The following is a 68757-nucleotide window of genomic DNA, read 5'->3' as shown; positions in this document are numbered from 1 at the left end:
GCCAATGAAAGCAGCCAGTCGATTCCTCTTTTGGCACTGGTAGTTGGGTATAGCTCTGTTCTGGCCTGTTATCATCCATAAGGTGCTTTCAAGTTCCTTCTGGAGAACTCGACAAGAATCATAGATCTGGAAGCCCAAAGTGATGTTTGGGAGAATGTTGGGATTATTGTTGATCTCCTTCATTGCATACCTAATGATCTGTAAGTGAAGATATCGCTCCAGGGGAAATCTGCAAAAATGAACATTCAGAGAACTTGAATTGTTGTAAGTAATACCGGAAATTGGCCAAAAATGTGTTGACTCCCTGATTCTCTAGAAACTGTGGGAGATAGCCAAGCCCTTTACTCAACTATCTTCTGCAGTCCAGTAGACTTTGAATGGAGTGGCAGCATGTTCAAACAAGGGACTGGGACCTGCTATCTTTAGATTTATGTGGGTCCCAAGACACATCACCTGATCTGTAGATAGGTGATAAATTTGAATCATGGGCCTACACCCGACCCATCAATCTTTGCACTGAAGTGAGTGTGTGTGGCTGTCCATTACAGACACACTCCACACCAGTGGGCACATGAGCACAGTATGATGTCCATACAGCTACTGTATCTCTCCTTCTTGATATTAAAGGAGTTAATCCCATGATTAATGCACAACAATCTCTTTCTAACAAAGCTAGAACCCGCTCTGTACCTCTTGTGAATCACAAATTCTCCCCCTTCCCCATTCAATTGCTCTGCTAGGGGCGAATCCTTTCTCAGGGACGTGTCTTTTCTGTAGCAGCTATCTCCCTGTACCTATGACAGCTTCTAACAGTAGATCCTGGTGACAGTTGAAAGATTGACCTGAGCATGTGTGACCACCTCAGCAAGGTTACAAAGGTGGACAAAAAAATAAGGAAAATAACAAACAGCAGGTGGCATTATACAGATACATTTTAGTTATTAACCACATTAGGTGATTCTATACTACATTTTTAACTACATGCACATTACAAAAGTAATCAGATCCAGGGGCTGGTCTGTAAAATCTAGAAAGTTTTTCTTGGGACAACCCCTTTAAAGGGGCAAAATTTAATTTTTTTAAACAAATAATATTATTTTTTTTAAAAAAGATCGCCAATTTCTTACTTCCTACAGATGACTTCTGGCGGCTTCTCTTGGTACGTTATCATATTATTTACTTTGTCCACATGTAGAGGTAATACTACTCCAACCATGATGTCTCCACTCCACAATATGCCCGTCTGGTCCGCAGCGTTCAGAGTACAGCTCTGTCCATTGGAAGGTAAGGACGCTGCAAAGTAATGCTGAGCAAGGTGCCATAATATCTTGTAGAAAAACATCTCCAGCCTGTTAGAAATAAAAATAAAATATAATAAGCAAATGTATCATCAATAGCAACTCACATACTTACTCATAATAGAAAAACAAAAAATTATATTAACCCCTTCCTGAAATCCGCCGTACATGTACTTCCTGACAACCATCGTACAGTTATGACGCTTCAATCGGGTGCAGATCAGCGGGAGGGGCCCGGCTGTAACTGACAGATGAGCCCCTGCTGCATCCCCTGGGATCGGTATGACAGTGCATCCGCCAGGATCAGGGTGACAGTGCATTAACCCCTTGTATGCCGTGGTCAACACTGACCATGGCATGCATGGGCTTTGTGGAGGGAGGGGGCTCCTTTCCAACCCCATCGGGTCCCCGCGCTGCTGTGATAGGGAGTCAATGGCTGGCAATGCAGCTCAATGCCTTCCAAAGGCATCGGAGCCTGCCAGCTATAGAAGCCTATGAGATCCACCTGGCTGGGTCTCATAGGTCTCTCATGGGCACTCTTTCACTGTATTAGACTGATGGACGATGCAATACAATACACAATGTGCCAGAAACACTTCAATATGAAATACTGCGCACTACCTTCACCGCTACCACTCCTGCAAAACCTGCCGGAAAGAGACCACAAACGCGTATCAATGTATACAACAAGGTACCTTGCTATTGAATCCTCCACTGAGATCTCTATTCAATTCCTCTTGCGGGCCTGGTTCCAGGATCTGTATCTGGTCCGGTATCTCGCTTTTGCTGGAGCATGCCCCGGCATGTGGCGTTGCTCCATGCTATTAAGTTTGAAAGCTCACGTGGAGCGACACTAGTGACATTTCAATAGGTCCGCAAAAAATTCGGAAGTTACTCTGCGTGCATTCTGTTTCCGTATGTCCGTATTTCCTTTCCGCAAAAAAAATAGAACATGTCCTATTATTGTCCGCATTACGGACAAGTATAGGACTGTTCTATTAGGGGCCAGCTGTTCCGTTCCACAAAATACAGAATGCACACAGACGTCATCCGTATTTTTTGCTAATCCGTTTTTTGGGGACCGCAAAATACATACGGTTGTGTGCATGAGCCCTTATAAAAAGTGTAGTAGAGAGCAATCAAAAAGTATGCACTATGTATCCCAAAATGGTACCACTGAAAACATCACCTCAACATGCAAAAAATGAGCCCCTACACAAGGTGATCAGCACAAAAATAAAAATAAATATGGCTCTCAGAAAATGGCAACCACAAACAGCATTTTTTTCAAAAATGTTTTTATTCTTTAGGATTGCAAAAAAGAAAAAAAAAGGCGACATATTAGGTATCACCATAATCACCAACTGCATAAAAATATCACATGATGTTCCCCGTCAGACGAACACCGTAAAAAAAAGCGTAATTAACTAACAAAGCAATGTTGGGGTCCTAGGTTCAAATCCAAACATCTACACAGAGTTTGCTTGCATGTTCTCCCTGTGTCTACGTGAGACTCTACCTTGTACCTGGTGCTTTGCACCCATACTTAAAATAACATCCAGAATAGATCAATTGTAAATATAGATTGCGGCCCCAATGGGGACAGGGACTAATATAATGCTCAGCATAACCCGCACAAGCTCCTCTGCCTTCAAAAAAATCCGGGTCACATCAAATGTTTTTGTTTTTTGAACGCGGCATCTGAGGGGTACAGTGACGGGGAGCGCGCAATCGCCAAATTTTTGAATACTTTACTCATCAATAATGATATGCATTAAGTATCAGACATCTTAGTCTTAGAAACACTGGATAAGCAGTACACTAAAAGAGCTCGGCGTACAGTGTATATTGCACTCACCTCATACTTCTCTCCAACATTATCCTCTTATTACCCAAGCTCACCTTTTATATTGAAAGCTCTAGGCCGCCCTGAGAATTCTATTGATAATTACACAAGGGGTCATTTCTATGGCTCCTCACCAGCACAGATCGTATCCTCTTCAGATCTAAAGAATAAATACATAATTATAGTTAATGATATAATGAGATGATCTTTTGTGTGAGCCAAGGGACCTGCTGTTATAGGAGGAATCTCAGTCATGGTCCAGGATTGATATACACTTTTCTTAACTGATCTTCTCACTATAATGAACATTACCTGACTATCACTAAAAAACTACAATGCCCCACATTTTGAAATCCTCTCTTATAATCCTCAACACCAATTCACAGTCAAAGTATAATAAATCTCTTTTGGAAAGCAGTCTACACTATTTTCTTCTACATCTTATATCTATACTTTGATTTGGCCTTGAGGATCCTGTTACTGAGATTACAATCCCCCATGTCACCTACTAGTGATAATGTCTGAAATTCTGAGCTGGATTCTCAAAGAATTGCCCAGCCATTGAACTGCAAAATTTTCTGGATACAAAGAGGCGTTAGAAGGATTGTTCACCTTTTAGATATTAATGATTTAGATTTTGATTATCCTTTGTATAGGTCATCAATATCAGATATGTGTGGGTCCAGCACCTGGCACCTCTACGAACAGCTGCTTAAGACAAAGGCTGGACCCGGAAACATAAGATTGGATGGTTTCGGAAGCAGAAGGCTCCGTCTACTAGGTAGTGGCGTGGTTGCTCAAGCGTACTGTAGATCAACTTCCATTCAAGTAAATGGCGGTGGACAACTTGTTTAAGTGTAACATCTGAAAGATCTGTTTTCCCTATAAGTGTGAATAGTGTTGGCTGTGATAGTTGCCTTCTTCCTCCTCCTATTGTATGTGTGATTTCACGCTGGAGGTAACCTGGGAATTCACTGTGTGTCGGACCTCATGCCTCTGTAATTGCCCATACGGCACAGGTAGTTTAGCGTTAGGTCCCATGCCACTATGAGAGACCTTGACGAGGTGGGCGGGCTCCAGTATGTTCTTGATATAAGAATATATTGGTGAAAGTGTCATTTTTAATATCAGAGTGAGTGTTTAGCCATATATTGTCAATTGAATTTGCCAATGTAGTGCACCAATTTTAGTAATTTTCAGGTTTATGTGATAGTTGCGGTCAACATGTCCCTCATGTGGGGAGTAGGAACTATAGGATTTCTTTGTTAATACTTTTAATTAGTGTTGAGCGAAGCATTCAAGGTGGAATTCGGTCCGAAGTTTAGAAAACAAACTTAAATTCACAATGAATCTGAATTTTCTTGCACCTCATTGTAACAAATGAGTTTTTCCTAAAATGGAGGCTGCAAGTGTTACAAAGAGAAATTAAGAAGCCCAGGAACGCAAGATCACCCATAATATCAGGCAGCCCACCAATCTGCAGGTAGCCAACCCCTGTTATGTCACAGCCCTATAAAACCCTCATCCTGTGCGGTCTCTGCCATTGTCCTGTGAGCTGAGCATAGGGAGAGGTGTGGCAAGAGCTCATGTGCGCTACGGACAGTGTTGCTGTAAAGTGTTTTAAAAAGAATATTGGAGAGGGGGAGTGTAGGGAGAGTGTAGGGAGAGTGCAGTGAGAGTGCATAGAGAGTGTGTCGGTGTGTCCATCACATTATAGTGCACCGACACTCAAATTTAATCCGTTATATTAGTGAAACTTCCCGTGTCTCAGTATTAAAGGAAGAAGTAATATATCGCTGTGTGTGAAGTGGCCAGGTTTGCTGCTCTCTGGAAGGGATGGTAAGGCATGGTGCAGCCCAATGGGAAATAAATCAAGAGAGTCAGGGTCTGCATTAAACCAGTGTGCTTCTTTACTGGAGGAATTTAAGTGCAAAACAATACAGGCGAGGTATAAAGCGCAAAATAGTACAGGACAGGTATACGGCAGGCTTCTCCAGTCTCACCCCTGGCAGAAGAAGGGTTTGAGGAAAGGCCTGAGATAGCTGACCGTCTCTCTCTCAGAAGGCAGATATCCTGGACAAAGGCTGTAGGCCCATGGTCTGTAGCTCAGTAGTTGGGGTGACTCCTTGTTCACAGAGCTGGTGATCCATGGTCTGTGTCTCAGCGTCCCCATCTCAGCATCTTCTTCTAGTCACTTATGCAGACTGGCAGAGTCTTCCCCACCAAGCACTGGTCCCTAACAGCAGAACACTAGGGGCTCTGACTGCTCTACTTATATATAGTTTCTGGCTAAACTAGAACATTCTAGTGGGAAGGGTTGAGTGGAGAAACTCAGCACAAACAGATACATTGTAACACTTTCCGTCTCTCATAGACTTACATAACACCTTCAAAGATACTCAATGGCAATGATGCATCAGTTTTTCCAGACAAAAACAAGTTTCCAGACATAACAACATAGCTAAACCAGACATTAAAAAGGTCAGTCTGTCTGGTTTTGGTGGTAAACATGTCTGGCTTTTTCCCCCCAAAATATGCTCTTCTTTAAACCCTATGGCAGCAATGGAAAATTACCAGATTCTCTTAGGTAAAAAGTATCTCAGTGTTCATTAACTCTTTTCACAGTGCCGTGCAAATATAGTGCAAAGTAACAGGAAATATATCACAACTAGGGATGAGAGAACCCGGACCGGAATGTTTGGGTTCGTAGCAAACTGTGTCAGGGTACATTGGCACGAAAGTCCATGTTCGGTGTTTGGAGTTTGAATAAAGCTTGTTGAAAGGCTGCAATGCAGCCAATCAACAACAGTTAAGCTGTGGGCACTTGGAAGCCATCACAGTCATGCCTAGTATTGGCATGGCTGTAATTGGCCGGTGCAGCACGTGACCTTTATGCATAAATGCCGGATCATTAGTCGCGCTGCCGTTCTGCTCTAACTAGTGTAGGGACAGGACGCTGCTGCAGTGAGGGACAGTGTAAGGCTTTTAATGTGGATGTTAAGTCTATGGGTGACCTGTAGGAATTTTTTATCGGTTACCTCCTTTGCACCAGTAACACAGAAATACAATACGTAAATCGGACTGTTAATTCTATGGGTGACCTATAGCCATTTTTGGGGGTTCAAAACCCCACCTTTAAATACGTCACACAGAAATAGAATTGTTAATAAGCCTGTTAATTGTGACAGTGACATAAAGCCAACTTTTGGGGTTCATAACCTGGCATTTGCATCCGTCTTACTGTAATAATAATATTTATTTATATAGCGCCACCATATTCCGCCACCATATTCCGCAGCGCTTTACACATTCATAGGGTTCATGTGCAAAACAAAAGACATCACAATGTAACTGCCTAATATACAATTGAAACACTAGGAGTCAGGGCCCTGCTCGCAAGAGCTTACAATCTATGAGGACAGGAGAGTTAGTCAGTCAGTTAATTGTCGAAGTGACATGAAGCAATTTTTTGGGGTTCAAAACACGGCACACTGTCTCATGGAAACACTGGAGAGAAAGACGAAGTACCCCACTACTCACCCATGAGCTCTGGCCCTGAATGCCAGCATTTCAAAATTTCTGGCCTTTTAAATGCTGCCATTCCGTCGGCAGTTTTAAAAACTTAATTATGGTTGCTGTCCCACTACTTCTCCGGGCAGGCCATCCCTGCCCTGCACAAACAAGGGACGGAATAAATCAGGTGTGTGCTTCGCAACGCCATCAGTGACAAGCTCCACATAACCACTGATACGTGGCCCAGTAAGCATGGGCAGGGACGTTATATCTCCCTAACTGCACACTGGGCAAATGTAGTGGCGGCTGGGCCAGAGGCAGAAAGCAGTTTGGCGCATGTCCTTTCATCACCAACGATTGCTGGACATTTTTCAGTGCCTCCTCCTCCTACTCCACTTCCTCTTCTACCACCTCCTCATGCTTTACCACCCCCTCATCCGTTAAGCATAACACCTGCACCGCCAACTTCAGGACAGCCGGGGGTAAAGACAGCAGGCTGTTCTAAAACTCCTCTGTTTGGGGGGAAAACTACACACCACGAAGGAGCTATAGATGGGCATTGAAGAACATACTGATGAGTGGTTGGTGCTGCTGAGCCTCAAGCCTGGCCTGGTAGTGTGCAATAATGGGTGAAGTCTCATAACAGCTCTGGGTCTAGCCGGTTTGAGGCATATCCCTTGCCTGGCGCATGTGCTGAATTTGGTGGTGCAGATGTTCCTGAAGAATTTCCCATGAATGTCAGAGTTGCTGCAGAAAGTGAGGGCCGCCTGTGTGTGCTTTCTGCATTCTTACCCTGCTGCTGCTAGCTTGTCTACGCTGCAGCATAACTTCTGCTTTCCCGCTCACCGCCTCATATGCGATGTATCCACAAGGTGGAACTCCACCATGCACATGTTGGAGAGACTGTGCGAACAGCAGCAAGCGATAGTGGAGTTTGAGCTGCAACATGCACAGGAGGGTCGCTCTGTGGAACAGCTGTCCTTAGCGTTCCTATCCCACTTCTATGCCTCCTTGAAACAATTCCACTAGGAGGAGGAACAGGGATCATTCCCATAGTTATCAGGCCAGTTGTCCACACATGGCTTGGAGGGTGGGTTCCTGCACCAACAGCGGCCAGGTACCCAACTGTTCAGCCAGGGCACAATTTTGGAGGATAAGGAGGATGATGATGAGGAGGAGGAACCATGTTCACAGCAGGGTGGCACCCAAATCAGTTCACGGGCGTGGCTGGGGGAGGGGAAACAGAGAGGACAGAGGACACAAACAATACATATCCCACCGAGGACAGTTTGTTGTTGCCTCTGGGCATCCTGAAATACATGAATGACTACATGCTGCAGTGCCTGCGCAACGACTCCGGGGTTCCCCTCAATGTTACCAGTGCTAATTACTGGATGGCCACCCTGCTGGATTCCCGCTACAAGGACAACGTGTCGTCCTTACTTCCAGCACTGGAGTGTGATCAGATGCATGAATACAAGGGTTAGCATGGTCGAAATATTGAAAAGCTTTCTCAGCACGTCACAACATTTAGCACCACCATCTGATACGGACCATCTTAGCAGGAGACAGCGTTTCTGCAACATGTTGGAAGATTAATGTGTGCACACGTCTGCATGTACTGACTGATAATTCTGCCACATTTAACTTCTGAGTCTCCAAATTGGACACATGGCCTGAGATTGCCCTTTACGCCTTGGATGTGCTGGTCCTGTGACAAGTGTATTGTCCAAACTTGTGTTTAGCATGGCAGGGGGGGTGATTATGGACAGGCGCATCTGCCAGTCCATAGCCAACGTGGATAAGCTCACGTCCATTAAAATGAACCAGGCATGGATCCCACAGGACTTGTCCAAACCTTGGGCAGAGTATACAAGTATACCGGCTGGACCCAGCCATTGTTATAGTTAAGTGCAGTTTGTGCATTCTGTTTTCCATTTCCCAATGCTATGTCAGAGCATCTTAATGGAAATAAGAAAATAACCCATATCAGCATGGCTTCGTGAGGGATCGGTCATGTCAAACTCATTTAATCAGTTTCTATGAGGAGGTAAGTTCTAGACTTGACAGCGGCGAATCAGTGGATGTCGTGTATCTGGACTTCTTCAAAGCATTTGACACTGTACCACATAAAAGGTTAGTATCTAAAATGAGAATGCTCGGACTGGGAGAAAACGTCTGTATGTGGGTAAGTAACTGGCTCAGTGATAGAAAACAGAGGGTGGTTATTAGTGGTACACACTCAGATTGGGTCACTGTCATTAGTGGGGTACCTCAGGGGTCAGTATTGGGCCCTATTCTCTTCAATATATTTATTAATGATCTTGTAGAAGGCTTGCATAGTAAAATATAAATTTTTGCAGATGACACTAAACTGTGTAAAGTAATTAACACTGAAGAGGACAGTATACTGTATATACACTACAGAGGACAGTATACTGTATATATATATATATATATATATATATATATATATACTACAGAGGACAGTATACTGCTACAGAGGGATCTGGATAGATTGGAGGCTTGGGCAGATAAGTGGCAGATGAGGTTTAACACTGACAAATGTAAAGTTATGCACATGGGAAGGAATAATGCAAGTCACCCGTACGTACTAAATGGTAAAACACTCGGTAACACTGACATGGAAAAGGATCTAGGAATTATTATTTTAAATTTTTATGTATTTTATGTTATTTTAAGTTATTTCCCTATCCACATTTGTTTGCAGGGCAATTGTCCTGCTCTTACCCCCATTTTGCTTCATTTTGCAGCCTTCTCTCCCTTTCTATTACCATTTTACAGCCATTTTTTAGCTCCAACGTTCAGGTCCCCATTAAAGTCAAGTTTGGGTACCCAAACCAAACTTTGAAACAAAGTTCGGCTGAACCCACCGAACCCTAAGAATATTATTTTTATAAAAAGTTTAATTACAACCTACATGTGGATACTTGATAACACCCAAAATATGAGATAAGAAACTTGAGAACGTTAGTGTACTGTAGCCCAGTGTTTCCCAACTAGTGTGCCTCCAGCTGTTGCCAAACTACAACTCCCAGCATGCCCGCACAGCCAAAGGCTGTCCGGGCATGCTGGGAGTTGTAGTTTTGCAACAGCTGGAGGCACACTGGTTGGGAAACACTGCTGTAGCCAATGAAAGAGGCCAGTCGATTCCTCTTTTGGCACTGGTAGTTGGGTATAGCCAGTGTCGGACTGGGGTACCTAGGGACCACCAGTAAAATTTATTTTGGGGCCCCACCGTACGGATACATTCATATATAATAAATAATCTAACAAGTTTTTTATATGAACATAAGCTGGTTGAGGTGCTGTACATTGAATATATGTATGTAGTGTACTAAATCTAATGTGTTATGTGCCACTTGTGCAGGGGGTGGGAGACTAGGGGCCCACCTTGCTCAGGGGCCCACCGGGGGATTCCCCTGTACCCCTGTGGGCCAGTCCGAGCCTCGGTATAGCTCTGTTCTGGCCTGTTATCATCATAAGGTGCCTTTAAGTTCCTTCTGGAGAACTCGACAAGAATCATATATCTGGAAGCCCAAAGTGATGTTGGGGACAATGTCAGGATCATTAATGATCTCCTTCATTGCATTGATGATCTGTAACTGAAGATATTTATCCAGTTGGAGTCTATAATAATGAACATTTAGAGAACTAGAATTAGGTGATACTAGAAATTGGTAAAAAATGAATAGACAACGTCAAAGAATGTGTCATCGAGAAACATCTTATTTTTTAAACCACATTTTTTGTGTTTAAACATTTATTTATAAACATTTTTGATGATTTAAAAAAAAAAAAACATTTCCAATATTATTACTAGAGTTGAGCGAATCGAAGTTGACGAAGTGGAATTCGATCCGATTTTCTGGAAAAATTTGAGTTGTCACTAATCCAAATTTCCTCGAGCTTCATGGTAACAAATCTGATTTTTCCCAAAAATGGGTCCTGCACGTATTGCAAAGTTAAAGTAAGAAGCTCGGGAATGAAGGGTCTCACATAATGCTGTGCATCCAACCAATCAGCAGAAAGCTAGTCCCTTTGATTTTACAGCCCTATAAAAAGCCTCATCCTGCCAGGTCTTACTGTGAAGAGAGCGCCTTAATCGGCATGAGGAGACTTATAGGCCATACATGCTTCTTTGGAATTATGGGTAAAAATGGATGCTCTTAACAAGCTCTGCCCGTAATGCCACCAGAAGTAAAGCAGCTAACTTAGTGAACTTAGTGCAGGGCTAGATGTGACAGGTGTTAGGGACAGTGTTTAGGAAAGACTTTATTTGTAAAATATTAGTTTGGAATACTTGATTTGCTAATTGGGGTTAAAAAGTTGTCTAATACTACTACTGTGTTATAGATAAGGAATTTCATTAGGCTTTGATTCTTTAATTGGGGTGAAAAGCATTCTAATACTACTGATTTTGGGGTGTTCACATTGTGTTATACATAAGTAATTTCAGTAGGCCTTGCTTCTGTAATTAGGGTCAAATATCAACCTAATACAACTGATTTTGGGGTGTTCACATAGTTTTTTTACATAAGTAATTTCATTAGACCTTGATTCTGTTAAATAGTGGGGTTGGGGTTAAATAGTGTTCTAATACAACTGATTTTGGGGTGTTCACATTGTTTTGTAAATAGATAATTCCATTAGGCCTTGAATCTGTAATTGGGGTAAAATAGTGTGCTAATACGACTGATTTTGGGGTGTTTACATTGTGTTATACATAAGTAATTCCAGTAGGCCTTGCTTATGTAATTGGGGGTGAAATAGCGACCTGATACAACTGATTTTGGGGTGTTCACATTGTTTTTTTACATAAGCAATTCTATTAGGCCTTGATTCTGTAATTAGGGTTAAATAGTGTTCTAATACAGCTGATTTTGGGGTGTTCACATAGTTTTTTTACATAAGTAATTTCATTAAGCCTTGATTCTGCAATCGGACTGAAATAATTTTCAAACACTACTGATATTGTGGTGTTCACATTGTTTTATACATAAATAATTCCATTAGGCATTTATTCAGTAATTAGGGTAAAATTGTTTTCTAATATTACTGATTTTGGGGTGTTCCACATTGATTTTTTACACAAGTAATTCCTTTAGGCCTTGATTCTCTAATTGGAGTAAAAAACAGGTACGGTACAGTATGTTCGACAGACAGGTGCCAGGGCCTTCCAAGAAAACTGGCAGTGGCAAAAATGATTTTTGCAGCTGGTAGAAGTAGAAGCGGAAGAAGAGGGGTGATAGCAGCAGTCACAGCAACAGGCCAGAGCTGCCAGTGTCATCCAGCGGCAGCATTTTGACGAGCAACACAGCTGCCCTGAACCTGCCTCTTTTTTTCTGATCCCTCTGCTCGGGAAGTATTGTATGCTGCCGGCTCTGCTCCGTTTATCAGCAAGGAAGTGTTTTTTAAGGACAGTCAGCAGTTACTGCCCAGCCCAGATTTGAAGGAGAGATCCATTGCTCTGTCCTGTAGATGGACAAGTAGCGATGATGAGAGTCACGTGGGAACAGGTGTTGCGAGTGGTCAGGCAAGTGGCCATGAGACTGGTGAGGGTGACATCAGTGATGTGCAGACAGTAATGGATGATAATGTAGCCGATCACATGTGGGAGCCAGGTGAAGGGGGGGGGGGCCTTCATAATCATCATCAAGGGGTGAGGGTGGCAGCTTGCCCTTGAGACAGCAACAGGGTGGCAGCGTGAAGCTGAGCCAGCAGGGTGGAGGCGTGGCCGTGTGCCAGCAGGGTGGCAGCAGTGTGATATCTGGGACCAAACGTGCCTGTGGTAGACCGTCTGCTACTCAGAAGAGGCAGTTGCAGGCAGTCAGCATGTAGTGGTGGGGGTAAAATGCCATATTCATGTGGGAATTTTTCATCAAGTCGCGGAGGACGTTAGTGTGGCTGTATGTAGGATCCGTGGGCAGAAGGTGAAGCGCGGCCAGGATGCCAATGTAGGCAGCACAGCTCTGCATCAACACATGGAGCGCCACCATAAAGTGGCCTAGGAAAACAGTGGCGCTAATCTTGTGGTACAGCCTGAGGCATCTCCTTGCGCCCTGCAACCCTTTTCCAGCAGTCAAGGCTCCACCACCTCAGCAGAAGGGAGCTGTGTTTCTTTCCAATCATCTACTGCAGGGGTGGGGAATGTCTTTGCTGCCAAGAGCCATAAGTGTATTTGTAAAAATGTTTTCGGGCCATACAAAATTCTAAACTCAAAGGGAGTCTGTCACCACTATATGACCATATACAGCACTTACATGGCGCTGTAGCACACCTATACAGGATTCTAATGGTACCGTTATTTTCTTCAGACATCCAGAAGCAGGAAAAACAACGTTTATTTCATATGCAAATGAGCACTCGCAAGTGCCCAGGGGCGGCGTTCCGTGTGTAGGTGCCCAGGAAGCCCTGCCTTTTTAACCATTACTCCTCCCCCAGTCTCTTCCTTTGCCCACCCTCCTATTCCCTTATATCATCGCTAGGTCCGGCTAAGATCCCGCGCCTGCGCACTGCTTCACCGGGCTGGGGCATGCACACTGCAATGCCCATTTTGTGTACGGCATCAATTCAACTAGTGCGCATGGGCCAGCCGGCGAAGCAGTGCGCAGGCGCGGGATCTCAGCCGGACCTAGCGATGATACAAGTGACTAGGAGGGTGGGCAAAGAAAGAGGCTGGGCACCTACTACACGGAACACCGCCCCTGGGCACTTGCGAGTGCTCATTTGCATATGAAATAAACATCATTTTTCCTGCTTCTGGATGTCTGAAGAAAATAACGGTACCATTAGAATCCTGTATAGGTGTGCTACAGCGCCATGTAAGTGCTGTATATGGTCATATAGTGGTGACAGAATCCCTTTAAATTTTGACTGCTATATTTGGTCAAACATCTAACTGACTTAGGGGTAAGTTACATAAATTACGCTTCAATTTTTTTAAAAATCCAGAGCGTTGTATTTTTGAAGCACAATTTGGAGTCTAATTTTTAAGTTGATAATGTTATATATTTACTTTATTTCTTTATTTAGCATTAATGGCAGCCAAGCTCATCCCAGAGGGGTCCACAGTGTGTTTTCACTCTCCCTGCCACTATCTCTGCCTCTTCCTTCACATCTGTCCCTGCCTTTGTCCCTTTCTCAGCCTCAGATCTGCCCCCACCACCTCTATCAGCCTCAAATCAGCCTCCCTTCACACCCCCATCAGACCCCCCAGCCTCAGATCAGACCCCCATCAGATCCTCCCTAGCTTCTATTAGCCTCAGATAAGCCCTATCAGACCCCCAAAGTCTTCATTAGCCTCAGATCAGACCCCCATCAGACCCCACAGCCTCAGATCAGACCCCCAAAATCTCCATTAGCCTCAGATCAGACCCCCATCAGACCCCCCAGCCTCAGTTCAGACCACCTTCAGATCCTCCCCACCATCCATTAGCCTAAGATAAGTCCCCATTAGACCCCCTCAACCCCCATCAGCCCCCATCAGACCCCCCCTCAGCATCCAATCAGACCCACCAGCCTGCCCTTTTTCTGATCGGATCCCCAATCAGACCTCAGATCAGATGTTTAAAGAAAAATAAACCTTCCGCTCCAGCTCCAGACAGTGCTGCCACTTGGCAGATTCCCTCACCCTACCTGGTCTTCCTACCGCTGCGCTGTACTGTGACCTTACAGCGCACAGCGTCAGATCATAGTGCGCGCCTACGTGCACTACATCCTGACACTGTACAAGTCAGGACACAGAGCGGGGCCTGAAAGAAGACCAGGGTGAGTACAGCCAGAGCAGCACTGTTTTCACCTTCATGTACCTCCCAAATGCTAATGTCTGCTTCCATAATAGAATATATGCTATATGCTCTGACAGGGGAACAGGGAGCTGAGGACCACATGAAATGATCCCGCGGACCGTATGCGGCCCACGGGCCGGAGGTTTCCCGCCCTTTATCTACTGGTACTGATGCTTCTACTCCTACTCCTCTTCACTCATTTAGTCAGCAATCGATCACTGAGGCGATTGTAAAAAGACAGCAGTATGTGTTCACTCATCCAACGGCGCAGAAGCTGAACGTGCTTCTGACCAAGTTGCTGGTACTACAGTCCCCCCCTTTCCATCAGTGGTGGATCCAGAGCCTGGAGGGGCACTTCCTTTTCCAGATTATTTTCTGTCGACCGCCACAAAACAATGGTGCTTATAGAACAGACTACACAGTGTAACGGTATACTGTATATTGTGTGGCACAGTGTATTCTATATGTGTATAACAAACATATTTCACATGAAAACTTACAATTACTTGGCTTGGCCCTTAGGGATCTCGGACACCACTTCAACACTTGGCTGGGGGGCTCGGTGGAGCTGATGTTGAGTTTGAAAGATTTAATAATAAGGATTTGGAGAAGGGGCAGAGTGATAGCAGAGCAGGGAGAGGATGGTGCTGCTACTAGGGGGCCATACCATGTGGGAGTAATAAAGCCCACCATAATGCCCCCCAGTAGAAATAATTCTCCTTATAATGTGACAGTGCAAAAATTCCCCCCTTGTAATGTCCCCAGTTGAGCTAATGTCCCCATAGTGCCCCCATAATGTGGCAGCTTAAAATACCCCTATATAGTGCCCCCAGTAAATGCCTCCATAGTGCTCCTCTCCCCCCTTCCTTCTAGTGCCCCCCATAATGTACCAGTATGAAAAGCCCCAGTAGATGCCCTCAGTGTCCCCCATTATTTGCAAGTATAAAATACACCTTCTTATTGCCCCCCCCTGTAAATGACCCCATAGTACTCCTCTCCCCCCTTCCTCATAGTACCCACCATAATGTGTCCCAGTATAAAATTCTACTGTACAGAGCCCCCATATAAAACACCCCTTCTTTGTGGTCTCAGTAGATGCCCCTATAGTGCCCCCAATTATGTGCCAGTAATAACAGCCCCCCCATCATGTGCCAGTAATAACAGCTCTCCATCATGTGCCAGTATTAACAGCCCCCCATCATGTGCCAGTAATGACAGCTCCCATTATGTGCCAGTAATGACATCCCCCCATTATGTGCCAGCAATGACAGCCCCCCCATTATGTGCCAGTAATGACAGCCCCCCCCCCATTATGTGCCAGTAGCCAGAGACCCCTATTATGTGCCAGTAGCCAGAGACCCCCATTATGTGCAAGTAGCCACCAGTATTGTACACACAAAAAAAATAAACACTTATACTTACCTCCTTGGCAGCGATGCGATGCAGGCCTCTTCCGGCCTGTGTCCCGCGCTGTACGGCTGAGGTGGTGCAATGATGTCATTGCGCCGTCTGCACTGGCCTCTGATAGCCTAGTGCCTGCAGCCTATCAGAGGAAGGGAAAGGGACACGCCTCTCCCTTACCTGCCTCAGCACAGTCATCTGTATCGCTGTCCTGAGGACGGCGATACAGATGACTATGGAGATGAATACTTCCACAATGAAAGCGTTCATCTCCCTGTGCCCCGCCGCCACCCCCCCACTTCTGAGCAGCTCGGGGGGGGGGAGCCCCGTTGCCCCCCTGCCCCCCTCCTGGATCCGCCAGTGCTTTCCATGTTGTTGACTATGCACCTTTTATAGAACTGATGGCTTGTGCCGAGCCAAGGTGGAGAGTCCCCATCTTCCTGACTGGAAGACATTGGCAAAGTTCTCAGCTTTTAACATCGGCTCGAGGAATTAGCTAGTATTGTCAGTTGCGTATAATTTTGGTGCATTTTCTGCAGTGATTTGTGTGTATATATATTTTTTCATCTGCACAATGTATCATTTTGTGTAAGATGTCCTTGTGGTGCATGCGGTCCGCACCGGCATCCTCCATTGTACGCATTTTTTGCTGGGGTTTGCTGTTGTCTGTGGACCGCATGCGGAGGAATTGCTCCCCCGGTTATAGACACGCTACAGTGTCTGGGTTTGGAGCATTTCCACCCGTTTAGGATACTTTTTTTCAGTGAGTTTTTGTCTTTATGTGTATGGAATGGGCCACTTCATTTTGTTGGTAACATTCTTTTGCACCTGGTAGCTTCTGTGTCACAAGGTCTGTTGTGGGGGCGGCTCACAGCTTTATTCTACCTCACAGTGCATTGGTGATACCACTATGGAGGCATGTGAGAGCCTGGCTGTGAGTTGGTTTCTAGTACTGTTCAGACCCTGTTCACACACCACAGGTGTTTTAGTGGTAGGACCCCATGCGTGCTGAGACACCGTGACGTGGTGCATGAGGAGCTCCGATATGTTCCTGACTGGAAGATATTGGCAAAATTCTCAGCTTTTAACATCGGCTTGAGGAATTAGCTAGTATTGTCAGTTGTGTATCATTTTGGTGCATTTTCTGCAGTGATTTGTATGTCTGGAAAACTATTTTTGTCTGGAAAAACTGTTGTGTCATTGCCATTGAGTACCATTGAAGCTCTAATGTAAGTGTATGAGAGACAGAAAATGTTATACTGTATCTGTTTGTGCTGAGCTTCTCCACTCCATCCCCACTTGCACCTAAATCACTCCAGTAAAGAAGCACACTGTTAAACTGCAGACCTGACTCTCTGGACTTTTTTCCAATTAGTGTGCACCAAGCCTTACCATCCCGTCCGTAGAGCAGCAACACGTAATGACACCTCAAAGATGTCCGGGGGACCCAGCGTAGCGTTGAGGCCACCCCAAACCCAGCCACTGCTCATGTCATCTGAGTAAACTCTGCTGGGTCTTTTTTTGGCTAGTGATTGAACTATAAAAGGTTATTGAGAAAGCTGTGGAAACTAGACATGCATTGATATTACAGTAGTGTACATTGCGGTTAATGCACATTGTTCTAACATGGTCTAGAACACTTTTTCTGAAGAATGCAGACACAAGATGTTTTGATAGGAACTTTTTTAATTGAGTTTTTACATGATGATATGTTTACCAAGAAGGTTCTTCCTGGAGTTTGCTTGATGATGAAACAAAATAATATAGCATTTTGGAAAAAAAAAGCAACAGAGTATTGCCCAACTAGAGGACAAGATAGCAAAGACTTCCATGGCCACAGTGTATTTACCACTAGTACTTAGTGAAGCTGGAATGAAGGACACCCATACAGTGAGGAACGCCAACATGCTAAAAGTGATATACTTGGCCTCATTGAACCTATCAGGAAGTTCTCTTGCCAAGAAAGCAACAAGACAACTAATAAGGGCCAAGAAACTCATATATCCTAAAGTAAACCAAAATGCTGTGGAAGAACCTTCATTACATTCATAAACTAGGACTTCAGTCTTAGCTTTGACATTAAATTCAGGGAAGGGAGGAGAAATAATAAGCCATATTGTACAGATGAGGAACTGAATGACAGTGCCCATAGATATGACTAGATAGGACACCTGAGGCCTGGCCCACCTTCGTAAATCACTGTTGGGTTTTGTAGCTCTAAAGGCAATCATTACCAAGACAGTCTTAGCCAAAATACATGAAATACAGAATGCAAAAACCAGGGCAAAGGCCACTTGACGTAGGAGGCACTTCTCTTTTCCAGGATAGCCGATGAATGCCAGGGAAGACAAAAAACAAAGGGACAAGCAGATGAGAAGAAGACAACTGATGGTGTAATTGTTGGCACGGACTATGGGAGTGGTCTTGTAACAAATGAGTAGCCCTAGGATAGCTATAGGTACAAAAGATGAAGTAACACTGATGGATGCTAACGTGATGCCCAATATTTCTTCATACGAGAGGTATTCAATTGGTTTTAGTAGACATCTGTCCTTTTCTTCACTTGGCCATTTATTCCACGGACAAGTAGAACAATTACTTGCATCTAAAATATATTTAAAAAATTATATTCAGACACCGATATAATTATACTATTATAATTCTATAACTTACTTACCCGTTTTATTGGAAATCTCTCCTAGTGAACAGGGAACACATTCATAGCAACAGTTTGGTTCTCCTTGGATGGAAGCTTTTCGAAAACCTGGTAGACAACTTTTACTGCATATAGATATCGGAACCTAAAAATCATAGTGGATAATTATTATTCATTATATTACTGTTTTAGAGATTCGCTACATTTTGGAAATTCGATTAGGTCATTTTTAGACAAATTTGTTAAGATGGATCCAGATTTCCTACATGATCCATGATGTAATAGTATGGTATCAGAGTGCATACTATAACAGTACAAAGCGAGATCCAACATTCAACCAACAGGAACAGAGAGATCTCCAATTCTGGATGATTTAACTCTTTAGGTGTTGTCTTAGTACTTATCAGAGAAAAATGGTTGGCATGGCAGACATGAGCTTAACTGAGGCTCCCCAAGTCTTCATTGCATGGAAACCTATTAGAACCTGCAGGACCCGTTAGTGCCAACAAAGTCAGCATGTAAATGAAAGGGTTATGTCATGAAAAGTGTTCCTATAGCATTATTGAATTTTATATGCAGTAAAAATATTGTTTTGCTCTTTTATGTACATTTCCTTCTCCTCTCTGGCAGAACTGTTTATCCTTTTGGTCAACTTCCCTGTTCTCTAATGTGTGAAAAAATACATTATTTAGTAAATTATATGTACCGGAAAACTCGTCTTTCCCCGGAAAACAATTAGACCTTTTAGAGCTAAAGAGCTGTTAGAAAGCTTTGTGGGGTAAAAATTGCCTTTAGAATGTAGTGGGAAAAGAATGGTGCTTACTGAAGGTGATATCCAGGAATGGATAATGATAAACTATCTTCTAGACCCCCACGGATCTGCTGTTTCAGGGAGCCGCTGTCCTCACCGGAGCTCTAGTGAGCGCAGCCGGCTTCCAGCATCTTTCCAAGCACAGCGCCGTATATTGTATTGCGGCTTTGCTTGCAGCACATTCCCATTCACTTCAATGGAGCTGAGCTGCAACAAGCCTTTCAGTAATGTGACATGGCCTTCTATCAGCTGATCAGCGGTGGTCCCGGGTGTTGGGTATCTAATATTGATTACCTATCCAGAAGATAGGTCATCAACATTAATTGCAGCATAACTCCTTTAGGAGGTTAGTACAAACACCTATTTTTGCCCTAATATGAGATATATGAGGCCCCATAATTAGAAATTTGCCTATTGACGAAACAAATGTCGTTTCACATATACATGTATGACATTATGCGTAAGGGGCTATATAAAGCTGGCTTCTGTGCTGAAACGGCATAGAACTGTAGACGGAAATATAAAAAAGGTAAGGAAATGGTGATGCAAAGAAAATGTTTATTTTTTAAAAGTTTTTTTATAAAAAAAGTTGTAAAACAAAATAACAATTATTATATTTGTTCTCGCCATAATCATATTGCTACACAGAATAAGAACGTCATGTCATTTTTAGAGCACAGTGAATACGGTAAAATTAAAACTTAAAAACTTTTTTATATTTCGCAGCACAAAGAATTTTCTTCCATTTTGCAATACAAATATTAAGTAGTGTCAATATAAAATGCATCTTGTGCCGCAAAAAATAAGTCCTCATGTGGCTATGTGAACAGGATATTGATGGCTTTTGCAATGGGAGGTAGGACAAAACGAAAAGGCAAAAATGAAAATGGGCCCAGTCTTTAAGTGGTTAAAGAGCACTGCCATGTCTGTTTATAACACAGTTTATTAATTTTCTTACCTTTTCATTACCAAATGGCCACTGGACAGAACTGGTGTTAACATAAAGGGCTGTGCTGGTAAAATTTCCCACTTTAACCTGTTTGATGGAACCTCCCAGATCCATTTGCCAGTTGACAATATCATATGTTGGAGGGGGGTCTCCATTCTCATCAAAAAACAAATCCTTTCCACTGCTTAACTTTATTCGGGCCTTCTTCACGTAATGGAGAAACTATGATGAGAATTTGGTGGATTATTAAAAGGGTTCAACATAATTTGTATATTGATGCTTAGTATAGGTCTTCAGTCCCACTGATTAGCTGAGGAGCCGGTGCCAAGGATTGAAGTGGTAGTGGCCCTGAAGAAGTGTGTGTCATGGTATGCTCCCTCAAGTTTTGTAAATCAGAATAAGACCACAGGACTCATCCACTAGCGGCTTTTATGGGTGCACACCCCAGGTTTATTCCTTCCACCACAGAAATCTGTATATATCCTGTCTATTAAGTTTGAGACAGCACGCCAAAGGAATGCTTTCAAAAACTCTGCTTTTATTCACTCAAATTTCAACACCAGAGGAACATTTATTACAATGTTTCGGGCCCAATTTTGGTGCCCTTCTTCAGGCTCCCCATCCGAACTCCCTCAGACACAGCCTGAAGAAGTTCACCAAAATTGGGCCCAAAACGTTGCAATAAAAGTTCCACTGGTGTTGAAATTTTAATGAATAAAAGCAGAGTTTTTGAAATCATTCCTTTGGCATGCTGTCTGAAACTTAATAGACAGGAAGCTACCTCAAGTCGTCGCTCCCTGGGGATCGGGGCAGTTCAAATGCAGTTTATAGTACGCATAAAAGCTGATTTCAAGTGCAATTTTCTGTGAAACTAGTAAAGAATATAGAGGCAGGTTGGTTGGCTGGAATTTGGCACTTAGGTTGTACTGGTCTAGTAACATTCTGGTTAATGGGTAGTCCCTCACCTTTCAGGAGTGTATTTACGGCTGGTTGTGGCAGTTTACTCTGCAAATTAGCGTCTCAAGACTTTACATGAGACTTGGAGTAAGTTGATGTCTCTGGAGAACCAGTAACAGGAGCAGGAGCTCTGCAGTCAGCTTCCACAACCCTATGTAGCTACACATGAACTCCCCATCATTAATGAAAGCAGGACCAGCTCATGTCTACAAAGAGGGGAGGGACAGGGTGGTTAGCCCTGTTTCTTGCCAACCTTTTGCCAACCATTGTTTGCTAGAACAAACCGCCAGAAACATACAATAAAATATATAACATTATAGTATCTAAATATCTACAATATTGGAGTATCCCCAGGTCTTGGGTACAAAACATGTTTTGTGATGGAGCAGTAATTGTGCCATCTCTGACACACCATTACAAACCTATAGACCATGTTCCCTTGCACTGTGAAGATATAATCAGCATATGTCACATGAAGATATTGTCTTTGAATTGATGCAGCTAGAACCCTAAATGTTAAATCACACATCCCTATTGTTGTATGAACGACAGCGCAAACACATGACAACTGATCTTCACATTTCCTCCTTAACGTGGACGTGCTGAGGAGAAACAGTAGACTAGGCAATGATGCCAAGTGATCTAGAAAGCATAAACCGTCCTGTGGATAGGTTAGGAATAAAAATTGGCCGGCATATTAGATATAGACATTTCTGTAGTTCCTTATCTCTACTGAAGATTTCTTACTTGCCATGGCTTAATGTTAAAAACATCTGAGCAGCTTCCATTTAGAAAAGGACCTTCTCCAACTCTACATAAATTCAAGTTATGCATAGCTTTAGCAATTACATGGATAGCATTGTAGAGGTTATATGACATTCCGAAGTTAGATACATTATTCAGGCTTATCTGAAAGTTCTCCAATCTGTCATCCACTGTGCAATTCCTATTTGGCCTTTCACGGTTGAAGGTTATGTTTTTGACATCCAAAAAACTACAACCAATATTATTTTCCCAAAACATCCTATCCCAGGGCTCTTCTAACACTTTGGAGAAATTAAAATTCTCAGTATAGTCCTGGAACCCTGGAATTTGTTCAACAGAAAAATAGAAGCCCAGGGTTCCTGTAAGAAGCTTGGCATATTTTTCAAAGGCTAGCAAGCTGGATGTTGCCCAGCCGTCACTGGCCACCCAAAGCTTCCCAGTGATATTATGACGTAGACATTCATCAAACAGAGGTATGAGGTCAGCTTCAGATGTAAAGATAATTATTGTCTTGGCTCTGGACTTTTTGATGGTCTGGATGATACGTGGAATGTTGCGATCTGGACGACTGCTCTGAATATACTCCAAAAATTCCACACAAGCTCCAGATTTGATAAATTCTTGTCTCACTGCCTGTATGCCCTGGTATCCATAATCATTAGAATCAGCGATCATCCCCACCCAGGTCCATTGGAAATACAACAACATTTGGGCCAGTCCTTTGGATTGGAAAGCATCACTTGGAGCTGTGCGAAGAAAGAATGGGAACTGGGTCTTGTCACTTAGACGGGAGCTGGTCGAAACATGACTGATCTACAATGTGAAAATGTTATTAAAAAGAAAAATATTGCAAATTTTCTAATACTTTAATTATACAACAATTTGTATTCAATTTTGGAGATTTTTTTCAAATATCCTTTAGAAGGATTAAAGTATTTCTTCATTATGTTCAGTTTAGTCCAATGATCATTAAAATTAGGGATGAGCGAATTGACTTCGGCTGAAACATCCGAAGTCGATTCCCATAAAACTTTGTTCTAATACTGTACGGAGCAGGAGCTCCGTACAGTATTAGAATGTATTGGCTCCGATAAGCTGAGTTCGGGAAATGTTTTTTTACAGTACAAATTATTTTATGAAGTTATTGCGCAAAGTCTCGCAAGACTTTACAAAGCAATCACTTAGGTTCATCGGAGCCAATACATTCTAATACTGTACGGAGCTTCTGCTCTGTACAGTATTAGAACAAAGTTTTATGCAAATTGACTTCGGATGTTTCATCCAAAGTCTATTCGCTCACCCCTAATCAAAATTTATAAATTACTACAAGGTACTTCTCTGTTTCTGTCCAGTACAAGCTGTAATTTAATGTCAACAGGACTGTCACTCTGTCCCCCTCTGATTATCTATTTTAAGGCCTCATGAACACAACCATGTCCCTATTGTGGTCCACAAACCACGGATCCGCAAAGTACGGACACCCATGTGCAATCAGCTTTATTCTCATGCCCATAACTAGAAATAGCTATTCTTGTCCGCAATATACAGTAGCTAAACAAAAAACTGAATTTGTCTCAAGGATTTGTGTGTCATGTTACAAGATCTAAAGAACCTACTTCAGAAATATTGGGAGACAACAGTGGGGTCATCACATATAGTGGGGGCATCAGAGATAGAGAAGTCATCACAGATAGTGTGGTCAATTGATATACTGGGGGCACCAGAGATAGTGGGATCATCAAAGAAAGTGGGGGTCACCAGAGATACTGGGCCACCTGAGATAGTGGGTTCATCACAGATAATGGGAAACACCAGAGATACTGGGGACACCAGTTTGGTGACTCACTGGTTCACTGCTAAAGGGTTAATGCTATAATAAGTTAAAATATAGTTAAATATAAAGAGATTTCAGCTCAGCCACCATCCTCCTTCGCCGTGCACGGACCCTGGACTGGAAAATAATTAGAGTAATGAAGAAAATCCAGCAACAGGCTCAAGATAAAATCCAATTTCTTTATTGCGTCTTCATAAAATCCATAGGCTGACCAGACAGATAAAAGTTGTTGAGGAAGGGTTGAGACGCATGCATATATATATACATATATGCATGCAAACACGTGCATGCATGTATGATATATATGCATGCATTAATCACATTATAGGAGGATGTGCGCAGATGCTCCCAGCATCTGCGCACATCTGCCCTTAGTGGCCCACAGGGGCTCATGGAGGCCCTGTGGGATACATGTGCCCCTTATAATGTAGGGGCCGTGCCTGTGCCCCTTATAATATAGGGACCGTGCTATATATAGATAGATACATATAATCTCTCTATAAATCCCCTTTAATATGATGTGCCCCCTGATATATAGCCCCATATCATATAAATCCCCCCTACATGGACCCAGATGCATCAATGTGAATGTGCCCCAAGCATTCACATTGATGTAATCTGAGTGAAGGCGCCAGGATGACCGGACAAGGTTCGGTCATTCTGGTGACCTCAAAGGATTCAAATTCTAATGAATTTGAATCCTTTTGTTCTAATTATCTGCAGCCCTGCTGGAGATAATTACGCATGATAGAAGAAGGGGAGAAGCCTCCCCTCCTCCTATTATGCGCATTCCAACAGTGCGATTACTATCGCACTGTCCGGAATGCTAGGTGCAGCAGGCGGGAGATCAAAGGCATCTCCCGCCTGTCTGCAGCGCGTCCCCGATGTGCTGTCCGGCGCAGTGAGGTCATATCACTGCGCCGGCCCACGTGGATGATGGGGGCGTGCTCGCGCGCCCCCTGGTGGGCGGCGTGGCGCGGGAGTGCGGGCCGCCGGGGTTAAATGCCGGCGGCCCCAAAACTCCAGCAGAAAGGGTCAGGGCCCCCACCTTAGGAGGAGAGCGGGATCGGCGCTCAACAGAAGTGCCTGGCCGCCCCCTCCTGAAGGACCCCCGACCGGACCCAGGAGAGCGCGTCCTGCGCTCTGGAACAGAAGCCCTACCGGACCAGACCCCCCTGGACGAACGAGCGGACCCCTGGACGAACGAGCGATCCATAAGTATCACCCCCCCCCCACTATCCCACCAACGCCTTAACCCCTTACCCCTATCATACTGATAACCCTATCCTGCCCACTCTATCCCCCCTATGTCCTGCTGCCCTGCAGCACAGAACCCCTAAGAACCCCTGCATTTCCCCTGGTTAACCCCTGCATTTCCCCTGGTTAACCCCTGCATTTCCCCTGGTTAACCCCTGCTCTGCTGAGCATGCAGCTGCTCTGCAAACAATTTGTGTTTAACCCTCTTGTAACCCCGTAGGGACAGTGCAGACGGGTGGGTTATTGTTAATATACTTGTATGTGTGAATTGTCTAGTTAGTTTATGGGTGGAATTTGGGAACGTGTAGTGTAGTTAAGTACTGTATATTTAGTGCTGTGTTGTCAGTATTGCGTGCTTAGTGTGTTAAATAAATACCGTTATATTTGTACCCTTTGTGTAGCGTGTACTTGTTAGCGGTAGCGAGTTAGTAAGGCGCTTGCAGCTAGTGTAGCGATCAGTGTAAAGCATAGCGAAGGTATTGTGTATTTATTATATAAAGGCATAAATAGGCGGAGTCATCACTAGACGGCTCCTCCTATTTAGGAATATTAATTATCGATATTCGCATAATATTGGTGATTAATATTCCCCCTTTACAAAAGTCTACGCGTTTCAACTGACCATCTTAATCATGACCACCAATATGTTATGGTTCACTTTCAAAGTTTTTAAAACCTTCACTCAGAAATTATTCTACAGGGATATAGTGGTGGTACCAGAGATAGAGAGGACACCATGTCTTTAAAGACCCACTTACACAGGTCGACTTAGCAGGCAATTATAATATACGTATGTGTGTGTGCTTCTTCAGACAGTCTGGTAAATTATTCCTAATAAAGAGACCTCAGGAAAGATGCTCTGTAACATTATGTCTAGAGATGAGCGAATCAAAGTTGACGAAGTAGAATTCGATCCGAATTTCAAGAAAAATTTGATTTGCACCGAATCCGAATATCCTCGTGATTCGTGGTAACAAATCAAATTTCTTCCTAAAATGGCTGCTGCATGTGTGAGGACATGGAGCAAGGAACTCTGGGAAGGCAGGATCACCCATAATGTGCCACGGATGGTGTAACAGAAAACAAGAAGTTACAAATAAGGATCCGACTGGCTTGATCCAAAACTAAGGAACAAAAGGGTGACCCCTATTAAAGCCCTGAAGCTCTCCCTGTCTTCTCAGCCCATACAAAGATCTCAGTGATAGAAGGTTGCATGTCCACGTACCTAGACTGAATGACACCTGCAAACCCTATAATAGTGAGGGGACACGACCACCAGCTCCCTGCACTTAATACGGAGGGAGTCAGGGTCACCTAGAACCAAGCCAACAGGAAAACAACAAATACAGAAATAGACTTATCTGAAAACCCAGCTGTAGCAGCTTCTTGCAGAGAACACAATCCAGGATGTAATATAAACCGCAAGGTGAGGCAGTATGGGGAGGAGATATATAGGGAAACAATCACTGTTAATAGATGACAGCTGGGAGAGGGAGGAGAGATGTCAAAACAAAAGCAAAACAAAAGAAGATCATGCAGGAGGTACTGAAGAACGTCTATCAGAACTTCTCAAAGATCTGGTGGTGATATAATGCCATGCATGCAGCCAATCAGCAGCCAGCCAGCCCTGTGAAGCTCAGCCCTAAAAATAGCATCAGCCATCTTAGATTCTGCCATTTACCAGTGTACTTAGTGCAGGGAAAGACATCTGCAGGCGCTAGGCACAGTGTTAGAAAAAATGTCATTATGCAAAAAAAATGATTTACAAGTGCAGGGTAAGATTTCTCAAGGTGTAGGGAAAGGATAGGGAGGAACCATTCCACAGCATTTATGTAGAACAGGGTTCAGTAGGGGAGTTTACTGCCTGGGTAATAGGAAGAATCATATTACACCTTCCTGCACTGACTGGGGATCCAAATTGCCATTATACAGCTCTGTAATTCCAGCAAACCGTTCTTATTAGGGTGCAAGTGCTGTTTGATACAGCCATTAACAGGGTTTATTACAAGGAAATATTTATATATCTTATTTGTCCATGTGCAGTGAAGTTATATGTTCTAAACATTTTTGGGCTTGTATTAGTGGGGGAAAAGGGCTTATTTATACCCGCTGAGAGGGAGGACAAACGGAACTACTATAGAGACATCCTATGTAGTCAGGTGGCTGCATATCTGCGCCATCATCCATCCTCTCGCAGGTCTGACCGGGGGGGCCACCTGCGCTCGCGTTACTCTGCCATGGCTGCTGTGACACGGTGGGGGGTAGGAGCAGTTCCAGCTCCATCAGCAGCAACTTGAGTCTAGAGTCACTGATGAACAGCTTTCTTCACCCACCTAGTTAAGAAACTACTCACCAGCAGCAGCAGCAGCTAGACCTTGGGCAGGACCTGAACCAGCAGGTGGTGGCATACTTGGAGATTACCTTGCCACCCCATATTGAAGATCCGCTGGACTACTTGGCAGCCAAACTGGATTTGTTGCTGCAACTAGCAGAGTTTGCCCTGGAAAAGCTGTCCTGCCCGGCCAGTTGTATCAGAATAGGTGTTTAGTGTATGGGGGGCCATAGTTACCCCAAATAAAACCCAAAATGTGGAGAGACTGACCTTTGTCAAGATAAATCAGGTGTGGATCAGCAAGGATTTCCACCCACCAATGCATGATGCATCAGACTAGATCATTCATGGTGCCACACCAACACTTTGACAAAAGAGACCGGTTTCTTCTGGCTACCTGCCTCAGCTACTATTCTGATGCTGCCACCCGCCTGATGCCACACATCTGATGCCAAGTTCTCCTTCTTTCACCCACCATATTCAGATGTTACTCGTATTACCACCCACCTCCCCAATCTGTCACCGTGTCACTCTGTGGTCTCCTGATGCTGCCACCTCCACAATATGTCACCTTGCCACTCTGTGGCCTCCTGATGTTGCTGCCACCTCCACACTGTCAGTGTGCCACTCTGTAGCCTCCTGCTGATGCTGCTTCCACCTCCACACTGTCATTATGCCACTCTGTGGCCTCCTGATGCTGCTGCTACCTACACACTATGTAACCTTGCCACTCTGTGGCATCCTGATGCTTTCACCACCTCCACACTGTCATTTTGAGACTCTGTGGCCTCCTCCTCATGCTGCCAACAACTCCAGACTCTGTCATTGGGCCACTCTGTGGTCTCCTCATGCTGCATCCACCTCACCACTATGTCATAGGGCCACTCTGTAAACTTCTCCCGCTGTTCCCACCCTCCCCACTTCATGACTGGGCCACTATTTTGCCTTTCGGCCTGGCTTATTTGACCCTTCTTCTGATCTATCAGAAGGAAGTAAAAATGAGATGCACAACGGTTCCTGTCTGTGTAGCAGCTGTAGGGCCTGTATGGTCCCATCAGAATTGGCTTATGATTTGGTAGCCAACAGCAGGAGTGTGTACAAAACACAGAAGACATATAAATTTGGATCCACTCCTTTTTTGGGGGGGGCATTACCAATACTGATGGATTAGTGACCAAATGCTGACCGAGTGAAAGAGGATGCTCAACAGACAGGATCCGTTTTTTGGTGGTTATTGTTCTGACGGATCAGAGGAAAGGCAAAATAATCAGTGACGTTATTACAAACTTACTGCTGACACCCTCTCCACTCTGTCGGGGGGCTCTATTTGTATAAGCGTTTAATAGAACAGGTTCTGTAGACATCTATGTGGAATCAGATGACGACGGTGTAAAAGGAGTGTGCTTCTTCTTGGTGCCAACATCAACCTGTAAGGCTGAGTTCATGCTTGAGTTATTTGGTTAGTTTTGGCCCCGTGACTGCCCAAATAAGTGAAGTGTGCAGTGATTCTAAGAGCGACGCCTGTCAACTGCATGTCATACAGACTCACAGTATTATTTCACTACCAAAGCAGACACCCTATGTGTGTAACTGCAAGGCACAGTGTTCTACACCACTATAGAGGCTCTATGCAGCCAGGAAATAGCCGTTTTTTAACGACATTTGCCGCAAATATATTCGGATCCAACCGAATAAAAATAAAAAAATTCAACGAATCCGCAAATCGAATTTTTTAACAATTCTCTCATCTCTAATTATGGCTTTTTTTCCCCATTACCCATTATAAGGTATTTTTGCAAGACTTTGATTGTTTCTCTTAGAGAGGGCTACATAAATGTTGTACCACTTATGATTAGAGTAGAGCGGACACCCGAATGTTCTGGTTTAACGGGTTCAGCCGAACTTCACAAAAAAGTTTGAGTTCGGGACCCGAACTTAACCCAAACTTGATCCCAAACCCCATTGAAGTCAATGGGGACCCGAACTTTTGAGCACTAAAATGGCTGTAAAAAAGTCATGGAAATGGCTAGAGGGCTGCAAATGGTAGCAAAATGTGGTTAAGAGCATGGCAAGTGCTCTGCAAACAAATGTGGATAGGGAAATTACTTTCAATAACATAAAATACGTAAAAATAAAAAATAATAATCTTGATCTTGGAGGACGAGGTCCATATGGAGTAGGAGGTGGAGGAGGCGGTGAATGTGGTGGTGTAGGTGGAAGCGGTGGTGGAGGATGAGAAGGTAGCCTACACTGCTTTTGGTTTTATTTTATTTTTGTTTAAATTAGGGTACATCCCAAAACATTGGGAAATATAACCTGTTATAATCCCCTCCAGCCATGCTAAACAAACGTTCAGACAATACACTGGCTGCAGGGCAGGCCAGAACCTCCAAGGCGTAAAGGGCAAGCTCAGGCCATGTGCTCAATTTGGAGACCCAGAAGTTGAAGGGGACAGACCCTTCAGTCAGTACGTATTAGGCTTGTGCACACATACTACTCCACTATGTCGCATGTCTATCAACTTTCGATTTTCTTTTCTGCGCCTACCATGTTGATCACGGCTAGTGGCGAATCAGGGTTCCACGCCGGAGAGTGTGAGAAAGGGAGAAAGGGAGACCACATCCAAGGGAGATCAATGGCTGCAATGTAATCGAGCGGAAATGTGGGAGAAGTTATTAAAGCAGAAGGATCGAATGAAAGGGCCAATTAAAGATGAATTTCTGAAATTTAAATCCCTGTCACCTACGCAGAGCAGGGGCTTTTCATTGCCAGAAATGGGTTAATGTCACCCACCAATGAAACAGATGATTTTTAAAAATTTAGTTGTCTGTCACCTACCGTATGCAGAGCAGGGGTTTATTCACGGCAAAAATTGTAAAATGTCACCCAAGAATGTAACAGAAAAATTTGTGAAATTTATTAACCTGTCTACTAGGTAGAGCAGGGGTATATCACAGCCAAAAATTGTTGAATGTCACCCGATAATGTAACAGTAAAATGTGTGAAATGTATTAACCTGTCTACTAGGACAATTGTGTACCTGGCGTTTGTGGGTGCAGGAACCCACCTCGGAGCCACTTGTGTATGACTGGCCGGAAACCCTATGAAATGATCCCTCTTCCTCCTCCTCCTCCTGTGCCACATCCTCTTCCATCATCGCCAGAAGCATTTTTCAAGGAGGCATAGAAGTGGGATAGTAACGCTGCATTATCGGCACTGGCCTAGTTGGTGAAGTACTCAGAACAGCGCAACAAAGAACACAGGTCTCGCATCGAGGTCCAGTCATTGATGGCAAAGTGGTGCTGTTCCGCAGAGCGACTCACCCGTGCGTGCTGCAGCTGAAACTGCACTATCGCCTGCTGTTGCTCGCACATGTGCGAGGTGGAGTTCCACCTTGTGGGCACTTTGTATATAAGGCGGGGAACGGGAAGGCCGAAGTTACGCTGCAGGCGAGCAGCAGCAGGGTGAGAACGCCGAACGCGCGCACAGACGGCCCGCACTTTTTGCAGAAGCTCTGACATATCGGGCTAATTTTTAAGGAACCTCTGCACCACCAAATTCTGCACATGCGCCAGGCAAGGGATGTGCGTCAAACAGGCTAGTCCCAGAGCTGCTACGAGATTTCGCCCATTATTGCACACCATCAGGCCGGGCTTGAGGCTCACTGGCACCAACCACTCATCGGTCTGTTGTTCCATGCTCGTCCACAGCTCTTGCATGGTGTGCCCAAACAGATACGTTTTAAAACTGCCTGCTGTCGTTTACCCCTGGCTGTACTGAAGTTGGTGGTGAAGGTGTTACGCTGACCGGATTAGGAGCCGGTAGAGGATGAGGAAGCAGAGTAGGAGGAGGAAGCAAAAGGAGGCAAACTGAAGCGCCCTGCAATCCTCGGTGGTGGAAGGACATGCGTCAAACTGCTATCCGCCTCAGGCCCAGCCGCCACTGCATTTACCCAGTGTGCTGATATGAAGATAAAATGTCCCTGACCGTGCTTACTGGTCCGCTTATCCGTAGTTCGGTGGACTTTGCCACAGATGGCGTTGCGCATGCACACCTGATTTTGTCCCCCACTTGGTTGTGCAGGGAAGGGAATGCTCGCCTGGAAAATTAGTGGTGGTTGGGCACGACGTACTGTGAGACAGCCACCGCCATAAGGCTTTTTAAACTCTCCGTCCCCACCAGACGGAATGACAGCATTTCAAAGGCCAGTAATTTTGAAATGCTGGCATTCAGGGCCAGGGATCGCGGGTGGGTAGGGGGGTACTTCCTCTTCCAATCCAGTGTTTGGGAGATGGAGAGCTGATCGCTTCCGTTGGACATTGTGGAGATGCTTGGTGACCCAGGTGGTGGTGTTGCTGGCAGATCCTCTGTTTGATCCTCTGTCACTCCGGAGGTGGATGTAGAGACCGAGACTGCAGCAGAAAAGGAAGCAGGAGGAGCCAGGGACCTTTCTTTGTTTTTGAGGTGTCTACTCCACTGCAGCTCGTGCTTTTCACTTAGATGCCTGGTCATGCAGGTTGTGCTCAGGTTGAGAACGTTTATGCCTCGCTTCAGGCTCTGATTGCACAGCATGCAAACCACTCGTGTCTTTTTGTCAGCACATTGTCTGAAGAACTGCCACGCCAGGGAACTCCTTGGAGCTGGCTTTGGTGTGCTCGGTCCCTTGCTGCATTGGGCAGTAGCAGGTGTACTGTCTAGGGGACAGCCGCTGCGCTTTTGCACCCTGCTCCCTCTTCTGCTGTGTTGGTGGCTCTGTGCAACCACCGCCTCTTCCTCCAAACTACACAGGTCACTAGCATGACCTTGATTACATGTGGGGTCGAGGACCTCATCGTCCTCCACATCATCTTCCACCCAATATTCACCTCTGCCCTCCTTGTCGGTCTGCACACTGCAGAAATCCACAGCAGTTGGCACCTGTGTTTCGTCATCATCCGAGACGTGCTGTGGTGGTCCTCTCATGTACTCATCTTGAAATATAAGTGGTTGGGCATCGGTGCACTCAATCTCTTCCACTTCTGGGGCTAGGTGGATGGCCCTGGGAAACCTTGCTAACAGAGTCATCAAAAAGCAGAAGGGACTGCTGCATGACTTGGGGCTCAGAACTGCTTGGCTGATTTGCAAAGGGGTGAGGTGAAAGACTGATGGACATCGGCTGCAGGTGCCAACTCTAATCTTTCAGCAGGAGCCTGGGTGGGAGACAATGTGAAGGAACTGGAGGCACTGTCAGCAACCCAATCTACTATTGCGTGTACTTGTTCTGGCCTCACCATTTGTAGAGCCGTATTAGGCCCGACCAAATAACGCTGAAGGTTCTGTTGCCTACTCGCACCTGAGAAAGGTGTTTCACTTGTGCGTGTAGCTGGCACAGATCGACCACGTCCTCTCCCTGTAACAGGATCTCCACCAGCAGCACCACGACCAGGGCCATGTCCCTTATTCTATGCTCTCCTCATTCTCCGCAAATTTTGTATTTTTCCCAAAATGGGTGGTTTTTTATAACAGAAGATAACAACAGTATCTAACGCGTGTATTTCACAATGACAGATGCAGCAAAGGATGCAAATTTCGTATTTTTCCCAAAATGGGTGTTTTTTTTAATAACAGAAGATAACAGCAGTATCTAACGCGTGTATTTCACACTGACAGATGCAGCAAAGGATGCAAATTTCGTATTTTTCCCCAAATGGGTGTTTTTTTTTATAATAGAAGATAACAGCAGTATCTAACGCGTGTATTTCACACTGACAGATGCAGCAAAGGATGCAAATTTAGTATTTTGCCCCAAATGTTATTTTTTTTTAACCCAGAAAATTATTGCAGCATTTCAAGCTTAAATTTCACATTGACAAATGCTGCATAGGCCCCAGATGTAGGGTATTGCCAAAAATGGGTGCTTTTTTAAACCCAGAAAATTATTGCAGTATTTCAAGCTTAAATTTCTCACTGACAAATGCTGCTTAGGTCCTAGATGTAGGGTATTGCCAAAAATGGGTGATTTTTTTTTATCCCAGAATATAATTGCAGTATTTCAAACTTCTATTTGACTGTCACAAATGCACATATGCTGTGCTGGTGCAGAGAACTTGCATAAAATGTCCGCCACCACCCACCTAACTAACAGACTGATAAAAGTTAGTTTTCTGGGTCACTGGGCTCAGGGCAGGGTAAAATGATTGTGCACTGCACCCACAAAACAAGATCTAGGTAGATCTCTGAGTTAACAAGCACTTCCGATTAAAGATTCTGTCCTATTCTCTCCCTCACAGCAGCAGCATCCTATCCCTGGGTCCCCTTATATAGAGGCTGGGTCACATGCTCCACTGGCCAATCACAGCCATGCCATTAGTAGACATGGCTGTGATGGCTTCTAAGGGCACACAAGTTAAACGCTTGTTGATTGGATGCTCTGCAGCCTTTCAAAAAGCGCCATTAAATCGGCGAACAATGAACCCGAACCCGTAATTTTACTGAAAAGTTTGGGTTCGGGTCCAGGGTCCAAAAATCTTAAAGTTCAGTACGAACCCGAACTTTGCAGTTCTGGTTCGCTCAACCCTATTTATGATAACAGACTATGCTAACTGTGGATATGCCATAGAATAACTCTTTCAGAGTAATTATTAGAGATGAGCAAAGTTCTCAAAACTTCAATTTGGCTGCTTCACCGAATCTCAAAAACAAATTTGCTTTGTGATAAATTACTTATCATGAAGAGCATTTATTTGTGAGTGGCGGGTGCAATGACAGGTAACAGCAATGGTGCGTCCATCCATCATCGGTGAGCTTGTTCCTGGGACGCCACCTAAGTTTGGGTTCAGAGGAACCCTCTGACTTCTGCCTGTAGTTGTCTGATGTCAGTTGAAATGAAGTTGAAGACTGAGTCAACTCCCCCCACCCTCCTTGTTCTGCTGCATTTTCCTCTGCCCATTCCTTTGGAGGGTCCTGGGACCTCTTTGTTAGACATACTGTACAGTAACAGTAACTTTCTATGTAAAATAAGTTAGTCAATGTCATTGTGGACATCCCAATAACAGTAGCATTAGACAGCTTATTCACGACAATTTGAGCATCAAGGCCTAATGGGATTGCTTATCTATGAAACAAGGTGCACACTCCAATAACAGTAAAAATAGACAGCTTATTAACCCCAATTTAAGAATTAAGGCGCAATAGATTTGCTTATCTATTAAACAAGATGAGCACCCCAGTAACAGTTAAATTACACAGTTTATTCACCACAACTTGAGAATTAAGGCTTAATGTAAATGCTTATCTACTAAACAAGGTGGACGCTGTTCAATTAGCTATCTCTGTGCCCTACAAAGGGATTGATGCAAAGTAGTCTGTCTCCTATGGATCTTTTTATCTTAGGATTACAGTCCTTGCACTGTCCCTGCAGTCTCCCTATGCTTTTTATACAGTGTGTAAAAACTCTCCTGACACAGTACCTGCATTCTCCCTATACAATATTCTGTAATTGAAAGGCTTCTTGAACAATGTCCTTAGCACTTGTCACATCCCTCCCTATGTTGAGAACACAGTGAAATGGCGGAGACCCGGCAGGATTAGGCTTTTTATAGGGCTATGACATCACAAGGGATGGCCATCTGCTGATTGCCTGGCTGCATAGCATTATGGGTCATATAAACTTCCCGGGCTTCTTACTTTCACTTTGTAACACGTGTAGCTGCCATTTTAGTAAAAAAAAAAAAAAATTTGTTACAATGAAGCACGAGGAAATTTGCATATGTTGCTAAACTTTGGATCTAATTCCACTTTGGATGTTTTGATTCCCTCAAAATTAGTGAAGGCACTAACAGAAGGCACGATACATCATCATCCAACATCAGGCTAGGCTAGGCCTGATGTTGAAAATCATGAATGTATCTGGGGTCAAATACAGTATAATTAATTAATCTTCTTTTTAAAAACATTTAAGCTCCACTTACTTGTGGATACCTGATGACACCCAGAATGTGAGCCATGAGCATTGAGAACGTTGATGTACTGTAGCCAATGAAAGCAGCCAGTCGATTCCTCTTTTGGCACTGGTAATTGGGTATAGCTCTGTTCTGGCCTGTTATCATCCATAAGGTGCCTTCAAGTTCCTTCTGGAGAACTCGACAAGAATCATAGATCTGGAAGCCCAAAGTGATGTTTGGGAGAATGTTGGGATCGTTGTTGATCTCCTTCATTGCATACCTAATGATCAGTAAGCGAAGATATCGTTCCAGGAGAAATCTGCAAAAATGAACATTCACAGAACTGGATTTACTGTTACTAATACTGGAAATTGGCCAAATATTTCTAGACTCTGTCATTCTATAGAAATGCTGGAGATAAGCCCTTTACTCAATTATCTTCTGCAGTTCCGTAGACTTTAAATGGAGTGGCAGCACGCATGTTCAACCTTCACTTAATTCAAACAGGGCACATCACCAGCGGGTCCCAGACACATCACCTATTTTGTGGATAGGTGATAAGTTTCGGTCATGGGCCAAACCTATTGATCTTAGCAGCTGCAGTGAGAATGTGACTGTGTATTACAGACACACTCCACACCATTGAGCATATGAGCCCACTATGATGTCCATACAGCTACTGTATCTCTCTTGATGTCCTATTAAGTCACTGTGTTTAAAGGGGTCATGCCATATTCTATGTAAATAATGAGACTCAGACCTCATATAGTACATGGCAGTTTCTTTCTAACAAAGCTAGACCCCGCTCTGTACCTCTTGTAGATCCTAATCCCCTCCCCCTTTTCACATTCAATTGCTTTGCTAGATTTATTTCAAGCCGACAGCACAGGGGCGAGTCCTTTCTCAGGGGGCATTTCTTTTCTGCTGGCTGCAGTTCTCTCTCTTCCACCTCAGGGGAGGTGTCCTTTCTCAGGGGTTATCACTAGAGATGAGCGAATCGAAGTTGACAAAGTCGAATTCGATCCAAATTTCAGGAAAAATTTGATTTGCATCGAATCTGAATTTCCACATGGTTCGTGGTAACGTATTGCATTTTTTTCTAAAATGGCTGCTGCACGTGTTAGGACATGAAGCAGAGAACTCTGGGAACGAGAGATCACCCACAATGCCATGCATGCAGCCAATCAGCAACCAGCCAACTTCTGTGATGTCACAACCCTATAAATAGCCTCAGCCATCTTGGATTCAGCCATTTTCCAGTGTACTTAGTGCAGGGAAAGACGTCAGCAGGCGCTAGGGAAAGTGCTATGAAAGACTTTAAAACTTTTTTTTTGGCTGAATAGAAGTTCAGGGAAAGATCATTAGAAGTGTAGGGAAAGGATAGGGAGGAATTATTCCACACTATAAAAGGAGAACACGGTCCAATAAGGGAGTGTACAGCCTGGGTAATAGGAACAATCCTATTACACCTTGCTGCACTGACTGGGGATACAAATTGCCATTATACTGCTGCTTTCAGATTTGCAATAGATGATACCTCTGTAATTTCAGGAAACCTTGCTTATTATTGGGGAGCAAATGCTGTGCGATACAGCCATTAACAGAGTGTATCACTAGGAAATATTTCTACGTCTTATGACCTCTTGTGCGGTGCAGTCATATGTTGTAACGCCTTTTTTGGCGTGTATTAGTGGCAAACAAAGTGCTTATTAGACGTTGTGCAGTGAAGTGACAACATTACAGCCTTTTTTGGGGTGTATTCATTTCCTTTTTATTTTTTTATCTAACAGTATGTCAGACAGAGAAGTGCCAGGCCCTGCACAGGCGAGGGGCAGAATCCTCAATGTTTCTGGCTCAGGCGCAGGTCGCAGCAGAGAAAGGGGGCGTGCCAGCAGGGGTCATTTCGAGAGGCCTGAGCTCCCAGTGTCATCTAGCAGTCGTGTCTTGACCAGCAACCCAGTGGTGGTTGAATGGTTGACTCGGTCATCCACTTCGTCCCAAGTGACATCAGACACTCCCAGCCAAGAGTCGGTGGGTTCATCAGACGCAACCCTTAGTTGGAATGGCCCGAAAGCAGGCCCTGTGCCCTCACCTGTCCTCCACCTGCCTCTGTCCTTTTTCGTTCCCTCTGCCAGAAAAGTATTATATGCTGTGGGATCAGCTCCACTATACAGCGAGTATGAGCTACTAGAGGAGAGTCAGCAGCTACTGGACAGCCAAGATCTGAAGGAGACATTGATTGGCCGCTTTGTCTGGTAGGCAGGCATGTAGTGATCAGGAGAGTGGTGTGGGAGCTGGTGTTGCAAGCGGTCAGGCTCCTGGCTCAGAGACCGTTGAGGAGGACATCAGTGACATGCAGACAGTACTCGATGATGATGTAGCTGAATTGGGAGTCTTGTGACGAAGGGGCTTCATCATCATCATCAATGAGAGAAGAGGGTGGCAGCTTGCGCGTGAGACAGCGTGGCCAGGAGTCAGCAGGGTGGCAGCAGTGGGAGGTCGGGAACCAAACGTGCCCGGGGTAGACCACCTGCTTCGCAGGAGCCTACCTGCCCTGAAAGTAGTTATGCAGGGGTTCACAGAGGCAGCGGTGGTAACAGTCAGTCAGTGTGGAGTGTTAAGGCTAAAATTACCTACTCTGCGGTGTCGCAGTTTTTTGTTAAGCCGCCGGGGGAGGTGAACATGGCCGTTTGCTGAATCTGTGGGCAGAAGGTGAAGCGTGGCCAGCGTGTCATAAAGAGATCTGGGAGAACCTTGACTCCGAAGTGGTGGTCCAGCCTGCCGCAACAACCGTTACATCACCAAGCGGAAAGCACCCGATTTCAGACAGTCAAGGCTCCACCACCTCAGTCGAAGGGAGCTGTATGTCCTTCCCATCATCTACCGGTCCTGATGCTCTTACTCCTCTTACTCCTACTCTTCGTCACTTATTTCGTCAGCAGTCGATTGCCGAACCGATTGCCAAGAGACAGCAATTCGTGTGTGGTCATCCTATGGCGCAGAAGCTGAACGTGCTCCTGGCCAAGTTGCTGGTACTGCAGTCCCTCCCTTTCCAAGGGGTGGACTCTGCACCTTTCAGAGAAATGATGGCTTGTGCCGAGCTGAGGTGGAGAGTCCCAAGCTGTCATTTATTTGCCAAAAAAGCAGTACCAGCATTGCACACATATGTAGAACAGAAGGTGGGCCAGTCCTTGAGCCTGTCGGTGTCTGCAAAAGTGCACGGCAGAGCTGACATGTGGAGCTGTAACTACAGTCAGGGACAATACATGTCCTTTTTTGGCTCACTGGACGATTGTGGCTCCAGCCCAGCAACTTGGCCAAGTGACGTTTTGATGCCGTTGGTACTGCGACATTGTCCGCCTCATCCTCCGTGTCCTTAGCCTCCACTGCAGGGACAATTCACAGTGTCCCTCCAGCATACCACATGTGCAGGGCACGGCGGTGTCACGCTGTTCTGCACCTACGGTAGTTTGCCTGGGCGAACGGAGTAACACAGGGGAGGAACTTCTCTGCGTCCTTCATCAAGAAATTGAATCCTGGCTTTCTCCGTGACAACTCAAAATCGGAACCATGGTGACCAACCATGGGATGAACATGGTGTCGGCACTGGTTGTCAAGCGGTTCCTGAAGTCTTCACCCCATCTGCAAGATATCCTGAAAATGGCCAGGAAACTTTGCATGCACTTCAGCTACTCGTACACCGCAAAGCAAACCCTCCTTGAGCTGCAGCGGCAGAACTGAATCTCCCAACATAGGCTGATATGTAACGTTTCCACCCGTTGAAATTTCACCCTCCATATGTTGGACTGACTATACGAACAGAGAAAGCCCATAAACTATTTCTTGATGATCCAAGCGGACAGGAGTACTCCCCTGTGTAACTTCGATGTCAGCTAGTGGCAGCTTATTCGTGACACCTGCCATTTGCTCAGGCCCTTTGAGGAGGCCACGTTATTTTTCAGTCACCTGGACTTGGGGATGAACAACGTCATTCCACTGCTTCATATCCTGGAACAGATGTTGGTAAATCTGTCTGGTCAGGGGACTGGAGATGTGGCACCTACATCTCACGGCCACATGAGCCCTGTGGGGGCTGAACTGAAGGAGGAGGACGTTGGAGCACAAGCTATGTGTAGCAAAATGGGTGGTTTTTCTACACAGGTGACAGGAGAGGAGGTGCAGGAGCAGCCAGAGGAGCAAGAGGGAGATAAGGAAGATGAGGCAGATGACCCAGGTACACTGTGGCAGTATGCAGAGGAGATGGAGGCAGGGAGTCCTTCCGAGTCACTTGCGCAAATGGCCCCATACATGCTCACTTGCTAGCATAGTGACAGACGAATATTCACCATTTGACAGAGGGGCGACTACTGGCTCTCCACCATGTTAGACCCTCACTACTGGTCCTAAATGGGGGCCTTTTTTACACCTGCTGAGAGGGATGACAAACTGAACTACTATCAAGACATCCTATGTAGTCAGTTGGTTGCTGCCTATGTGCGCCATCGTTTATCCTCTGGCAGGTCTGACCAAGGGGGCACTCTGCGCTCTCCTTCCATTGCCATGGCTGGGGGGGCAGGAGCAGAACCAGCTCCATCAGCAGCAACTTGAGTCTAGAGTCACTGATGAGCATCTTTCTTTGACCGCTTAGTAAATAAACTTCTTACCAGCAGCAGCAGCTAGATGTGGAGCAGAACCTGAACCAGCAGGTGGTGGCATACTTGGATAGCACCCCGCCACCCGACATTGAAGATACGCTGGACTACTGGGCAGCCAAACTGGATTTGTGGCCGCAACTGGCCGAGTTTGCCCTGGAAAAGCTGTCCTGCCCGGCTAGTAGTGTGGCATCAGAGCGGGTGTTTAGTGTGGTGGGGGCCAAAGTTACCCAAAGGAGAACTCGCCTGTCCACCCAAAATGTGGAGAGACTGACCTTTGTCAAGATGAATCAGGCGTGGATCAGCTAGGATTTCCACCCACCAATGCCTGATGTATCAGATTAGATCATCCATGCTGCCTCACCCAAACCTTGACAAAAGAGACTGGTTTCTTCTGGCTACCTGCCTCAGCTACTATTCTAATGCTGCCACCCGCCTGATGCCACACATCTGATTCCAAGTGCTTTTTTTTACACCCATTATAATTATCGTCAGCGGGTACTGTTATTGCCACCTACCTCCCCAATTTGTCACCGGGTCACTCTGTGGTCTCCTGATGCTGTTGCCACCTCACCACTCAGGTCTCCTCATGCTGCTGCTGCCACCTCCACACTATGTCACTGTGCCACTCTGTGGTATCCTCATGCTGCTGCTACCTAAACACTATGTCAATTGGACACTCTGTGTCCTCCTCATGCTGCTGCTGCTGCTGCCACCCCAACACTATGTCACTTTGCCAGTCTATGGCCTCCTCATGCTGCTGCTGCTGCCACACTATGTCACCTTGCCACTCTGTGGACTCCTCATGCTCTTGCCACATTACTACTCTGTGGTTTCCTCATGCTGCTGCCACCTTAACACTATGTAAATGGGCCACTTTATGGTCTCTTCATGCTGCTACTGCCACCTCCACACTATATCACCTTGCCACTCTGTGGTCTCCTCATGCTTCTGCCACATCACTACTCTGTGGTCTCCTTATGCTGCTGCCACCTCAACACTATGTAAATAGGCCACTCTGTGGTCTCCTCATTAGTGATGAGCGGCAGGGGCAATATTCGAATTCACAATATTTTGTGAATATTTTGTAGAATATTCATCATACTTTCGTGAATTCACAGATTATATTTTTTATTGCGAAAATCGGCAATGTATTTTTCGCATAATGTGCGCAAAATAGCGGCGTGGGGTAGGCAACTTTTCTATTGGTTGCTAGTGATGTTGCTAAGCTGTGACAAAGCCTTTTCATTGGCCCACAAGCTAGAAGAAGGGAGGGAAAAAAAACTAATATTCATCATTACGAATATATAGTACTACTTTCTAAATATTCGCAAATTCTCGAAGTGCCGATATTCTCAATAAAAATTCTATTTTTGAATATTTGCGCTTAACACTACTCCTCATGCTGCTGCCACCTCCGCACTATGTCACTGGGCCACTCTGTGGTCTCCTCATGCTGCTGCTACCTCAACACTATGTCATTGGGACAATTTGTGGCCTCCTCATACTGTTCTCCCACCCTCCCCCCTCCCTGACTGGGCCACTATTTTGCCTTTTTGACCTGGTTGACATCAATATTTATTTGACCCTTCTTCTGATTTGTCAGAAGGAAGAAAAAAATTGACGCACAATGGATCCTGTCTGCGTAGCAGCTGTAAGGCTTGTCTGGTCCCATCAGAATTGGCTTATAATGGGGGGGCGGAGCTAACGCCAGAGCCGGATGGCTGTGTGATGTGAAGCTCTCCTGACAACGATTCCCTCAGAAGCTTTAATCTTCAGCTATTCAAGCTCAAAATGGTCAAGATCGGAGGCCCTAGATCTGCTGACACCCCAGAACCGCCCAGATCGACTTCTCAAGCGGGCGGCATGGAGAAATTTATAAAGAAAGCGGCTCAGTCCTATGCGGCCAGAGACTCCAAAATGGCGCCGGAACCGCCACGCACGCCGAGGAGTAAGCAGCAAGCTGAATGCACCGCTGAAAAGGTGAGGGACGACTCCCCTGAGGCTGACACACTTGCGCTCTCTCGTTCCTTCCTAAAGAGAGCACTATCAGAGGCCCTAGAACCGCTTAAGTCCGACCTCAGCACCATTAAGGAAGACATGAGGCATATAGGCAGACGGGTGGAGGCACTAGAGGAAGCAACTATTGCCCTTACCTCGCACCAGGCTGCAGTCTCTGATCATTTAAGCGCTCATCAGAAGCACCTTAACACCCTCTATATTCAGCTAGAGGACCAAGAGAACAGAAGCAGGAGAAATAACCTCCGCTTCAGAGGAATACCTGAATCAGTAAGCACTGAAGAGATTCCTGAAACGGTGATGCAGATATGTATGAAGCTCCTGGGCCCTGACTCCACACATGAAGTTCTCATTGAACGAGCCCACAGAGCATTGCGCCCCAAGCCTCAGACCACAGAACCGCCCAGGGACATAATCTGCAAGTTTTTGCATTTTCCTGTCAAAGAGGCAATCTTAAATGGGGCAAGAAACACCCCTCTACTGTCATGGGATGATAACCCAATCTCCATATTCCAGGACCTAGCCCAATCCACGCTTAAAAAATGTAAAGCCTTGAAACCGCTCACCGATCTACTGAGGAGCAAGAAAATCATATAGAGATGGCTATTCCCGTTTGGGCTATCCTTCTTTCACAACGGTCGCAGAATCTCCATTCAATCGCACATTGATTTGGAAAGAGCTTATGACGCCCTGCAAATCTCAACGCTCCCAATTGAAAACTGGGACTTAGTACAAGATATCTCTGAGCTTCCTACCCTGACGTCAGACGGACCGTGGGAGACCCCTCGCACCCAAAGGTCTCAAAAGACGAGAAGAAATCGCCAATCATCTTCCTCCAAGAGACTGACACTTACTGACGACTGACCAACATCAGGTTAACCCTCCCTAATCTCCAAGTGGGAAAAAGTTATCTTATCTGACTTATATGCAGTCAATCTCCTGATAGTTACTATACCACTAAGGTTAAGTAAATGGTTGAAAGAAGTTCATTACTGAATATTCTTACCCCTTATTCTTACTCAGAAGTGTTATATTTCTCTTCCTAACCTTAGAATATTATTTTGACTGTAACTGGAGCTTGAATTTTTCTCCTTAAAGAGGGATCGTAGTAGTTGCACTCTAATAAGAGTAATGCAATACCCCCCCTTGCCACTAATCATAGCTGACTTTCACAGTTTGGTGCCATTTTGGTGCTATTTTTGGTTATGTTTGTGTTTTTCCTTCTGTTTTGTTAACCTATTTTTGTCCCCAGATAGGTCTCAAGAATACATTACTATGTTTGTTCCATTTGCCGATATACATCTGCTGATCTGCGACACCCTCTTCCTTCTCTGGAGTCATCGCTTACCTCGGGGTGGCACCCTCCCCTCACTCTGGTCAGTTGATTATACACATTTTCCTCTTGCACTTTTAGATTCACCTATATCTTACATCTCTTATAAACATGTCAGATTTGAGAGTTGTAACTTATAACGTGAAGGGGTTGAGGTCCCCATCTAAGAGATGTCAGATTCTATCTCAATTAAACAGAGAGAGATGTTCTGTAGTTTTCCTACAGGAAACTCACTTTAAGCACGGCAATTACCCAAATCTTTCCTTTTCTAAATTTCCTACTTGGCACCACTGTGGGGCTGGGGGTGCCGCCTCGAGGGGAGTTAGTATTGGCTTCCATAGAAGTTTATCCTTCCTCTATAACTCCCATGTGCAAGACCCTGAAGGCAGATTTTTAATACTTAAAGGTATGATAGGATGTTCACTTTATACACTTGTGAATGTATATGCACCTAATACGGAACAGATCAGTTGGTTAGCTACTCTACTATCACTAATAGAAGCTCACAGAGAGGGCATTCTAATTATAGCCGGTGACTTCAATATAGCCTTTAATCCGCTACTGGACACCACTTCCAAGAAATCAGCCATCTCCCAAAAAGCCCTTGGTTTTCTTCAGACTAAACTTCTGGAGCTCGGCGTCTCTGACATATGGCGTTGTCTCAACCCACAAGGCTTAGACTACTCCTTCTATTCCCCCTCTAACAGATCCTATAGTAGGATTGATTATATCCTTATCTCAAAAGAACACCTACAACTATGCTCACATGCTAAGATTGGAGACATAACACTGTCGGACCATTCTCCTATTTTCTGCGATATACACCCCCCTATAAGATAAAATAGAAAGTCCAATTGGAGGTTCAATGAATCCTTGCTAGGGAATGAGAGACACATTACCCATATTTCCTCCCTCCTCGTTGAATATTTCTCAATCAATAATACTGAGGATATCTCCCCCCATACACTTCGGGATGCTCATAAGGCTTTTATAAGAGGCAGACTGATTAGCCTATGCTCTTTCCTGAAAAAACAGTCTGAGAAAAAACTTTCCATTTTGCTATCTAAAATCCACATGCTGGAAAAAAACGCACAAACAGTCTCTATTAGCCCAACACCTTTCAGAACTCACCTCCCTTAGAACTGAATTAAAAAATCTTCTTAATGAGAAGTCCACGAAGTACTATCTCTCTGCACAGCAGAAAGTTTTTGCCCATGGAAATAAAGCCTCTAAATTTGCTATTCAAAGAATTAAACAGAGACGAACCTCCCGTTATATTCAAAGCATTAGATCCCCTCAGGACTCCTTATTGTTTAAAGCTAATGAAATAGCTGATCAATTCAGAAAGTTTTATGAGTCTCTATAAAATCTCCCCCCCTCAGTACTCCCTGACCCCGCACTAAATAGACATTCTACTATCAATGCCTTCCTATCTTCCCTCAGACTGCCGTCATTATCTATGTCCCAAAAGGAATCTCTGTCCAAACCATTTACCGCTTCGGAAGTAGTAGCTGCCATCAAGTCGACCCCCAAAGGGAAATGCCCAGGTCCAGACGGACTCCCCATAACTTATTACTCGACATTTAAAGACACTCTCCTCCCCTTTTTGCTCCCAATCTATAACCTGGCCTTAGACGAACATCCGCTTTCTGCAGATATGACTAAAGCCACCATCACAGTTATCCCCAAACAGGGCAAAGATCCCACCTCATGTTCGAACTATCGCCCTATCTCCTTATTAAATGTGGATCTTAAATTACTCTCGAAAATGTTAGCCACTAGATTGCAATGCCTTCTACCTCAATTAATTCAACCAGACCAAGTAGGTTTTGTTAGAGGCAGAGAAGGCAAGGATAATACCACCAAAGTATTAAACGCATTATATTATGCCTCCCACAGATCCTCCCCCCTAGTTTTGCTTGGCACAGACGCCGAAAAAGCATTTGATAGAGTAGATTGGACATTCATATCTTTAGCTCTATCAAAATTCCAAATACCAACACCATTTATCAATGCTATTTTCGCTATGTACAATCATTCTTCGGCGTCTGTGTCAGTCAACGATACACTATCACCTAGTTTCCCCATTAGAAATGGGACAAGACAGGGCTGCCCACTTTCTCCCCTTATTTTCGTCCTAGTGATGGAAACTTTACTACAGTCCCTTAGACAAAACCCAGATATTAAAGGCCTGAGGGTTGGTGGCTGTGACTTTAAATTGGCTGCATTTGCAGATGATTTATTAATTATTACCACTAACCTACTTATTTACATTCCCGTAATTTTATCCAGTCTCAACCATTTCGGTGCTTTGTCTAATTTCAAAGTTAATGCATCCAAATCCCAGATAATCCACATGGGCCTCTCCTCGCAAACTCTCTTATCTCTAAAAAGGAATTCTCCTTTTAATTGGCAAACCCAGCAACTGACTTACCTGGGAGTGAAGATATCCCCGAATCTAGGTGAACTATTCAATCTTAACTACAAGCCTCTTTTATCATCATTAACTTCCCAACTGGATTCCCTAAATTTTCCCTACTTGTCTTGGTTTGGGAGAAAAAACATTCTTATGTCTCTGGTAATACCTAGACTCACGTACTTGATGCAAGTACTTCCCATTGAAATCCCCAAATCCTACTTTTCCTCCCTAAACAAACACATCCGTAAATTTATATGGCAGGGGGAAAAACCCCGTATTTCTTTCGAAACCCTAACCAAGCCAAGATCCGATGGAGGAATTGGACTCCCTGACCCAGAGACATACATGAAGGCAATACAACTGGCTAGAGTAGTAGATTGGATTAGGAACCCCCCTCACAAATTGTGGTTAGCTTTAGAAAATGCTTTCCTACCCTCCCCTATTAGGGCCCTCGTTCTGGCCGACAGACCCCCTTTAGCCCCTAGCTCTATACCAAATCCATTGATTCGAAATACTCTAAAGGTCTGGAGGTGGTTCTCGGCCAGCATGGGTGCTCTGACTCTCCCTTCTCCTTTCATCTCTATAAAAGATGTAATTGCACTAGCTCCTAAGGATTTGAGAGATAGCTGCCCCCTCTCCCTTGTGAATCTAGGGCTTGAGGTATCAAAACTTTTCAAGGAGGATGGAGGTATCCTTTCGGATCAAGAAATTTGTGGCCTTTTCAAGGTTACTATTAAAAATCCCTTTCTCTTAAGCTTTATTAGAAAGGAATCACTCCTTATTGCAAAAAAAACCTCACCAGCCCAAGACCTTCTGTGGTTTGACAAGATGATCGGGGCTACTTTGTATCCCTCTAAAGCCATTTCAAATATATATAAACAGCTTAAATCTCCCCCCCTTTCTGTCAAACCAGCTGCGATTGAGCTCTGGGAAAATTACTTGCAGCGGAAATTAACACCCTCTGAAATATCAAATTTATTGATCACCCCGCACAAGATTTCCAGATGTATTCTCATCCAAGAAAATAGTTACAAAATCCTGATGCGCTGGTACAAAACCCCGGACAAGACATGTCTTTATAATGCCAACTTCTCTGACGTTTGCTGGAGATGCAGCAAAGAAAGGGGTTCTTATTTTCATGTTTGGTGGTCCTGTGCCCTGATGCAGCCTTGGTGGTCCAATATTGTCAACCTCAGTAATCGGATTTGCCAGACCTCTTTCCCTTGCATTCCTGAGATCGCTTTGTTAAGCCTGGGTCTGAAGGGAACTAAGTCTCGGAAATCAACCCTTTTTTCTTTTATGATGATAGCTGCTAGACTGTTGATTCCTAAACTCTGGCTATCTCCAGACATCCCTAGTCAGGAACACTGGATTAATAGGCTTGACCAAATATATCGGCTAGAAGAAATCTCCCACTGGGAACAACGGACCAAACATATCTTTCTCCAGATTTGGACCCCGTGGAGGGAATATAGAAAGTTCTCTTAGACTCCTGGAGTCATTCCCTGCTTTATCAACTCCGAACAAATACGAATTTTACACTCCTATACACCCAGAGAGGTCTGATCCGAAAAGGCGGGTAGGTCTCTACCCTACCTCACTGGGATATACACTAACGGGTATGCTTCTGATAAAAATTGTGACTTATACATAGAGATGTATCTTGAGTGTCGGTAGTTTATGTTTCTTTTTATTTTCTTTTGTACATTTTGTTGTCCTGCTTCTATTTCTGTGAAGATTGTGCTGTTTTATTGCCTGGTCTAATATTATGGATCTTTACTGACTATCTGTACAATCTAATTGACCATTGTCATACCTTTTTGTGTATGTACTATGAAAAACAATAAAAATTGTTAATATAAAAAAAAAGAATTGGCTTATAATTTGGCAGCCAAAAGCAGGAGTGGGCACAAAACACAAAAGACATGCAAATATTCCATTCACGTGTCATCTCTGTTTTGGATCCACTTTTGTTTTTTTTTGGCATTAGCAATACTGATGGACTATTGACCAAATGCTGACCGAGTGAAGGCGGATGCTCCACAGACAGGATCCGTTTTTTGTGGGTAATTTTTCTGAATGATCAGAGGAAGGGCAAAATAATCAGTGACGTCAACACAAACTTACTGCTGACACCCTCTCCACTCTGTCGGGGGCTCTACTTGTATAAGCGTTTAATAGAACAGGTTCATTAGACATCTATGTGGAATCAGCTGACGATGGTGTAAAAGGAGTGCGCTCTTTCATGCTACAGTAGGATCTTAGGCCTCTGCACGGTTCTTTATACCTGGCGCAGTGAGCAGTGATTTGAATCGAATCTTTTGGGAAAATTAGGCGAACTGGCTGAATAGAATTTTTGAGAAATTCGCTTAACTCCAATTATAACCTTTCTGTAGCAGCTATCTTTCTGTAACTATGACAGCTTCTAACAGTAGATCCTGGTGACAGCTGAAAGATGGAACTGAACATGTGTGACCACCTCAGCAGGGTTACAGAGAAAAAAGGAATAGAACAAACAGCAGGTATCACTATACAGATATATTTTAGTCAATAACTACAGTAAGTGGACAACCCCTCTAAAAACACTAGATAAAATATTTACAAATATTAAAAAAAGGTTGTCAATTCCTTACTTCCTACAGATGACTTCTGGCGGCTTTTCTTGGTACGTTATCTTATTATTTACTTTGTCCACATGTAAAGTTAATATTATTCCAACCATGATGTCTCCACTCCACAATATGCCCGTCTGGTCTGCAGCATTCAGAGTACAGCTCTGTCCATTGGAAGGTAAGGACGCTGCAAAGTAATGCTGAGCGAGGTGCCATAATATCTTGTAGAAAAACATCTCCAGCCTGGTACTGTAAAAATACATAAAATATAATCCACAAAATAATCGTTATTAGCAACTCATATACATAAGAATATAAAAACATAAAATCCCCCAAATTATATTATAATCATAAAATAATACAGATTATTAATAAGAAAAATGAAAAAAATAAAAATACATTTTTGAACCCAAAATTGATCTAATTATTTTGAATATTAATAATAATAATTATTATTATTATTATTATTATTATTTTCATTATTATTACATTATATACATCATAACTTATTATAACTAATACACGGCAAACCATAACAAACACATTGAGATATTACCATGAATAATTAACAGACTACAGGGGTGGAGGGTTGACTGCACATCTCACACCAGGAGCCCAGCTTACTTTGCTTGATTCACTTCACACATGAATCTCTGCAGGGACCACAAGGTCACTACCCCCCATCTAGCATTGTTTCTGCTGATTTCTGCATTGCAGCAGGTAGTATGTGGACACTGACTTTTGGTTCATCACCTGTACTACAGCCTCTTTAACTAACAAATTGGCCGGGGTGCCGGAAGTCGGACACCTACCTATCATATATTGACCTATTCTGAGGATAGGTTATCATTATTGTACTTCTAGAAAACTCCATTAATATAGAGTGTTATTCACATAGGCACTTCTTGGCTCCTACAGGGATAGAAATCTAACAATATATAACATACAATAAGCATATGTAAATTTCACACAAATCAGCATAAGGCCTCATGCACACGGACGTTTTTTTTTTTTTGCGGTCTGCAAAAACGGTTTCCGTTGTTTCGTGATCCGTGTTAGTTTTTTCTTCCGTGGGTCTTCCTTGTTTTTTGGAGGATCCACGGACATGAAAAATGAAAAAGTCAAGTTTGCCTTTGAAATGATAGGAAAAAACGGACACGGATTACGGACACGGATAACGGATGCGGATGACAATCTTGAGTGCATCCGTGATTTTTCACAGACCCATTTTCACGCTGTCCGTGAAAAAAATAGGACACGTCATATTTTTTTCATGGACTTGAAACACGGATCAAGGACGAGGATGCCAAACGGTGCATTTTCCGATTTTTCCACGGACCCATTGAAAGTCATTGGGTCCGCGAAAAAAAAAAACGGAAAACGGAACAACGGCCGCGGATGCCAGGGAACTGGCTTTCTGGATTAGTACCATGGACTCTACTGTTTGAGACTGTTTCAAGTATTTTTCTCGACTAGTCCAAGAGTCTTCTGTGTTGAGGAGTAGTGTTGATCGCAAAGATTCTAATTGCTAATTTTTATCGAGAATATTCGAGAATTCACAAATATCTAGAATATAGCGCTATATCTTCGTAATCGTGAATATTCTAGATTTTTTTTCATCAGTAGCCATGATCCCTCACTGCTTCTTGCTTGTGGCCTAATGAGAAGGCTGCAATATATTTGACTTTAGGAGTAGTGTTGATCGCAAACTTTCGTATCGTGAATTTTTATCGCAAATTTCCCAAGAAAAATAATGACTGGAGATCACAAATTCTCAAAATTTGCGAATATATGACGAATATTCGCCCAAATATTTTCGAAATATTGCAAACTCGAATATTGTCCCTGCCTTTCATCACTGTTAAGGAGACATAGATATATAAAGCTGTAAAGAAAACCTCTAGCTTATGGAAGCTGATAAACTTCACTTGTTCAAATTATCCAGGTGAAAGAAGAGTTAATGATCCAAAAAGAAGATGCTATCACATATAATATGCATTCATTCACTGGCTCAACTGGCAGTATCACACATCTTAGTCTTAGAAACACTGGATAAGCAGTGTGCTGAAAGAGCTGGGTGTACATTGCACTCACCTCATACTTCTCTCCGACATTATTCTCTTATAACCAAAGCTCCTCTTTATATGGGAAGCTCTAGGCCGTCCTGAGAATTCTATTGATAATTACTCAAGGGGTCATTTCTATGGCTCCTTACCAGCCCAGATCGTATCCTCTTTAGATTTAAAGGATAAATACATAATTATAGATAACGATATAATGAGACGATCTCCTGTGTGAGCCAAAGTACCTGCTACTATAGAAGAGTAATCTCTGTTATGGTCCAGGATTTACGAGTGTAAATATACACTTTTCACAACTGATCTTCTCACTATAAAGAACATTACCTGACTGTCACTAAAACTACAATGCCCCACATTTTCTAATCCTATCTAATAATCCTCCACACCAATTCACAGTCAGAGTGCCATGACTTTTAATATGTAAGAACTTAAGAAGCACTTTGTTTTTGAATTATATGTAAGAAGCTCCTTTGGAAAGCAGTCTACACTATTTCCTCCTACGTCTTATATCTAGACTATAATTTGGCGTGGAAGATCTTGTTACTGAGATTACAATCCTCCACGTCACCTATGAGCGATAACTATAAATGAGCGAATTTTCCAAAAATTCAATTTGGCCGGTTCGCTGACTTTTTCAGAAAAATTTGGTTCGATCCAAATTTATTTGCGGTGAACAGCGTTAAAAAACTGCTATTTCCTGTCTGCAGAGAGCTTTTATAGTGGTGTAGAACACTGTGCCTTGCAGTAACACACATAGAGAGTCTGCTGTGGCAGTGACATAATACTGTGAGGCAGACATGCAGTTGACAGGCGTCGCTCTTAGAATCACTGCACACTTCACTTATTTGGGCAGTCACGGGGCCAAAATTGACCAAAAAACTTGTATAAACTCAGCCTTACAAATCAATGTTAGCGCCAAGAAGAAGTGCACTCCTCTAACACCCTCGTCAGCTGATTACACATAGATGTCTACAGAACCTGTTCTATTAAACGCTTATACAAGTACAGCCTACATGACTTTTATGGGAAGCTAACCAGGGACACGTGCACTATGCCACCAAGAGTATGGAGTGCCGAGTGTGTTCTACATTAGAGTGGATAGGGTGTCAGCAGTAAGTTTGCGTTGACGTCACTGATTATTTTGCCCTTCCTCTGATCCGTCAGAACAATAACCCCCAAAAAACAGATCCTGTCTGTTGAGCATCCTCTTCGCTCGGTCAGCATTCGGTCAGTAATTCATCAGTATTGCTGATGCCCAACAAAACAGGAGTGGATCCAAAACAGAGATGACACGTGAATGGAATATTTGCATGTCTTTTGTGTTTTGTACCCACTCCTGCTTTTGGCTACCAAATCACAAGCCAATTCTGATGGGACCTTACAGCTGCTACCCAGACAGGATCCGTTGTGAGTCTCATTTTTCTTTCCTTCTGACAGATCAGAAGAAGGGTCAAATAAATGATGATGTCAGCCAGGCCGAAAGGCAAAATAGTGGCCCAGTCATGAAGTGGGGAGGGTGGTAACAGCATGAGAAGTCCACAGAGTGACCCTATGACATAGTGGTGAGGTAGAAGCAGCATGAGGAGACCACAGAGTAACCTAATGACAGTGTGGAGGTGGCAGCATTATCAGGAGGCCACAGAATGGCACAATGACAGAGTGTGGAGGTAGCAGCAGCATCAGGAGGACACAGAGTGGCACAATGACAGAGTATGGAGGTGGCGGGAGCATCAGGAGGCCACAGAGTGGCAAGGTGACATAGTGTGGAGGTGGCAGCAGCATGAGGAGGCCACAGAGTGGCAAGGTGACATAGTGTGGAGGTGGGAGCAGCATCAGGAGGCCACAGAGTGGCAAGATGACAGAGTGTGGAGGTGGCAGCAGCATGAGGAGACCACAGAGTGGCAAGGTGACATAGTGTGGAGGTGGCAGAAGCATGAGGAGAGCACAGAGTGGCTAGGTGACAGAGTGTGGAGGTGGCAGCAGTTTCTGGAGACCACAGAGTGGCAAGATTACATAGTGTGGAGGGGGCAGCAGCATCAGGAGGCCACAGGGTGGCAAGGTGACATAGTGTGGAGGTGGCAGCAGCATTAGAAGACCACATAGTGGCAAGGTGACATAGTGTGGAGGTGGCAGCAGCATCAGGAGACCAAAGAGTGGCAAGGTGACATAGTGTGGAGGTGGCAGCACCATCAGGACACTACAGAGTGGCCCGGTGACAGAGTGGGGAGGTGGGTGGCAATACCAGTACCAGCTGAAGATGATGGATGAAAAAAGGTGCACTTGGCATCAGAATAGTAGCTGAGGCAGGTAGCCAGAAGTAATCGGGCTCTTTTGTCAAAGTGTTGGTGTGGCACCATGGATGATCTAGTCTGAAGCATCAGGCATGAGTGAGTAAAAATCCTGGCTGATGCACGCCTGATTCATCTTGGTCAGTCTCTCCACATTTTGGGTGGACAGACGAGTTCTTCTTGGTAACTATGGCCTCCGCCGCACTAAACACCTGCTCTGATGCCAAACTACTGGCCGGGCAGGACAGCTTTTCCAGGGAAAACTCTTCTACGTAGTTGTGGCCACAAATCCAGTTTGGCTGCCAAGTAGTCCAGTGGATCTTCAATGTGGGGTGGCAGGGTACTGTCCAAGTATGCCACCACCTGCTGGTTTAGGTCCTGCTCCAGGTCTAGCTGCTGCTGCTGCTGCTGCTGGTGAGTAGTTTCTTCACAAGGTGGGTGTAGAAAGCTGCTCATCAGCGACTCTAGACTCAAGTTGCTGCTGATGGAGCTGGAACTGATCCTACCTCCCACCCTGCCACAGCAGCCATGGCAGAGGAACTTGAGTGCAGAGGGCCCCCCTGGTCAGACCTACGAGAGTATGGACGATGGCGCAGATAGGCTTTGGCCAACTCACTACATAGGATGTCTCTATAGTAGCTCAGTTTGTCCTCCCTGTCAGTGGGTGTAAAAATGGCCCTGATTTTGTAACGGTAGCGAGGGTCCAACAAGGTGGAGAGCCAGAAGTCATCCCTCTGCCGAATGGTGACAATTCGTCTGTCACTACGCAAGCAAGTGAGTATGCATCGGGCCATTTGTGCAATTAACTCGGAGGGACTCACTGCCTCCGTCTCCCCTACATTGCCACAGTGTGTCTGGGTTCTCTGCCTCATCTTCCTCATCGCCCTGTAGCTCTTCTGGCTGCTCCTGCTCCTCCTCTACTGTCACCTGTGTGTATAAACCACCCATTCTGCTACACATTGCTCGTGCTCCAATGTCCTCCTCCTTCTTCTCCAGTTAGGCCCCCCCCAGGATTCAATTTCTTGATGAAGGACACGGAGCTGTTTCTGTCCTATGTGACTCCGTTCACCCAGGCAAACAAGGTGTAGAACAGCGTGACACCGCCGTGCCTTGCACATGTGGTATGCTGGAGGAGCACTGTGAATTGTCCTTGCAGTGGAGGACACGGTGGAGGATGAGGAGGTAGAGGCGGACATTGTTGCAGGACCAAAGGTGTGAGAACGTGGAGGTGGAAACGGCGTCACCTGGCCAAGTTGCTGGTGTGGCTGGGCAGGAAAAAAATCACAGAAAAAACTAAGATAAAAACATCCTGCAAGATATGATACAAATGTGCAGATGTCCCTGGCCATATTATAAAAGAAAACCACAGAAATAAGATAATAATGCACTTAGTAAAGTAGATGCAAGCATTATATATGGACAAAGTCCTCACTCTGATATGATAATATCTGAGACACTTAGTCAATATATTTTGATCAAAACACATCTAAGCCCGCCTACCAAACACCAAGGTGGTCTCAGGTCAGGCGGGTCCTACGTTAAACCTACCTAAGCCGTTGGGCTTCTATGTTCAGGAGCGCAGACGCCGCACATATGGTGTGCTGCTCCTAGTAACCTCCATGTGCATCAAGCAACCAATGGGAGGAGGAGCAAGCACAGCCATATGTACCACCTAATTAAGGCGCTCTATTGGATAGGGGAGGGGGGCAAAAGTGCAGAGGAATGCTACTCCCAGGATAGTAGGTGCGCATTCACACTTGAAGGTGCCACTCCTTCAAGCAAATACTACATAGGTGGTACATATGGCTGTGCTTGCTCCTCCTCCACCCAGGGAAAAACGGATAAAATTTGGAAAAAATGGTTGAACCAGGGCCAAGTTGTTTGAAATTATTATTATTTTTTTTTTTTTCTCTTCCCCTCTCTCTCTCTTCACTGGGGTGGGTGGTATTTGGGTTAAAATGACATGGCAAATGTTTAAATAAATGTAAAATGTTTTGTAATATGGACCCTTTGGACGGTCCATATGTGTATCTGCTTTTTTGTATTTTGGAAAAAATAAAGATAAAAAAAAGAAAAAATTACCCGTATTCTTTTTCCTATTAATACACCCCAAAAAAGTAAATATAACAATCACAATTCACCACAGAACGGCTAATAGGACGTACGTATCTATGCTACTAATACACCCTGTAAATGGCTGTAGTACAATGTAACTTCACCGCTCAATGGCAAATATATATATTTTTTTCTACTAATACACGCCAAAAAGGGCTTTAGAACATATAATTGCACCATTGAACGTCAAATAATATATTTTTTTGTGCCACTAATACATGCCAAAAAGGGCTTTAGAACATATAACTGCACCACTGAACGGCAAATACCTTATTTTTCGCCCCATAAGATGCACTTTTTCCTCCCCAAAAATGGGAGGAAAATGCCCCTGCGTCTTATATTTAACATCGCTGGCTGCGATGTGTGAGCGGAGGAGGGACTGGAAGGAGGATCTGGGGGCCGGCAATTGCAGCTGGGCGGTGCAGTTACTGTACTATAGCCCGCCCCGCCGCTCCAGTGCTACACAAATATAAAATGTATTATTCAATTAAAAGTTATTAAACATGCCCCCCTCACTCCTAATAGTACTGTATATCCTAATTGCTTCTGTATAATGCCGGCAGGCAGGCCGGGCGGGCGGCAGCGTAACTTCCTGATGTCACGTGCCTGCGCCGCCTACTTTATGAATGAAGTAGGCGGTGCAGGCAAGTGACGTCAGTGAGTGACGCGCCGGCCGCCCGGCCCGCCTGCCGGCATTATACAGAAGCAATTAGGATATACGGTACTATTAGGAGTGAGGGGGGCATGTTTAATAACTTTTAATTGAATAATACATTTTATATTTGTATACTGGGGGGCGGGGGCGGCTGCGGCGGGGACACACGGAATCTGTGGATGGCACAGTTAAGGGGTGGGGGTCTGTGGATGGCACTGTATTGGGCTGGGGGGGTCTGTGGATGGCACTGTTATGGGCTGGGGGAGTCTGTGGATGGCACTGTTATGGGGTGGGGGTCTGTGGATGGCACATATATAACAGTGCCATCCACAGATCCCCCCTGTAACAGTGCCAGCCACAGATTCCCCTCCTGTAACAGTGTCCGTAATCCACAGATCCCCCCATAAGTGTCCGTCATCCACAGATCCCCCCATAAGAGTCCGTCATCCACAGATCCCCCCATAACAGTGTCCGTCATCCACAGATCCCCCCATAACAGTGTCTGTCATCCACAGATCCCCCCCATAACAGTGTCCGTCATCCACAGATCCCCCCATAACAGTGTCCGTCATCCACAGATCCCCCATAACAGTGTCCGTCATCCACAGATCCCCCCATAACAGTGTCCGTCATCCACAGATCCCCCCATAACAGTGTCCGTCATCCACAGATCCCCCCATAACAGTGTCCGTCATCCACAGACCACCATTAGTTCCAAACCCACCAAAAGCACACCTTTTGGTTAAAAATATTTTTTTTCTTATTTTCCTCCCCAAAAACCTAGGTGCGTCTTATGGGCCGGTGCGTCTTATAGGGTGAAAAATACGGTATATTTTTCTTTTGATACTAATACATGCCAGAAAGGGCTTTAGAACATATAACTGCACCTCTGAATGTCATATAGATATATATATATTTACACTAATACACGCCAAAAAGGGCTTTAGAGCATATAACTGCGCCGCTGAACGGCAATTAATATATTTTTCTTTTGACACAAATACACGCCAGAAACGGCTTTAGAACCCATAACTGCACTGCTGAATGTCATATACACTCACCTAAAGAATTATTAGGAACACCATACTAATACTGTGTTGGACCCCCTTTTGCCTTCAGAACTGCTCAGGTAGCCCGTGGCATTTAAACGATGGCCAATTGGCACTAAGGGGCCTAAAGTGTGCCCATAAAACATCCCCACACCATTACACCACCACCACCAGCCTGCACAGTGGTAACAAGGCATGATGGATACATCTTCTCATTCTGTTTACGCCAAATTCGGACTCTACCATTTGAATGTCTCAACAGAAATCGAGACTCATCAGACCAGGCAACATTTTTCCAGTCTTCAACAGTCCAATTTTGGTGAGCTTGTGCAAATTGTAGCCTCTTTTTCCTATTTGTAGTGGAGATGAGTGGTACCCGGTGGGGTCTTCTGCTGTTGTAGCCCATCCGCCTCAAGGTTGTGCGTGTTGTGGCTTCACAAATGCTTTGCTGCATACCTCGGTTGTAACGAGTGGTTATTTCAGTCAACGTTGCTCTTCTATCAGCTTGAATCAGTCGGCCCATTCTCCTCTGACCTCTAGCATCAACAAGGCATTTTCGTCCACAGGACTGCCGCATACTGGATGTTTTTCCCTTTTCACACCATTCTTTGTAAACCCTAGAAATGGTTGTGCGTGAAAATCCCAGTAACTGAGCAGATTGTGAAATACTGAGACCGGCCCGTCTGGCACCGACAACCATGCCACGCTCAAAATTGCTTCAATCACCTTTCTTTCCCATTCCGACATTCAGTTTGGAGTTCAGGAGATTGTCTTGACCAGGACCACAACCCTACATGCATTGAAGCAACTGCCATGTGATTGGTTGACTAGATAATCGCATTAATGAGAAATAGAACAGGTGTTCCTAATAATTCTTTAGGTGAGTGTATATACCGTATATATATTTTTACACTAATACACGCCAAAACGGGCTTTAGAACATATAACTTCACTGCTGAACGGCAAATATATTTTTCTTTTGACACATGCCAAAAAGGACTGTCATTTTCACTCTTCACCACACAGCGGCTAATAAGCCCTTTTTTCCCACTAATACAAGCCAAAAAATTCTTTAGTACATATAACTGCACCGCACAAGGGCAAAAAAGACGCATAAATATTTCCTGGTAATAAACCCTGTTATTAGCTGTATCAAACAGCACTTGCACCCTAATAACAGTTTGCTGGAATTACAGAGCTGTATAATGGCAATTTGGGTCCCCAGTCAGTGCAGCAAGGTGTAATAGGATTGTTCCTATTACCCAGGCTGTAACCTCCCCTACTGAACCCTGTTCTACATAAATGATGTGGAATGATTCCTCCCTATCCTTTCCCTACACCTTGAATAATCTTTCCCTGAACTTGTAAATCGTTTTTTTCAGCACAATGAAGTCTTTCCTAGCGCTGTCCCTAACGCCTGCTGACGTCTCTCCCTGCACTAAGTACACTGGAAAATGGCTGAATACAAGATGGCCGAGGCTATTTATTGGGCTGTGACACCACAGGGCTGTCTGGCTGCTGATTGGCTGCATGCATGGAATTATGGGTGATCCTGTCTTCCCAGAGTTCCTTTCTCCATGTCCTCACACGTGCAGCAGCCATTTTAGGACAAAATGTGTTTCGTTACCACGAAGCGTGAGTAAATTCAGATTGAATTAAATTTTTCGGATCGAATTCCACTTCATCAACTTCGATTCGCTCATCTCTAGTGATAACATCTGAAGCTCTGATTTGAATTCTGAGATAAACGAAGAGTCATTGAACTGCTGGATATTGTGGATACAAAGTGGAGTTAGAGGGATTGTCCACCTTTTAGATATTATTGACCTCTCCTCCATGTATCATCAATATCAGATCTGTGTAGGTCCAACACCCGGTACCTCTATGATCAGCTCCTCAAGACAGAGGCCAATGCCATAAACATAAGATTGGATGGAGCAGGGAGCAGAAGGCTCTGTCCACTCTGTAGTGGCTGTTCCAGTGTGATCTCAATTTCAGGAAAAATCCAAATAATTACAAATCCAAATTTCCTCGCTTTTCGTGGTAATGAATCCGATTTTTTTTCTAAAATGGCTGCTGCACATGTTACAAAGTGAAAGTAAGAAGCCCAGGAATGAGGGATCACCCATAGATAGCCACCCCTGTGATCTCACAGCCAGCCCTATAAATAGCCTTGTCCTGCCTGGTCTCTGCTATTTTACTGTGAACTTAGTGCAGTGACAGGCGCAGGGGACAACGATTAGGAAATATTACTTTTGAGAAGTTCAGAGACAGGACTGAAATAGTGTAGGATATAATAGGGAGACTTTATCCACACTATAGGGAGAGTGCAGGGGCCAATTAAACAGTGTAATGCTTGGCTAACAGAGAAAACACCTTGCTGCACTAATTGGAGTTAAAATGCGATCTAATACTACTCATTTTAGGTTGGTTGCATTCTTTTATACGTAAGTAATTCCAGTAATTGTAGCCTGATACTACAGATTTTGGGGTGTTATAATTTTTTTTATACATAAGTCATTTTATTGCGGTCTGATACTACTGGTTTTGGGGTGTGCACGTTATTTTATATATAAGTAATTCCATTAATCCTTAATTTTGTAATTGGGGTGAACTTGCGGCCTGATACTACTGATTTTGGGGTACTTGCATTCTTTTATACATACCGTATTTTTCGCTTTATAAGACACACTTTTTTTCACCCAAAAGTGTGTGGGGGGGAATGTCTGTGCGTCTTATAAAACAAATACTAGTGAGCGCTTCCATTATGGAAGCGCTCACTAGTATGTATTAAGAGCGGGTAGCGAAGCGCAGGTAATACTTACCCTCCCTGGTCTGCGCTGCGGCTCCTCTTCAGCTGTCGCACTTCCATCTTTCCCGCCTGCACTGCACTGTCCTGCACGCAGTATGACCTGACGCTGCATGCAGTCATGTGACACTGCAGCGCAGGCCGGGAAGATGGAAGTGCGACAGCTGAAGAGGAGCCGCGGTGTAGGTCAGGTAAGATTATTTTTTATTTTAGTCTGATCTGAGGTCTGATGGGGGTACTGATGGGCTATTCTGAGGTCTGGGGGTACTGATGGGCTGATCTGAGGTCTGGGGGTACTGATGGGCTAATCTGAGGTCTGGGGGTACTGATGGGCTAATCTGGGGTCTGACGGGCTAATATGAGATCTGATGGGCTAATCTGAGGTCTGATAAGGTCTGATGGGCTAATCTGAGTTCTGATAAGGCTCTGAGTGGGCTGATATGAGGTCTGATGGGGGTCTGACTGGGCTGCTATGAGGTCTGATGAAAAATATTTTCCTTATTTTCCTACTCTAAAATCTGGGGTGCGTCTTATCATTGGGTGCGTCTTATAAAGCGAAAAATACGGTAAGTAATTCCATGAATCCTTGATTCTGTAATTAGGATGAAATTGCGGCCTGATACTACTGATTTTGTAGTGTTCACATTTTTTTAATACATAAGTAATTCCATTCATCCTTGATTCTGCAATTGGGGTTCAATTGCAGTGTGATGCTACTGATTTTTGGGTGTTCAGGTTATTGTATGCAAAAGTAATTCCATTAATCCTTGATTCTGTAATTGCAGTGAAATTGCGGTCTGATTATTATTATTATTTATTAAAGCTCCATTCATCCCCTGGCGCTGTCCATATGATAAGCGGTGCACATTCATAATACAGACAATTGCACTAAGCATGAACAAGATGAGTTACAGGCTGGTACAGAAGGAGAGAGGGCCCTGCCCGTGAGGGCTTACAATCTACATGGTATGGGAGAAGGACACAGGGTAAAGCCTGTAATACTACTGACTTTGAGGTGTTCACATTCTTTTATACTTAAGTAAATCAGTTAATTCTTAATTGTGCAATTGGGGTGAATGTGCTGCCTGATACTACACATTTTTGTGTGTTTACATTAATTCATACATAATTAAATCTATGAATCCTTAATTGTGTAATTGGGGTGTAATTGTGGCCTGATACTACAGATTTTGGGGTATTCACATTCTGTTATAGATAAGAAAATCCATTAATCGTGAAATTGACCCCTGACACTACTGCTATTTTACACTTACTGTTATAGTACAGTATGTCCAACAGACAGGTGCCAGGTAGTGTTGAGCGAGCATGCTCGCCAGAATACCTGTTCGGCTCGAGCACCTCTATGCTCGGCACATGGCGGTACTCGGCCGAGTACCGCATGTACTCGAGCAGCCAATAAACGTGCAGGTAAGTACTGCCATCACTGTAATTCCAGTAGACATGTTGGCTACTGGCATTACAGTGATTGGCTGGCCAGAACGCATCATCGAGTTCTATATAGCACCCGATGACGCGGGTTCGGCTCATTGTGAGTCAGGGACAGATAGTGTAAGGAGTGTGATCACAATATATTCAATAGAAAAATGTTTCAAAGACCCAAAAGTTCTTTTAAGGACTATTGTGTGTGGTGGCAGCAATATACTATAGCCAGCAATTTTTTTTTCTCCATACTTTGCAATACTTTTCCATAGAGGGTGTTTGCATGAGGCCCTCATTTATGTGATATACAGGGTGTATCGGAGTGCCCTTTCCTTGTAATTTTTGGCAGCACTTGCACTTTATATACAAGTAAATATACAGGAGAGAATGTTTTCAATCAATTTGTCCTATTAAATCGATTTTTTACTTTGGTTTTGTGCGTAAAATCTTAAATTGTGGGCCTGGTGATCAGTTTAAGGCCTTTTAAGCAGCATCAGCGGCAGCAGCATAGTGATAAAAATGAGTGGCAAGGTGACATGGTGTGAAGATGGCAGCATGAGGAGGCCACATAGTGGCACAATGACTGAGTCTCGACAAATGACTAAGGCCACAGATTGTTTAGAAAGATGCAGATGGAAATAAATTTGTGGAGCTGTATCACGGTCACCTGCAGAATAATGTAGACCAGGGGCGTAGCTATAGGGGAAACAGGGGAAGCTGCAGCTTTGGGGCCCTGACCCAGAAGGGGCCTATCCAGAAGAAGGAGGACTAAAGGATTTGGTCAGGGCCCCCTCAACAGTATTACACAATAAAATTATATACAGTGACAGTATAGACAGTGTATAAAACGGATGGAACAGCTGCCGGCCCTGACCTGAGAGAGGCCTTTTAAGCAGCAGCATCATGGTGATAAAAATGAGTGGCAAGGTGACATGGTGTGGAGATGGCAGCATGAGAAGCCCATATAGTGGCACAATGACTGAGTGGATAAAAGACTAAGGCCACAGATTGTTGAAAAAGATGCAGATGGAAACAAATCTGTGGAGCTGTATGACGGTCACCTGCAGATTAATGCAGCCATCAAAATCAAGTTGGGTTTGTCGGTTCCACCTCAGCTCACCAGCAGGCCCGCACCTAAAATCTTTTACTGGGTCAGCTAACATGCAGGCCCGCAACTCAAATCTTTTTTAGGGTCAGCTCACATGCTGGCCCTCGTATAGAACTTTTTAGAGGGTCAGCTCAGTTGCAGGCCCTCACATATAATGTTTTACAGGGTCAGCTCACCCGCAGGCACTCACGATCTGGATCATCATATATCTGACCCAGGGCTAAAAAAAATTCATCCACTGAACAGAGGGGCTGTGCTCCCACCGACAGCGAAAAGGCCCAAGACTGAGCGTTATCCCTGAGCAGCGAGATGATGATCCCCACCCTCTGCTCCTCATCACCAGAGGAATGGGGAAGTAGACGAAAATAGAGTTTGCAAGCCTCTCTAAAACGAACAAAATTCTCACTACCCCCGGAGAACGTATACGGGAGTGAGATCTTAGGCTCAGAACAAACTCCATGAACGCAAGCTGAACCGGTCACTAGAAACTGATATACAGTTTTACAGAGATCTGCTACCTCCAATGAAAGACCCTGCATGCGTTCAGTCAAAAGCGAAACTGGATCCATGCTTGAGACGGTTTTGGCGGTTTATAATGTCACGGATGGTGTTACAGAAAACTAGAAGACACAAATGAAGATCCGACTGACTGGATCCAAAACTAAGGAACAAAAGGGTAAGCCCGGTAACAGCCCTAGCTCTCTCCCTTACTGCTCAGCCTATGCAAAAATCTCAATGGTAGAAAATTGCATACCCTCGTTCCTCGACTGTATGACACCTGAACACCCTATAATAGTGAGGGGACATGACCACCGGCTCCCTACAATTAATACGGAGGGAGTCAGGGTCACCTAGGATCAAGCCCACAGGAAAACAGAAATAAAGAAACAGACTTATCTTGTGGATGCAGCAGTAACAGCTTCTAGCATCAGCACACTCCAGGAAGTTGTATAAACCGCAAGGTAAGGCAGTATGGGGAGGAGATATATAGGGAGGCAATCACTGCTAACAGATGACAGCTGGGAGAGGGAGGAGAGATGTCAAAACGAAAGCAAAACAAAAGAAGATCATGCAGAAGGTACTGAAGAACGTCTAACAGTACTTCTCAAAGATCTGGTGGTGACACCGCCACCTCAACCTTCTACTACATATGGACCTGGTCCTCCTAGATCAAGATTATAATTTTTTATTTTTACATATTTTAAGTTATTTAAATTTCATTTCCCTATCAACTTGCCATGCTCTTAACCACATTTTGACGACATTTGCAGCCCTCTAGCCCTTTCCATGACATTTTTACAGCCATTTTAGTGCTCAAAAGTTCGGGTCTCCATTGACTTCAGGGGTCAAGTTCGGGGTCAAGTTCGGGTCAAGTTCGGGTCCCAAACTCGAACTTTTTTCCGAAGTTCGGCCGAACCCGTCGATTCCCGAACATCCAGGTGTCCGCTCAAATATAATTGTATGCCGTTAGCTCTGTTCCACTTTTCAGCGAGGACGAGCTTATTAAGGACAGTCAGCAGCTACTGCCCAGCCAAGATGTGGAGGAGAGATCGTCTGCTTCCTCCGGTAGGTGGGCAAGTAGTGACGATCAGAGTTGCATGGGAGCAGTTGTTGTAAGCAGTGCGTTACACGGCCTGAGACTGGTAAGGGTGACATCTAGAGATGAGCATTTCACCAAATTTTTGGAAAAAAATTAGTTTTGATCCGAATTTATGTGAGGCGAATTGCGTAAAAAAACTGCTATTTCCTCGCAACAGAGAGCCTTTATAGCGGTATAGAACACTGTGCCTTACACACTACTTTTACACTATCGGCAGCTGATTCCACATAGATGTCTACAGAAACTGTTCTATTAAACGCTTATACAATAGAGCCCCCCTCCCAAAACAGAGATGACACGTGAATGGAATATTTGCATGTCTTCTGCGTTTTGTACCTAATCCTGCTTTTGGCTACCAAATTACAAGCAAGCCAATTCTGATGGGACCATATAGGCCTTACAGCTGCTACACAGACAGAATCTGTTGCGCGTCTCATTTTTCTTTCCTTCTGACAGATCAAAAAAAGGATCAAATAAATGATGATGTCAGCCAGACCGAAAGGCAAAATAGTGGCCCAGTCATGAAGTGGGGAGGGTCAGAAGAGCATGAGAAGTCCACAGAGTGACCCTATGACATAGTGGTGAGGTGGATGCATCATGGGGAGTCCACAGATTGGCCCAATGACAGAGTCCAGAGGTGGCAGCAGCATTAGAAGGAGGCCACAGAGTGGCACAATGACAGTGTGGAGGTGGCGGCAGCAGCATCAGGAGGCCACAGAGTGTCAAGGTGACATAGTGTGGAGGTGGCAGCAGCAGCATCAGGAGGCCATAGAGTGGCACAATGACAGTGTGGAGGTGGTGGGAGCATCAGGAGGCCACAGAGTGGCAAGGTGACATTGTGTGGAGGTGGCAGCAGCATGAGGAGACCAGAGTGGCAAAGTGACATAGTATGGAGGTGGCAGCAGCATCAGGAGACCACAAAGTTGACCCGGTAACAGAATAGGGAGGTGGGTGGCAATACAAGTACCAGCTGAAAATGCTTTGTGAAAGAAGGAGCACTTGGCATCAGATGTGTGGCATCAGGCTTGTGGCAGCATCAGAATAGTAGCTGAGGCAGGTAGCCAGAAGAAACCGGTCTCTTTTGTCAAAATGTGGATGTGGCACCATGGGTGATCTAGTCTGATGTACCAGGAATTGGTGGGTGGAAATCCTGGCTGATCCATGCCTGATTAATCTTGACAAAGGTCAGTCTCTCCACATTTTGGGTGGACAGGCAAGTTCTTTTTGGGGTAACTTTGCCCCCCGCCGCACTAAACATCCGCTCTGATGCCACACTACAGGCCGGGCAGGACAGCTTTTCCAGGGCAAACTCTGCTAGTTGCGGCCACAGATCCAGTTTGGCTGCCCAGTAGTACAGCGGATTTTCAATGTGGGGTGGCAGGGTACTGTCCAAGTATGCCACCACCTGCTGGTTCAGGTCCTGCTCCAGGTCTAGCTGCTGCTGCTGGTGAGTAGTTTCTTCACTAGGCGATTTAAGAAATCTGCTCATCAGCGACTCTAGACTCAAGTTGCTGCTGATGGAGCAGGAACTGATCCTACCCCCCCCCCCACCCTGCCACAGCAGCCATGGCAGAGGAACGCGAGCGCAGAGGGCCCCCCCGGTTAGACCTGTGAGAGGATTTACAATGGCGCAGATAGGCAGCGGCCAACTTAGTACATAGGATGTCTCTATAGTAGTTTATTTTGTCCTCCCTCTCAGCGGGTGTAAAAAAGGCCCCCATTTTGGACAGGTAGCGAGGGTCCAACAAGGTGGAGAGCCAGTAGTCATCCCTCTGATGAATGCTGACAATTCGTCTGTCACTACGCAAGCATGCAGCGGGCAATTTGTGCAAGTGACTTAGAGGGACTCCCTGCCTCCATCTCCACTGCATACTGCCATGGTGTGTTTGGGTCCTCTGCCTCATCTTTCTCATCGCCCTGTAGCTCCTCTGACTGCTCCTGCTCCTCTTCTCCTGTCACCTGTGTAGAAAAACCACCCATTTCGCTACACACTGCTTGTGCTCCAATTTCCTCCTCCTTCAGTTCAGCCCCCACAGGGCTCATGTGGCCGTGAGATCTAGGCGCCACGTCTTCAATCCCCTGACCAGCTAGATTTACCAGCATCTGATTCAGGACCTGAAGCATTGGAATGACGTTGTTCATCTTGTACGCGAAGAACAAGAACGACACTCGCACTGATGAATAATCTTGCAAATTTATTCAGTCACATATTACATCATAGTGACGCATTTCAGCAACTAAGTGCTTTCATCAGACTGTGTGTGTTGTTCATGTTGTTTATCTTGTAGTCCTGGTGACTGACAAATACTGTGGCCTCCTCAAAGGGCCTGACAAAATGGCAGGTGTTATGCATGAGCTGCCAATGGCTGACATCGACGTTGCACAGAGGTGTACTCCTGTCCACTTGGATCATCAAGAAATCGCTTATGGCCTTTCTCTGTTCGTTTAATGGGTCCAGCATATGGAGGGTGGAATTCCAACGGGTGAAAACGTTGCATATCAGACTATGTTGGGGGATGCCATTCAGCCGCTGCAGTTCAAGGAGGATGTGATTTGCGGTGTACTAGTGGCTGAAGTGCATGTAAAGTTTCATGGCATTTTTAAGGATGTTTTGAAGATGGATGGAAAACTTCAGGAACTGCTTGACAATCAGATTGAACACAGGGCGCATGTCTCAGACCTCCTTGCCGCAGCGCCGACACCATGTTCTTACCGTTGTCGGTCACCATGGTTCTGATTTTCAATTGTCGAGGAGAAAGCCAGAATTTGATTTCTTGATGAAGGACACAAAGCACTTTCTCCTCTGTGTGATTCAGTTCGCCCAGGCAAATGAGGTGCAGAACAGTGGGACACCACCGTGCCCTGTACATGTGGTATTCTAGAGGGACACTGTGAATTGTCCCTGCAGTGGAGGGTGAGGACACAGTGGAGGATGTTGAGGCAGAGCGGACATTGTCGCAGGGCAAACGGCATGACAACATGGAGACGAAAACAGCTTCATCTGGCCAAGCTGCTAGTGTGGCTGTGCAGGAACCACATTCACCCAGTGGGCCGTAAAGGACATGTATTGTCCCTGACCGTAGTTACAGCTCCAGACGTCAAGAAATTGCTTATGGCCTTTCTCTGTTCGTATAGTCGGTCCAACATATGGAGGGTGGAATTACAACGGGTAAAAATGTTGCATATCAGCCTATGTTGGGGGGTGGCGTTCTGCCGCTGCAGCTCAAGGTGGGAGTGCTTTGCGGTGTACGAGTGGCTGAAGTGCATGTAAAGTTTCACAGCATTTTTAAGGACATCTTGAAGATGGGTGGAAGACTTCAGGAACTGCTTGACAACCAGATTGAACACGGTGCACAATGCTCAGACCTCCTTGACGCAGCACCGACACCATGTTCTTCTCGTTGTCTGTCACCATGGTTCTGATTTTCAGTTGTCGAGGAGAAAGCCAGGATTCGATTTATTGATGAAGGACATGGAGCACTTTCTCCCCTGTGTGACTTTGTTCGCCCAGGCAAACGAGGTGCAGAACAGCGTGACACTGCCGTGCCCGGCACATGTGGTATGCTGGAGTGGCACTGTGAATTGTCCCTGCAGTGGAGGCTGAGGACACAGTGGAGAATGGAGAGGCAGAGGCGGACATTGTCGCAGGGCAAACATCGTGACAACGTGGAGACGGAAACGGCTTCACCTGGCCAAGTTGCTAGTGTGGCTTTGCAGGAACCACATTCACCCAGTGTACCATAAAGGATATGTATTGTCCCTGACCGTAGTTACAGCTCCACACGTTAGTGCTGCCGTGCACTTTGGCAGACACCGACAGGCTCAAGGACTGGCCCACCTTCTGTTCTACATGTGTGTGCAGGGCTGGTACTGCCTTTTTGGCAAAGAAATGATGGCTTGGGACTCTCCACCTGCGGCAGGCTGGTGCACCTAATACATGCCACAAAAGGCCTTAATACATATAACTGTACCGCTGACCGGCAAATATATATATATTTTTTTCCGCTAATACACGCCACAAAAGGCTTTAAAACATATTACTGTACCAATGACTGGCAAATATATTTTTTCTTTTACCGCTAATACACGCTACAAAAGGCTTTAAAACATATAACTGCACCACTGACCGGCAAATGTATATATTTTTTTCCGTTAATACACTCCACAAAAGGCTTTAAAACATATTACTGCACCTCTGACCGGCAAATGTATTTTTTATTTTTCCGCTAATACATGCCACAAAAGGCTTCAGAACAGATAACTGCACCGCTGAACGGCAAATATATTTTACTTTTGCCATTAATACACGACAAAAAGGGCTGTAATTTTAGCACTTCACCACCCAACGGCTAATATGCCCTTTTTTTCACACGAATACAGTACAAGCCCAAAAAATGCTTTAGAACATATAACTGCACCGCACAAGGGCAAATAAGACGTAGAAATATTTCCTTGTAATAAACCCTGTTAATGGCTGTTTCATTTAGCACTTGCACCCTAATAAGAACGGGAATTACAGAGCTGTATAATGGCAATTTAGATCCGCAGTCAGTGCAGCAAGGTGTAATGGGATTGTTCCTATTATCCAGGCTGTAACCTCCCCTACTGAACCCTGTTCTACAGAAATGCTGTGGAATGATTCCTGCCTATTAGTGTTGTGCGAGCATGCTCGGCCGAACACTTTTTTACTCGAGCATTGCGATGCTCAGCACATCGCAGTGTTCAGCGGTGTTGAAACTTAGCTTAGATGACAAACAGCATACCGCCGCAGAGCTGTGGTTCTCGCCACTCAACCTACAACCAGGCATGGTTGTGTCTGATAATGGCCATTACTTGGTGGCGACTTTGGAGCTCGGCAAGCTCACACACATGCCATGCCTAGTCCACGAGTTCAACCTTGTGGTTCAGCGGTTTCTAAAACCTACTCCAATTTGCTGCAGCAGCACTTGCAATTGCCAGCTCACCGACTGTTGTGCGACGTGAGCACGCGCTGGAACTCCACGTTCCACATGTTGGCCAGGCTTTGTGAGCAGCAGAGGGCAGTAGTGGAATACCAGCTGCTACATGGTCGTCACCTTTCCAGTCAGCTTCCGCTCTTCACAAGCGATGAGTGGGCATTGATGTAACCATCCCATTTCTGTGTCTACTGAAACGCTCGCTGTTCACAATGAAGGTGGACGCTTTGCATGTGGAAGAGGTGGAAATGGGGGAAGACAGTACACAGG

At 44.7% G+C, this 68757-nt stretch overlaps 2 protein-coding genes across 2 annotated transcripts; both read right to left on the bottom strand.

Annotated features, from left to right (window-relative positions):
* Window positions 1-10157: 10157 nt before the first annotated feature.
* Window positions 10158-21675, bottom strand: LOC122925497 (vomeronasal type-2 receptor 26-like). The gene is made up of 5 exons (XM_044276853.1): window positions 21655-21675; window positions 20295-20507; window positions 18547-18670; window positions 17587-18474; window positions 10158-10348 (listed from the first exon to the last, which is right to left on the bottom strand). Exons 1-5 carry the CDS (start codon window positions 21673-21675, stop codon window positions 10158-10160), a joined length of 1437 nt encoding a protein of 478 aa, XP_044132788.1.
* Window positions 21676-21971: 296 nt separating this feature from the next.
* Window positions 21972-38705, bottom strand: LOC122925496 (extracellular calcium-sensing receptor-like). The gene is made up of 3 exons (XM_044276852.1): window positions 38638-38705; window positions 35380-35671; window positions 21972-22820 (listed from the first exon to the last, which is right to left on the bottom strand). Exons 1-3 carry the CDS (start codon window positions 38703-38705, stop codon window positions 21972-21974), a joined length of 1209 nt encoding a protein of 402 aa, XP_044132787.1.
* Window positions 38706-68757: the final 30052 nt, after the last annotated feature.

Source organism: Bufo gargarizans, chromosome 2, assembly GCF_014858855.1.
Source record: "Bufo gargarizans isolate SCDJY-AF-19 chromosome 2, ASM1485885v1, whole genome shotgun sequence".
Lineage (NCBI taxonomy): Eukaryota > Metazoa > Chordata > Amphibia > Anura > Bufonidae > Bufo > Bufo gargarizans.
Note: the sequence above shows the minus strand (reverse complement) of the source record. Positions and strands in the feature narration are given on the sequence as shown.

Excerpts from the sequence above, each read along its gene's own strand:
- LOC122925497 (XM_044276853.1), bottom strand. The coding sequence starts at position 21,675 with ATGGTCTATAGGTTTGTAATG. Across the intron at positions 18,671-20,294 it reads GGCCATTTGGTAATGAAAAG|GTTCCGATATCTATATGCAG; the intron begins GTAAGAAAATTA and ends TATGATTTTTAG. Across the intron at positions 18,475-18,546 it reads AGAGATTTCCAATAAAACGG|ATGCAAGTAATTGTTCTACT; the intron begins GTAAGTAAGTTA and ends AATATATTTTAG.
- LOC122925496 (XM_044276852.1), bottom strand. The coding sequence starts at position 38,705 with ATGTCGCAGTACCAACGGCATCAAAACGTCACTTGGCCAAGTTGCTGG. Across the intron at positions 35,672-38,637 it reads GCTGGAGCCACAATCGTCCA|ATTTCTCCTGGAACGATATC; the intron begins GTGAGCCAAAAA and ends TCATTTTTGCAG. Across the intron at positions 22,821-35,379 it reads GTGTCATCAGGTATCCACAA|ATCAGTCATGTTTCGACCAG; the intron begins GTAAGTGGAGCT and ends TTCACATTGTAG.